The sequence below is a fragment of the Mustela lutreola genome, chromosome 7 (genome assembly GCF_030435805.1).
Source record: "Mustela lutreola isolate mMusLut2 chromosome 7, mMusLut2.pri, whole genome shotgun sequence".
Classification (NCBI taxonomy): Eukaryota; Metazoa; Chordata; class Mammalia; order Carnivora; family Mustelidae; genus Mustela; species Mustela lutreola.
In genome coordinates this window covers 76,072,056-76,144,144 of record NC_081296.1, presented here as the reverse complement: position 1 = coordinate 76,144,144, position 72,089 = coordinate 76,072,056, and the positions used below count along the sequence as shown (strand labels likewise).

Below are 72,089 nucleotides of genomic sequence, written 5' to 3'. Positions count from 1 at the left end.
TTTATTTGTCAGAGAGAGAGAGAGCTCAAGCACAAGCGGAGGAGTGGCAGGCAGAGGGAGAAGCAGACTCCCTGATGAGCAGGGAGCCTGAAGCAAGACTCAATCCCAGGACCCTAGGATCATGACCTGAGCTGAAGGCAGATGTTTAACCAACTGAGCCACCCAGACACCCCCAATGAATAAAATATTTTTTAAAAATAAAATAAGGGACACCTGTGTGGCTAGTGGGTTAAGCGTTTGCCTTCAGCTCAGGTCATGATCTCGGGGTCCTGGGATTGAGAAGCCCTGAGATGACCTCCCTGCTCAGTGGGGAGCCTTCTTCTCCTTCTCCCTTTATTCCTCCCCCCACACTATATGCTCTCTCTCTCAAATAAATATAAATAACATCTTTTTTAAAAATTGAAAGAGACGGGGTGCCTGGGTGGCTCAGTGGGTTAAAGCCTCTGTCTTTGGCTCAGCTCATGATCCCAGAGTCCTGGGATCAAGCCCCACATCGGGCTCTCTACTCAGCGGGGAGCCTGCTTCCCCCTCTCTCTCTGCCTGCCTCTCTGCCTACTTGTGATCTCTGTCAAATAAATAAATAAAATCTTTTTTTAAAAATTGAAAGAGAAAAGAAGAAAAGAAAAAATTTAACCTACTTGCTTAAGACATCTCATTCCTGCTGCATCCTCTGCCTCCTTCTCTTATGGCAGACAAGTTATCTTTTCATCACTATTTGTGTTCTCTGCTATAGCACACTTCTGGAAAACATTTATCAGTTCCCTTGCAACTAGATAGAGCTTCATGATTAATTCTCACCAATGAAAGTTGAACAGAAATGATGTACCTGCTTCCAAGCCTAGCCCATAAAATACCTGTCTTGAGGTTCTCCCTCACTCTTTCAGCCCCTTCATTTGGATGCAGAGGAATCAGTGGAGAATTCCAAGCCCAAGAAGATGCTGGAGCCATAGATGGGAAATCCTTGGAGTTTGAGTCCCTGAATGACAGTATAAGCTTTCACTCACCTGATCCCAAACAATTCATGTTGGACTGTGACATGAATAAGAAACTATTGTGTTTAGCCATTGAAATTGGATTCTTATATTCACTCATCCAAGGGCTGGGATAAGAAGCACTTAGGCAGCTTGGTGCACTTCAGTCCTCACCCCACATCTGTAAGGACCTATACCAGCAGTCCTTTTGTAGTGCCAATCACTGGGCTCCTGTGTTTCCCACCACTTTCTCCTTGACACAGATCTAACCTGGGACCTGGATGGTGCTGCCCAGGAAAGAACTAAGGGGTTGAGCTGCCCTGTTCTGGTAATGGGCACTGCTTCCTGAGCCTGAGTTCCACCACTTTCTGTGATGCTTAGTCCTGCTTTTAGAGTTTGTAGCTTAATATTCCAGGAATAGATGTCGCTTCACTTTTGCTTTGCTTTTGCTGGGTCCTGCGCAAGAGCTGTAAACCCTTCTCCAGAAACCATCCCGTGATTAACCACTGTAAGCAGAATAAGCCAGCTTCCTGCCCATTTGGAATCTTGAGTCTCACACCTACCTTCTCCATACCCTGTTTCCCCAAGTCACAATGGGAAACTGTTCTACCTTGGTGCTCTAGTTGGCAGACCAAGAATTTAGTTCAACTATGTCTATTTTGCCTGCATTTCACTGGGCCCCTTTGCCCTTTTGAGCACTAGGGTCTTTACCTTCAGCTGGACGCACACCTACCTTTTACCAAGTATCTTCCTGACCTTTCTCTCCAGCCTAGATAAATCCATGGGGCCTCACAGAGGAGTTCCAAGATAGCACAGTTTAGAGGTCATCAGGGTATTTTGTTTTTCTTTGGCCATTTAGTATTTTCTTGATGTTTTTTTGTGATAAATGTGTTTTAATCATAGAATATCACAAATACATTAATGGTTAAGGGCCTTATACTTTTATAAGACAGAAATACACTGCATTTTAGTGCATGTTTGCATACACACATTATTTTATTGTTCTAAATAAAGCCTACTAGGACCTCGAGCTAACATCTGATGACTCAATATGCAAGTTTACAAAAGTCCCAGCCAGCCATCCTACTGCACAGACACCACAGACACAAGCTTTTAAAGTGTCCTTTTTCTTTAATCTCACTTTTTTCCTTCCTTCCTTCCATATGCCTTGCTTTCATTAGCTAGCCTGTATCTTTACTCTCCAGCCAAATAGACCTGGTTGTTTCTAAATAATACCTTCTATTACTGAGCTTAAGGAAGTTAAAAAATAAAATCAAACCCTGCTGTCTGTAGGTGCAAATTTTCAATTGCCAATTCTCGGGAAAACAGCTGCTAGAAGGAAGAGTCTGTCCTATACTCTTGGCCACAACAAAGACAATAAAAGCCTCACCCTGCAGAGGTCCTGGAAACACCCAGTTCCATCCTGGAAGGGCAGAGCACTGCACCTGCACTCAGACTTCACTCCCTACACTAAGGATGTTCACAGACTCCAGTAAAGGTAGGGCACACTGAGGGCAAAACATCTGCCAGACACTGCAGAGCCCATTTCATGTCCTCACTACTCACGGCAGCGTTTTCACAAGGCTAGTACTAGTTTTTCACTCACAGATAAGGAAACTGAGGTCAATGTCACAATGTGTCCATTAGGATGAACTTAGCTACAATAAATAAAAATTTGTGACATGTGGCTTATACCAGTGCTTCTTAAATTTTAATGTGCATAAGAATTATTGGGGATCTTGTTTAACAATTCCAGTTCAGTAGTTTGGGGTGGGAGTGGGATTCTTCATTTTTAAGAAGCAACCAAGTGATGCCAGTGCCACCCAGCAGACCATATTCGTGTAGCAAGTGTTTAACCACAAGAACATTTGCTGTTTCCTTAATGAGAGGTTTGGAGGTAGGCGGTTCGAGGACTGATTCAGCAGCTCCTCAACATCCTTCAGCACACAAACTCTTTCCATCTTTCTGATGTGCCATCATAAATAAGGTGAATTTTTTTTTTTTTAATCTGAGGCTATTTCCTCAAGGTCACAGGATGGCCATCACTGCACCAAATGTCACACCTGCATGTGGCTACAGACACAATTCATTCCCTGAACCTGGACATGTTGCCAGCTCGAAAAAAATGTAGCAAGGAAGACATGAGGGTGGGTGTGGGTGGAAGTGGGGAAATTGGAGATGGGTAGGCATTATAAAGGGTCTGCCTTGGCCAGGAAATAGTATAACCAGGATTCAAACCTATCTGTGTCCAAAGCTATACTACCTTCCATCTGCTTAATTAAGGGGAGCGGAGGGGACTTGGCGTCCTCTCAGAAGGCAGGCCTGGAATGTGACTGTTCTAAACATGCTCAGTTCTGATGACTTCTACCATGCCAGCCTGAAGAATGAATGCAAAATTTAAAATTTAAAAAAAAAAAAAGGGAACAGATCTGTTTGGAATCTAGAAGTGAAGAGCCAAATAAGCACTATGTAGTTATAAAGATTTTGCTCAGCAGACAACTGTTCTTCTATGGGTCGGAGATTTTCAGCTGAATTAGACATACATATTAAAATATCCTTTAAAATGATTTATCTTGCCTCCATGCTCGCAAGGAAAATTTCTGATTTATTATTTGATCTGCCAGGTAGTCAGACACCAGGAAGAGGGAGTGGTTCCCTGGTGAGTCTACACAAGTTATTGTTTCTCAAAGAATACATGGCTCTCACTGAAAATAAGCATTTGGACAAAGAGAAGAGCTCAGAGACGTACCCAAGGCCAAACTGAAACTGAAGCAATGAAAGTGGAACCACAAATCACTATACAAGGAACATACTGTTTAGGAAATGTTGGGAAAACTGGCTCCCCATCTGGGAGAAACTTTTTAAACAAAATTTCAAAAAGACAATGAGATATCAGTTTCCGTCAGTTAGACAGGTCTCTCAGGGAACATGGAAGAGGGTGTTCACTGCAATGTTGTTTATGGCGCTGGAGAGTCGGAGGCAACATGAGTTGCCATTACTGAGAAAGAGAACAGATGCAACAGACTATACATAAAACATAACAATAAGAACAGGTCTTTAAAACACAGTAATGATGACAAATAGAATGTACTGTGAACTAAAATTACAAGCACATAAAGTAATACACAATTTGCATAACACATTCAAATAAAAAGTTACACATAAAATATATTAAGGTGCCTATGGGTGTAGAGTATGATGATCAAAAGGAATGGAGGGATGAATGGATGGATGGATATAAATAGGACAGCACAGTCTTGGAGGGACCAATAATGATAACATGCCAATACCTGAAGACTGACATTAACTCAACCTTAAAATCCCAACAAATAAATCAGCACATTCAGGCAAACACATACACAGATATATAGTTATCTATATAGTATCCATATATAGATAGAAATTTTTATCTAAAAATCAATCCATAGAGATTTTGTTTATTCATTAGTTTTCTTGTGACTTCCTATAGATGTCCTGACAAAAGAAGGTCTCAGGGCCTGCAAAGCTGTGTCAGAACCCAGACCAGGCATGAAGACCCAGTCAAGTCCACTTCCCTGAGTAATCCACCTTCCTAGTCTACAACCATTATGTCTCTAACTACAACCATAAATCTGGGAGGTTTTTTGCTTTTAAGATTTTTTTCCTTTTTTTAATTTTAGAGAGTGTGTGAGTGAGCACGAGTGGGAAGGGCAGAGAGGAAGGGAGACAGAATCTTGAGCACACTCCATGTTGAGCATTGAACCCAACAAGGGACTCAATCTCATGACCATGAGATCACAAGCTGAGCTGAAACCAAGAGTCAGGAGCTTAACTGACTGCTCTACTCAGGCACCCCTAGGAGATTTTAATTAGTAAAATAGAATATCATCTTTCTGTCTAGTTAGAATATATCTTTCCTTCCCTCCAGGGGGATATACTATTCATTTTTATTTTTACTCAGTTACCATTTCTTTGTCTAAGTTCTTCAGTTAATGGAAAAGGGCAGACTGTTAATATCTTCTCATTTGCACTAATACATTGTTTTCTTATTGTCACTGCTTCTACTGCTATAGGTAATTTTCCTGGCCTATGTAGATTTTTTTTTGGGGGGGGGGGTATAAGGATAGATATATTTTCATGTTTTAGAAATAACTCCTGGTATTTAAGGGATAACATTTAAGGCAAAGACACTATAAATAGAAAACTAGCTCACTGAATTGTAAACTGGCATTTGGAATGGAAAAAAAAAAAAAATGAGTGTGTCCTCAAGTGGACGAGAACGTTTGCACAGGAGGCCAACTGTTGTTTTAAATTAACCTTGATGCTAGGATTTAACCCTTTCTTCCAGAAGAAATTAAATAGGTTAATTTCCAACCAATTGGAACCCAAAGGGTTACAGGAGCAAAATTACAAAAATACCTCGGTTGTGCCTGAATTTGGATATTCTGTAATGTAAGGTGCTAAGCCAAATGTCATGACAAATCCTTTTTGGCCCAGCTTTTTACAAAAGTAAGTTGTAAGATGTATACCAATATATTTAAGAGAAACTGTTGCACAAGCAAAGAGAACTGTTAAAATATCTCCTTAATACAAAAATCCAAATGGATGTACATATACTTTCAAAACAACCAACAGAGAACTTAGAATAGCTAAAAATATAAGTGCTTGCATGGTTTGCTTCTTATAGCTCCAGTCCCTCTCTAAAATAACATCTTGACTTTGTGGCTTTATGCTTTCTTCTTCTTAAAATGCCATTTATATGCGTGCAGGCGTAGCTCCCTGCTACTAACTGGTGTTCCAGTGTGCCTTTAGGCTAGTCTAGCTGGGAATGAGCTTTACAGAAGCCAGATACTCCAGGCTCTTATCTCAGATAAGATATAGAGCCCAAAGGCAAGATCATAACATTCTCATTGCATGCCCTTTGGACAAAAATCTGTGACCAACGTCACTGTAGTTCTAGAAATAAAAAATGGAATCAATCTGATCAAAATGCCAGTATGAGGAAATAATACAATAAAGGGTTAGAGGAAGTATGTTTTCCTAGTCAAACATAAAGGGAAATATTTGAAACCAGGACTATTAAAGGAGTAGCCTGGGAAAGAGGCACATCTTTAAGATTTTATTCAAAGACCAAAATTGATTATGTTAACCAACTGCTGAGAAAAAGAATATGCCAGGCACCATCATTTGTCCTTAGTGCTTTCTAAGTTGAGAATGAAATTTGAAAAGGAGGGGAAAGGCATAGAAATTATTAGGGGAAGCTAACTCTAGGAAGTAAGTTTGAAAAGATTATGCCTTATACCTACTCTCCAGACTTTAGGCAAAGAAAGGGCTATTAACAAGGTGACCATTTAACTTACCATCCAGATATTTTGAGAGTGAAAGGGAAGGCAGTAAATATGCAATTTTTATACCTAATATTTATTAGGTATAAATCAAGACTGTCCCAGCCAAACTGTATATAGGTGTACTCTGACTATAAACATGGTGTTACCTCAGAGGCACTAGAAAGATACTTAGCCAGTACCTGAATTTCTACAATTAGATCTCTATTCCTTTGACTTATACCAATAAGGGGATTGTCTCAATTTCCATAAAATTACTCCTGGGAAAAGTAATCACTAAGTCATTTATATTTTAATAATTAATATAAAATATAAATATATTTATAATATAACTATAAATATAAAACATTAATATTAATGGAAAATATATAAAACATGTTTATTTATATAAGTATATGATATAGGGGTGCCTGAGTGGCTCAGTTGGTTAAGTGACTGCCTTCAGCTCAGGTCATGATCTTGGGGGTTCTGGGATCAAGTCCCACATTCCTGCTCAGCTGGGAGCCCGCATCTACCTCTTCCACTCTCCCTGCTTGTGTGCTCTCTCTCTCTCTGTCAAATAAATAAATGAAATCTTTTTTAAAAATAAATATATAGGGATGCCTGGGTGGCTCAGTAGGTTAAGCCACTGCCTTTGGCTCAGGTCATGATCACAGGGTCCTGAGATTGAGTCCCACATCAGGCTCCTTGTTCACTGGGGAGCCTGCTTTTCTCTCTGCCTCTGCCTGCCGCTCTGCCTGCTTGTGTCCTCCCTCTCTGACAAATAAATAAATAAAATCTTTTTAAAAATAAAATAATAAAATAATAAAAAATATAATATATTAATCATTAATAAATAAACTCTTCAGATTCTTCCCAAAGGGCAAGTATGGAGGGAGGGGAAAGCCAGTGTATAGAACTCTGCACTTTTTGTTCAATTGAGGGAAGAGGAAAAAGAATACTGCCTGTGAGGATAGCCCTGGCCATAAGACCCAGCCTTGACCCTGAGAAATACACAAGGAACCACAGGGGCCAGTAGAGCCTCCTCAGTCCAAGGATCTACGCTTATCCAAGCCAAGGGGACCCATGTTCCCCTAAAGATCCCATCTCCCACAGGAGATAAAGAATGCTCACAAATCATTCTGCTCCAAGTAACCCAGCTTGGAAGCTCCCAGTATAACTGCCATCTTTATGACGTTCAGAGAGATTGCTTTCCCTCTACCACACAGAACCAGCTAGAGAAATGTCGCTGGTCAGATCAAGTTGTGAGGGTGCCACACTACATACAGAGTGGGAGTACTGGGGAAGCGGGGAAACGTGGGGTGAAGAACCCTGAGTTAACTCTACCAGTCATCCTTTCTCACAGAAAAGAGTAAGGGATTGTTTTTGCATTTCTTGACTCTGATCAGTTTATGTCTCAGATTTAATCACTATTGAATGTGAATCCGTAGTACTGAAACCAACCACAAAATAAATAAATAAATAAAGTCTCTAGGCTGTAATTTGAGCCATTTTTGACCAGTAATTTGCATCAACCCCATCCTTGCTTTTCACAACAACAGGTTGTACAAGCAAGGTAATAGCCAGTGACCACTCACTTTTTATGAATATATAAATGAACTGAAGGATGTCTCTGGAGAAGATTACAGGTTTTATGTAAAGCTACTTTCTGAAATAAGGTCCTGAAATAGAAACTTACAATCTGAGCAGAAATCAAATGGCTCCAGAATGCCTGTACTAAGGTGTTCTTGCCAAAAGGGCTGCTAGGGTAATCGTACCATCCCCCAGCAAGATTTGCTACTTAAAGCAGCACTGTCCAATAGAAACTTCTACAATGATGGGAATATTCTATCTGTGCTGCCCAACATGGTAGCTATTAGCCTTACATGGGTATTGAACAATTGAAATGTAACGATTACAACTGAAGAAATGAATTTTTTTCAAAGATTTTGTGTATTTATTTGAGAAAGAGAGAGAGCACATGAGTTGGGGGAGAGGGGCTGAGGGAAAGGGAGAAGCAGGCTCCCCACTGAGGTGGGAGCCCGACATGGGGCTCGATCCCAGAACCCCAGAATCATGACCTGAGTTGAAGGCAGATGCTTAACAGACTGAGTCACCCAGGTGCCCCCAAAACTGAATTTTTAATTTTATTTTAATACTTTAATTTTATTTAAATTTAAATTTTATTTAAATTTAATTAGTTTTTTAAATTTTATTTGAGTGTAGACACACACCATTACATTAATTTCAAGTGTACAACACAGTGATTTGATAATTTTACCCATTATGCTATGCTTATCACAAGGATAGATACTATGTGTCACCATATAACACTACTACAATAATTTTTACTATATTCCTTATGCTATGCCTTTTATTCCCATGTCTTATTCATTCCACAATTGGAAACTTGTATTTCCCACCCACCTTCATCCATTTTGCCCATCCCACCATGACCCTCCTCTCCAGCAACCATCAGTTTTGTTCTCTTATTTACAGTTCTTTTTTTTTTTTTTTAAGATTTTATTTATTTATTTGACAGACAGAGATCACAAGTAGGCAAAGAGGCAGGCAGAGAAAGAGAGGGAGGGAAGCAGCCTCCCTGCTGGCAGAGAGCCCGATGCAGGGCTTGAGCCCAGGACCCTGAGATCATGACCTGATCCGAAGGCAGAGGCTTAACCCACTGAGCCATCCAGGTGCCCCTCAGTTTACAGTTCTGATTCTGCTTTTTGTTTATTCATTTGGATTTTTAAAAATTCCACATATAAGTAAAATCATATGGTATTTGTCTTTCTCAGTCTGACTTATTTCACTTAACATAGCATCCTCTGGGTCCAACCATTTTGTCACAAATGGCACAGTCTCATCCTTTTCGTAGCTGTGTAATATTCTATCATACATATACCACATCTTCTTATTGATGGACTCTTAGGTTGCTTCCATACCTTGGCTATTATAAATAATGTTTCTGTAATAATAAGGGTGCATATATCTTTTTTATTTAGTGTTTTTATTTTCTTTGGGTAAATACCCTGTAGTAGAATTTTTGGATCATAGGCTATTTCTATATATAATTTTTTGAGGAATCTCCATTCTGTTTTCCACAGTGGCTGCACCAATTTACATTCCCACTGACAATATGCAAGGATTCCTTTCTGTCCACATCCTCACCAACACTTGTTATTTCTTATGGTTTCAATTTTAGCCATTCTGACAAGTGTAAGGTAAGATCTCATTGTGGTTTCAATTTTCATTTCACTGATGTGAAATTTCATTGATTTAAATTCAAATAGTTAACTGTGGCTAGTGCAACCAACTCAAGTCTAGAAGTTAAACCAGGGTAAAGTAAGCAATTAGGACATTACCTTTAAATTCAGCAAGAAGGGGCAGTTGGGTGGCTCAGTTGGTTAAGAGCCTGACTCTTGATTTTGGCTCAGGTCATGACCTCAGGGTTGTGAGATAGAATCCATGCCCAGCACGGAGCCTGCTTGGGATTCTGTCTCTCTCCATTTGTTCCTCTCTGACATCCCCTCCTGCAACATGCATACACACATGCACTCATACTCCCTCTCTCTAAATAATAATAATAATAATAGTAATAATAATAATTCATCAAGGGATCTGGCAAGTTACTATTTGATACCTTTACATTTTAACTCTGTAAAAATTGCAATTGCCCTTATTAAGTTCTCTCGGTTCTTCACAGTGGCTTTTTAGGCCTTTCATCATCTGGTCTTCCACTCTTCCCCACCTTCACCCATTACCACCAAGATCTCTGCTCCTACTACTCTTTCCCTTCCTCGCTTACAACATTCCTGACTCAGGGCCTTTGTGCTTACTCTTCTCTGCATAGGCCATTCTTCTCTTAGCTATCTCCATGGGTTATTCCCTCCTCTCTTTAAAATTAATGCTCAAAAATATTATGTCCTCAGTGAGACCTTTCCTGACCACTTTATAAAGAACTGCAATGCTCACCACACCCCCAACACACGCTCCTTCTCTTTCTGACATACTTCTAACATAATTCACTTACTTCTCTTGTCTATCTTCTCACTTAGAATGTGAGCTCCATGAAGGCAAGGATTTTCATTTGTTTGGTTCACTTCTGTAGACGGTGATGTGCTCAAAATTTCTAACAACCAGCTCTTTGGGGGATGAGGAATGCCTTGATTTGTAGCATTTGCCAATTTTTGTGGTATAAATTTTCCTACTATAACAAACTTCAAGCTACAAGCAAGAAGTTATCAAACATGGAGCTGGGAAGATCGGTACAATCAGCCGCAATTCAGTACAGCTCCAGCACACCATCAGCTGTAGCTCACGCTCCTAAAACACTTCAAATTTCCCAGTAGCCTTCCCACACTTTGCTCTTGATAACATTCACCTGGGGCTCATAAAATTTAGCCAGGCTAAAACCTAGAAAATCCTCTCTGCTGGGCATTCTGACTAAGAGGATCTGGGATGGCAACAGATTACTTTTAAACTAATATACTAAGTGCTTCTTACATCAACTCAGTCCAGTTCATATCCATATTTCAACTCAGGTTAGTCCATCCAAACCTGAAGAGCAGACTTGGGTAAAAGGAGATGGAGAAACCAGCCTATTATCCAAACAAAGGTAGATAGACTCAGGTGGGGGAACCCCTGAGGTCCGTTAGCACAACTGATTTTTCCTCTCCTCCCAGAGGACTTGGAGATGGGGGACACACTGCAGACATGTTTTGAACCTGGCCTCACAATGGTCCCACTTCTCTAATCCAACAAATATAAAATCTCACCGAAACAGCAAGATACTATGTTTCAAGAATCATGTTGAAAAAGAAACATTTTCCGGGGTGCCTGGGTGGCTCAGTCAGCTAAGCGTCTGCCTTCGGCTCAGGTCATGATCCCTGTGTCCCGGGACTGAGACCCCGCTGGGCTCTCTGTTCAGCAGGGAGTCTGCTTCTCCCTCTCCCCACTGCTCATGATCTCTCTCTCTCTAAAAAAATGAGTAAAATATTTTAAAAGATAAATGTTTACATTCAATTTCTGTATTTATTAAAATTGAGGAGAAATTGTATAAAGACCGTATCGTGTCCTGTATCTGTAAAAGTTCACCAGGTCTTAAAATGATGCATGTCTATCATGGATTAATTAATTATTGATTTGTAAATAAATAAATATATATATTCAAACCTCTGTTCACACTGGGGATTGTATACACAGTAAGACACATCCTCTGCCCACAGTTTCCTGGGGACACATGCAAGTAAATGGTCAATGCAGAAAAATAACCTATACTAGCGGTTTAGGGGAAGGGAGTTGCTTTCTGGAAGAAGTGGCATCCGAACTGAGGCCCAAAGGAGGAGTGGGTATTTTCCAGGTTAAGGCATAGGTGGTGGCAAATACAGATATTCCAGAATGTGCAAAGGCCAGGACTGACTGGAACTTTCAGTGAGATTAGGGAAACGACAAGACCTGAAATTGGAGGAACAAGTTCAGATCAAGTTTTTCATTATTTAAAACTCGGGCTTTTCCTTTTTGAATTAATGAAAAGTAGAGGATTACCCAAATGCTCATAAACAGAAAATGGATAATAAGTTGTAGTGTATTCATTAAATGGAATACAGCAATTGAATCAAGTGATCCGCAACCATATGTAACAAGATGGATGAATTTCACAAACGTAATGTTGAGAGAAAAGCAAGACACAAAAGAACACAAGTTATATGATTACAAATTATGTGAAGTTGAAGAAGAGACAAAATATGTGGTGATAGAGGTCAGAAAGCCATTCCAACAGACACATAAAAAGGTGTTCAACATCACTAATTATCAAGGAAATGCAAATCAAAACCACAATAAAATACCACCTAACTCCTGCTAGAATGGCTACTATCAAAAAGACAAAAGGAACAGCAGACGCCTTCAGCTCAGGTCATGATCCCAGAGTCCTAGGACGGAGTCCTGCATCAGGCTCCTTGCTGGGTGGTGCACCTGCTTCTCCCTCCGCCTGCTGTTCTCCTGCTTGTGCTCTCTCACTCTCTCACTCTTTCTGTCTCTCTGTCAAATAAATAAATAAATCTTTAAAAAAAAAAAAAAACCCTAAAGACAAATGTTGGCAAGGATGTGGAGAAAAGGGAACCTTTGTGTACTCTTGGTGGGAATATAAATTGGTGCAGCCACTGTAGAAAACAACAATCCCACTTCCGGGCATATAACTGAGGGAAGTGAATCACTAACTTCAAGAGCTATCAGCACGCCATGTCCAGTGCAGCACTGTTCACAAGAGCCAAGACATGAAGACAACCTAAGCACCTGTCAATAAATGAATGGATAAAGAAAATGTATGTGTGTATATACACCTATACACACGAAATATTTTTCAACCATAAAAAAGGAGGAGATCTTAGCATGGAGAACATGGATGAAACTTGAGGACATTGTGCTAAGTGAATATAAGTCCAAGAAAGACAAATACTATATAAATTCATTTATATACAGAATCTAAAAAAGCTGAACTCACAGAAACTGTAGATGGTTGTTGCCAGGGAGATGGAGGAAATGGGGAGATGTGAGTCAAAGGCACAAACTTCCATTTATAAAATGTCTAAGTTCTCGGGATCAAATAAATGTACAGTATGGTGACCATAGTTAACAACACTGTTCTTTATACATGAAAGCTGCTCAGAGAGTCAAGTAGTAGTTCTCACCACACACACACATAAAAGGTAACTATATGAGGTATTGTATGTGTTAACTTACCTTATTGTGGCAATCATCTCACAATATATATGTATATTGAATCATCATTTTGTAGGCCTTAAATTTACACAACGTTATATGTCAGTTACATCTTAATAATGCTGGAGGGAAACAGAAGTCAGTATATAGTTACTCTTGGGAGCAAATAGTAGCTAGAAGGAAATACAATAGGGACTTTGGAGGAGTTTCTGATCACGTTCTGTGTACACAGACATGTGGAGTTTGTGAGAGCTCATCACAGTGAACGTTTACAATATATGCCCTTTCCTGTGAGTATAGTATAATTCCAGAAAAAGCTAAGTTAAAGAACATACAGTGCTCTTTTATCTTTGTAAATTGTAAAATACCTTTCTCACTCTTCTCTATTTCCTATGCTCTTCTCTTTCATTATTGAATTTTTAACCCATGACCTTTAAATCTCTATCTCGTGACATTGGGTCACCAGCCTCATTTAAATTGGTGTTCCCATGTCAGCTGATCTGAGTGGCTGGAAATGACCAGCTGTAGTTACTGACTGGGTCGCACACTAATGCCTAGACTGGGCTGGTGATGTCACGTGGCCCTATCACCGGGATCTCCAGCATGTACACCTGAAACAGAATGATAGGTGTAGGTTAATGAAAAACATGGAAAAGAAGGCGAAAGCTTAATACTGTCAAGGCTTTGTTAATGAGGAGACATAATTATATGCTTTATATTTTCGGCAAAGAATTCTTGGGGATCAGCCTACACATCGTTGTGAATGTAACATTCCTGCCAAACCAGACAGCTCATTAAATGTTGACTAAAGATATTAATTTATTTTTAAAAATTTTTTTAAAAGATTTTATTTATTTATTTGACAGACAGGGATCACAGGTAGGCAGAGAGGCAGGCAGAGAGAGAGGAAGGGAAACAGGCTCCCTGCTGAGCAGAGAGCCCAACGCGGGCCTCAGTCCCAGGACCCTGGAATCATGACCTGAGTGGAAGGCAGAGGCTTTAACCCAATGAGCCACCCAGGCGCCCCAAGATATTAATTTATTTTTATTAATTGTTGTCAGCATTGAACTGGGGAAAGTAGAGCATTGGTTAACAAATGTAAATTCTCCTTATTCACCTGGCACATAATAGGAGATCAATATAATTTCCTGAATTATACTGTTAGTCGAAAGTCCTGAGTCTGTCCCCCCAAGTAGCTAATAGTTCATAGATTCATAGCAAAATAGAGCCAGAAAGGTCCTGTGGAAACTATTCTGTTGTATAATGAATGGCACCTTAGAAGCTTGCAAATATCCTTGTGTGGCAAGATCTGACTGCATTTACTTGCTGTAGGTGACAGTTTATTAATCTGGAAGCTCCTGTAATAAAGTGACTTGGTTTTAAAAGCCTAGAGCAGTCTCAACATGCCAAGAGATAATACTGTAGTGCCCAAGCTAGAAAACCACGTCAATTAATTCATCTAAAGCCAGAAAGGGATTTTAGTAACATGTGATTTCAATCTGCTCTGCCTGGGAAGCCTGGAAATGGTCTACGCTTTGCCATTCCCAGCAACATCTAAAAATCAACCACTGCTTCAAAGTCACACTGATTTATATAGACAATAGCACCTCTTGTTATGCTCCAACACCAGGAACAATATAACTCTAGCTTACAATACATTTGCTTTCAGAAATTTTTTTGTAAAACAATTTATTCATTCAAAGAATTCGTAAGTATTCTACCTATACTGTTATCATACATACACATCAAATTATCTTTATTCATTTTTAGTGTAAAATATAACCTAGAAGGAATAAATCTGCTATTATCAGGCACTAGCTTGGTAAATTCAAGCTGTTCAAAAAGTTAACATTACTTTAAAATACATGTATTTCTGGGTTTAATAATCTTATGGCCCAAAAGAATCATTTTAATATTGACTCTGTTACTTAAATTTCTCCCTCCTTATTCCCAATAAGAAGACTTTCCGATTTTTCTAAGCAAATCAAAATAAAAGAATTAGGGGCATCTGGGTGGCTCACTCAGTTGAGCATTCTTGGTTTTGGCTCAGGTTCATGACCTTGGTGTCAAACACCATGTCAGGCTCCAAGCTTAGCAGGGAGTTTGCTTGAGATTCTCTCTCTCCCTCTCCCTCTGCTCCCACCTCTCTCTCTTTTTCTCCTCTCTCTTTCAAATAAATAAATAAATAAATATTTAAAAATTTTTTAAAAATAAAATAACTGACTTTTAAAAAAATTAGTTCCAGTGGTTCCTCAAAATCTAGTTCTATTTAAGCTTCAGAAGACACTTCAGAAGTAATTTAGTTGAACCTAAAAATATTCAAAACAGCAACACAGGCTTCTTAATTATTGGCAAAAGTTCTTAATTAAGCAAACATTTATTGAGCACCTATAGTGATAGAAAGGGGAATCTAATTTACAGATTCTGGATGCTCCCTACAGCTCTGTCTTTCCAGAATCCTATCTCATTGGGCTTAAATTCCTGCTCCATATCTTGTGGAAGATTTCTTTTTTTTTTTTTTTAAGATTTTATTTATTTATTTGACAGATCACAAGTAGGCAGAGAGGCAGGCAAAGAGAGAGGGGTAAGCAGGCTCCCCGCTGAGCAGAGAGCCCAATGCAGGGCTTGATCCCAGGATCTGGGATCATGACCTGAACTGAAAGCAGAGGCTTTAACCCACTGAGCCACCCAGATGTCCCTGTGGAAGATTTCATATGAGAGTTTGACCTCTATACTTCCTCATCTGCAAAATGAAAGTAATAAGTTATCTCATAAAATTGCTTTAAATGAATTAGATAATGTATGCAAAAAACACAGGTATAAATGTGAGCTTTAAAATAATAATAATAATAGCTTATAAGACATTATTATTAAATTTTGCATGATGTTGTATTCAAGAAGTTCCTTGTTGGGGAGCCCAAGTGGTACAGTCAGTTAAGCATCCGATTCTTGGTTTCAGCTCAGGTCGTGATCTCAGGGCCCTGATCTCAGGATCGTGAAATGGAGCCCCATGGCTCCCTTGGGCTCCCTGCTCAGTGCAGGGTCTGCTTCTGACTCTCTCTCCCTCTACCCCTCTCTGCTGTGGGTGTGCTCTCCCTCTTTCAAATAAATAAATCTTTTTAAAAAGAACAAGAAGAAGAAGGAAGAGGAGGAGGAAGAGGAAGAGGAGTTTCCATTGTTTCCAGTTTACAAGATTTCCTAAGAGAAGTGACCAGAGTTTGAATTTTGGTCTATCACCTTGGATCACATGCTGCTCCCCAACTATGAGCTTTAGGAAATTTTTTCTCTCAATACTTTCAACTACTGAATATTCTTCTGCACTCCCGAAGATTCAAGTTAAATTTCAAGTCGCCTCTTATGTAGGAAATGGCAACTATATTTGACTAATTGACATAACTCCAATGGGAAGGGATTCTGTCAATAACAGAAATAAAAAATGTGAACAGGTGAAGAGAAGATCTAGTGATGAAACCATAGCTGTTGGTTTGCCTCTCTGGTCCTAGTCACCTCTTGTGAACCAGGAACCATTTAAGTCACATGTTCTCTCAAGGAGAAATGCCTCATAAACAGGTTATTAGAGGAGGAAAACACTTAACCAAAGCCAGGTAGTCTTTACAGAAAAGCAATACCAGGAAACTCTAAGCAGCTTTTTAATCTATGGACAAGATAATTCCTGAGACTGAGGTGATAATCATTATTCCCATTAAAAGAGTGATAAGCACAAAAATCAACTCAAAATGCTCTAAAGACTTAAAACATAGACCACAAACTATAAAACACTTAGAAGAGGGGCGCCTGGGTGGCTCAATGGGTTAAAGCCTCTGCCTTCGGCTCAGGTCATGATCCCAGGATCCTGGGATCAAGCCCCACATCCAGCCCCGCATCCAACCTCGCATCCAGCCTCGCATTGGGCAGGGAGCCCTATGCAGGGCTTGATCCCAGGACCCTGGGATCATGACCTGAGCTAAAGGCAGATAGTTAACGACTGAGCCACCCAGGCACCCCTGTAATTGGATTTTTATACATAGTTTATTTGTGGAAGAAAAATATTGGCTAAAACTTGTGCTGGTATTCTTTATCATACCTAGTACTTGCAGGGAAATTCATGTGTTACAGTGGTGTCCTCCAAATAACTGTTAATAGCCCTTCCAGTAGTCGAATCATTACACAAGAATCTTTTAATCTTCCATTAACTCTCCCAGTTTCCTTCACCTCATCCTGAATAGGGACTTTGACCAAAGAGATACCATCTGTCAGGGGAATTATGACAAACAATGCTGATACTTCAGATGATAGCAATAACACAGCCTTCTATCAGTCTTTTCTTTCTCCTTCACTCCTTCTCCTCCTGCTGCTTAAAAAAAAATTATTTTTCAGAGTAATTTTACCCACATTACAAATCAGATAATTTTTGCCAAAATCATGCAAGGCAGGCAGTACAGGTATTACTGCCCATATCTTTCAGCTGAGAAAAATAAAGCGGGCAAAGAGAGATTGTACAAGGAACCAGCCTATAATAGTTTCTTTGGCTGCAAGCAAAAAAATTTCTCCAATTGAGAAGGAAAAGTGGGCATAAATGTAGACAGGAAAACCAGAGATCTTCAGACAGCCTCAGGAGCCACGCTGGAGATTCACTAGGCAAAGTGCCACTATGGGCAAGAGGCAATATTTAGAGATGAAGTCATCTAGTCCAACATAGCTATTTTACTGAAGAGGAAACTTGCTTGCCCTCAGCAGCCAGAAAGTGTGAAAAAGAGTCTATGATCTACAGGCAGGAGACCTATTTTCTGGCCTGATTGTGCCACAAACCTTAGGACCAACCTACCTAGCTATCAACCTGCAGACATTTGACTTGGATGTCCTACAAGAATTTCAAAAAAACATGTCCAAAATATTTCCCTCTGCATGCCTACAAGAATTTCAAAACATGTCCAAAATATTTCCCTCTGCATGCCTGCCCACCCAACCCCACCTCCTGTGGTGATCATCTCAATAAACGGCCCAGGACAGGATCCTAGCAATCATCCCTCTCCTTCTCTCCTTCATCTCCCTTGTCCTCTCAGTGACCAAATTCTACTACAAATCTTTCAAGTCCATCTCCTTCTCCCCATTTCTCCCATCACTGTCTCAGTTCAGGCCCTCACTATCCCTGGCCCAGGTTAGGTTACCACAGCTGTCCAACAGGTTTGCTGGCTCCCACTCTTGCCCTGTTTCAAACCAGATGCCATCCCGCCTGCCACCAAGAGAGCTTTCTAAACCAGAAATTGTCACTGCTCTAATTATTAATCGGTTTTCCACCAACAATTGGATGAAGCCTAAAGTTCTAAGCAGGACCTCCTAATCTGTTTGTGATTTGGCCTCTGCCCTCTTCTCTCACTTCATCTTTCACCACTCATAACTTCAGCCAAGCCCAAGTTTTGCAGTTCCTCCAATGTCACCTTTGGCTTTGACACTAATGGTTCACTCTTCCTGGAAGTCTCCCCCCTTCCCCTGCCCACTGACTGGCTAAAATTAACTCACCCTTCTAGACTCAGCTTAGGTTGGAATTTTTTTTGGCACCCCTTTTATATGTTCCTTTGATACTCCCAGGCATCTTGTGCAAAGGAAGGAGTCGCCATTCATCCTGAACTATGTTTGTTCACACATCTGTGTCCCTTGCTAAACTCAGCTGTGGGATGGCAGGTATATATCCTATTCAGTGTTTAGAATTAAATATCAATCCAACAAACATTTGAGGACCTAATTTACGCCAGGTATTGTAGATATGAGAGATATGGCAGTGAACAAAGCAAAGACACTCCTTGCTATTAAGTGGGAGGAGACATCACAGATAAATGAACACATAAATAAGCAAGAGAACAGTAGAGTGAAAAGTGCTTTACAGAGTAAATAAGCCACGTGGTAAAGAAAGTGACTGGATGGCTCCTTGAGATGGGTTTGTCTGGAAGTTCCCTCTGGGGGAGTGACATTTAAGCTGATGAGGGAATGCCAAAGAACCGGTATTAAGAAAGAAAACCAGTACAAAAGAACCAAAAGGTGGCCCCGTGGGGGGTTACAAAAGAGTGGGAAATAGTGAAGACAGGGTCAGAGAAGAAGACTGGGACCCTATGTATACACTTCGCAGCCAGAGTAGAGTTTTGATTTTGTGCTACGTGTGATGGGGAGTGACATGATTTGATTTATATCCAGAACTGGTATGTGGATAATGGGCCGCCCGGAGTCTTAAACACATTAGTCTGGAGGAGAGAAACGTCCGGATTCAGAGGTGGCAGCAGTTTGGGACCCAATGGACGTATCTGGGATATCCGTGTGAGTGACCGGGACCTGCCGGCGGGCAGATGAATTAAGGCTCAGTGCCCGCAGATTTTCCGCCCGCACGCCCGGGCCGGTACTGCAGTACAGAGCAGGCGCTCGGGGACTCCTAGGAGGAAGAGGGTATTGAAAGAGTTGCTCTGGGCGGGGCGCCCCCACCGTCCGGACTCTAGGGAGAGTTCGGGTCAGGCAGCTGGAAAGAGCAAGGCACACCCAGACCCACAGCCTGCCGCCTGCCAGCGCCGGGACCGCACAGCACCGAGCACCCGCCCGACAGGCGACGCGCGCCGACCTGGCCTCCACGTGCCCCGCGCGGGGGTTTCCGCGTCCTCTGGGCGGAGCCGGAAGAGGAAGTCGGCGCTACAGCGGCGGCCCCAACAGCAGCGGCGGCCCGCGCCTCCCCGCGCCGTCCGCGCCCGTCCGACCCGCCACGGAGGCAGTGCCGCGGCGGGACCTGGAACCTGTGCCCGCCGGGAAGCGCCGCGCCGCTGAGCGCCCAGCAGTCCGATGGGGCCGCAGCGGCCGCTGCCCACGTCCGCGACCGCCCTGCTCTGGGGCTTCCTGCTCCCGCTGGTAAGGGGGACGGCCGGGCGCTCGGGCCTCCCCGGGGCGGGGCCGGGGCTCCCTGCCCCTTCTCCTCCCCACCCCCGGGCTCCCGCCCGGCGACTCCTTTTCCAGCCCACTACCGGCCTGCCCCCTTCCCGTTTCTCCATTTCCTTCCAGCCGCCCTTTCTTCGCCCTCTTCCTTCCAGTCTTCCACCCCACCCCCATTCCCGGCCTTTGAAGTCCTCGAAGTACCCACCCCCGAGCAAGCTGTCTACCGAGCCCCTCTTGCTGCATTGACCTTGAGCATTCACCATAGTTTTTCATGGTTCCGGCGTTCTAAATTGACCTAAGTTCTACCGTCAACCCTTTCTTAAAACATCTTGATCTCTTTCACCGTCCGGAAGAAGAAAAAAATTATACGCGCCCCCCGGGTGTTTAGCGGTTCAAAGACTGCGCTTTAGTTTAATTGCTCGAATACGGGTGTTGTGTGTGTGTGTGTGTGTGTGTGTGTGTATGTGTGTGTGTGTGGTTGGTTTGCTTCTTCTAATGTAGTTCCTGCTTCCCCCTAGGGCTCATTCGATTTCATTGTGTGTGTGTGGGCGGCGGGGGGTTGATAATAGTAATAACTTAAAATAATTTTTTTTAAGATTTTATTTATTTATTTGACAGAGAGAGATCACAAGTAGACAGAGAGGCAGGCAGCGGGGGGAGGGAGCAGGCTTCCCGCTGAGCAGAGAGCCCGATGCGGGACTCGATCCCAGGACCCTGAGATCATGACCTGAGCAGCGGCTTAACCCACTGAGCCACCTAGGCGCCCCTAAAATAATTTTTTAAAAGGCATCACACTGTATACTCTGGTTTTCAGTTCTCCACCTAGTTTAATGAGGAGGGGAGTCGGTTAAGTAACAGTTGCAAATAATGTGTTCACAAGTGTGTTCGTAATTAGGAAAAGCAGTAATGTTTTAAAATTCAGCATCAACAGGGCACCTGGGTGGCTAAGTCGGTTAAGCGCCTGCCTTCAGGTCTTGATCCCAACGTTCTGGGATGGGCTCCCTGTTCAGCGGGACCCCTGTTACTCCCTCCATCCCCCAGTTCGTGCGCTCTCTTTCTCTCCCTCGCGCTCTCTCTCAAGTAAATAAAATCTTTTTAAAAAGTTAAACATTAAGGAACCGGAGCTTCAGCGAATAGCCAGGACACTAATGATCTGTTTCAGTTTTTATTTCTTGGAAATTTCATTAGGGAGTTTGAGGTCAGAAACTTGTGAGCTCTATCTACACGGAAGTGAGCTCTATCTACACGGAATTGATACGGTGTGTTCCTGTCTAGTTCTTTCCATTAGAATTTATAAATTCTCTGAAAAAGTATATTTTGCATTCTCTGCTATTTAAAGGTTTAGTGTTAGTGAGTATATTTAATATAAAAGTGTCTGACATTTATTAAGAAGCCAAAATCAAAATCTAAAATGGTTAAATGCCTTTGGTGTACTCCTAACTTTCCTAGGCAACAATAGGAACATGAATGAGATAATGTGTCTAAAAATTGCTTTTGTGGGATGAAGGGGAAGTACAATATAAAGAGAACAACAAAGTCACAGTGTTAGTCTAATCTTTAAAGTGTAGTTTACCATGTACCATATGTCTAAAGGATAACAATTCAGGTGGTATGTAAATACACATGAAACTGTAACCTAGATAATATATATAGATACATCTCTCTATATATCCTATTCATCATATTCCCAATAATCTTTTGCCAGTACAGTAATTGATTTAATAATATATCAATTGCTGATAACTCACAATGAAATTATAATCAAAAGCACTGAACCCTGTTGCTAAAAAATGTGATTAGAGTGTAATTTCAAGGGCTTCACAAATCTAAAGGTCACCCCTGTTCTAAATCATAGCTAGCCTATATCTTCCACAGTGTAGATTTTATTCTTTTTATATCGCACATTTATATTTTGTTGTATCTCACTGTGCTAATTCTTGGGAAGATCTTCTCAGGGCTGTTGTGGGACTCAGTAAGGTGTTTTTTCCTCTGCAAATATGTAGTGTGCATCTATTATATGCCAGGCACTGTTTTAGTGAGCATGAGTAAAATGCCAAGATCTTTTTGAGTTGTAGAGATCTTTTTCAGGGCCAACCACTGTTATAGATTTTTCTGTTGTTGGTTTCTCAGTGGGTCTCTTTTCTTCTTGACCCTTCCTGAAATGATCTCTTTCCTTTTCTGAGGAACTCAAATCTGGTGTACCTTTCCTCAGCAGGCGCATTATTTCTCCTTTCAGCCTACTTACTGGATACCTACTTCCTTTGTCTGGAGTCTTTTGGACTTTTTTTTTTCTTTTCTTCTTACCATTTTGTCCCTGAAGCCCTTGCTTGTTCCTCTTCCTTAATCTTATAGCTCTAGGTGGCCTCTCTGTGTTCATCTGAATGAATGATGGCAGTTTAATCATTTCATTTCTCCTTTCTGGGCTCTTGAAGCTGGCACTGATACCAGCTTTCTTTCCCTTTAGTTATGTAAGAACAAGGCTACTGTCTTCATGTAGAAGCAGCACACTCCAGAAACCACTGCCTCATCTTTTAGAAAAGGAAGAGGATTAAGTATTGGAAAGGCCCTTCAGCATCATTTAGTGTACCCTCGTCATCTTGTCCTCCTCACACCAGTTGACCTCCTGTTAAACTCAAGCTGTAGCACATCTGGCTGTTTTGATGATTTCTAAACCCATTAAACATATAAGTCTAGAAATAAAAAAGAGCGCGTGGCACATAGTTGCCATGATTCCATTTCAGTCTTCCTTCCCCAGTCCAATCCCCATCCCTAGCTGTGACTGTTAGGGCTTTATTTCATGGTGGTATTTGGACCCAATCACAGAGTTCTGTTTCAAAAACAATGAGTAAAGTTTAGCTGGGGTCTGTTTTCTAAAATTGCTTCAAAGTTCTCTGAAGAATCCTGAATCTTTCCCATAATGTTTTTACAAAAGTTCTGTTCATTTTTTTTTTCATTACTTCAAAGAATTTGATGTGTTACATAGTTACATCTTGAACTTATTACAGTGAAGTGATAATCAGGATCCCCAGCAGAGAAATATCTTGCTGAAATCTGCATTCCTTTGGTATAATACACCAACTCAGAGAATCTTCTCTAATTCCCTCTCTTCTGTGCTCCTCTCTCATCCTCTTGGGGAAAGAATGTATGTTCTGCTACCAGAGCTGTCAGGGACATGCTGAGTTGCTGTGTTGTAGATTGAGTTGTGTCTCCCCAAAATTCATATGTTGAAACCCTGGCCCCCAGTGTGATTGTATTTTGAAAGGGTTCCTCTACGAGGTAGGTAGGTTTAGAGAGGTCAGAGGATAGATCCCTTGTGATGGATTGATGCCTTGTAAGAAAAGACACAAAAGAGCTTGTTCTCTCTTCCCTAATACCCATCCCTCCCACACATACCATGTGATGACCCAGTGAGAAAGTGTCCATCCACAAGCCAAAAAGAAAAAACCCTTACCAGAAACCAACCATGCTGGCACCTTTATCTTAGACTTCTAGTTTCAAGAACTGTGAGAAAATAAATTTCTGTTTAAGCTACCCACCATTTGGTATTCTGTTGTGGCAGAACTGACTAAGGCAGATTTGGGCAGGAGTGCAGTGCTGCAACAGCGAATACCTAAGCATGTGGTAGCGGCTTTGTAACTGGGTAGAGGCCAGAAGAGGTTTGAGGTGCATGCCAGAAATATGGACATTAAGGACAGTTCTGGTGAAGTCCCAGAAATGCAGAACATGTCATTAGAAAGTGAAGGAAGCGCAGTCCTTATTCTAAAATGGCAAAGAACTTGGCTGGACTGTGATGTAGTGTAGTATTGTGTAGAAGGAAGAATTGTGAGCAGTGCAATTAGATACTTAGCTGAGGTGATTTCTAAGCAGAATGTTGATGGAGCAGTGTGATTCCTCCTGACTGCATATATAGTAAAGTGTAAATGAAGAAAGGCTGTTGGACTTCTTGGATTTGACAGGTGGGATGGTGCAGCTCTGTGGCTCTGGACGCGTGGATTATTCTTCAGGACAGAGGAGAAATGAACCCAAAGGCAAAAATCAGAGATCAGGCCACTGCCTCAGTTTCAGCAGGTCATATGGCCTCTGCTTGGAGCCTTGGGGGACTCAGTGGGTTTGACTACCAGTATGCCTGGAAGGGGGGACGTTGAACCAAAAAGGATTATTCTTTTTTTTTTTTTTTTTAAGATTTTATTTATTTATTTGACAGAGAGAGATCACAAGTAGGCAGAGAGGCAGGCAGAGAGAGAGAGGAGGAAGCAGGCTCCCCGCTGAGCAGAGAGCCCGATGCGGGACTCGATCCCAGGACTCTGAGATCATGACCTGAGCCGAAGGCAGCGGCTTAACCCACTGAGCCACCCAGGCACCCCCAAAAAGGATTATTCTTGATCCTTAAGATCTAATGGAATTTATTTTGCTAGGTTTTACACTTGCTTGGGTCCTGTCACCACATTCTTCCTTCTGATTTCCCACACATACACACGCTTTTTTTTTTTTTTTTTCCCCAAGAGAGAGGAACTGTGGGGGACAGGGGACAGAAGACAGGGGCAGAGAGAGAGAGAGAATCTTAAGCAGGTTCCATGCCCAGCACAGAGCCCAACTCAGCTTAGTCTTCAGTCTCAGGAGCCTGAAATCATGACCAGAGTAGATATCAAGAGTCTGATGATTGAGTCACCCTGGCGCCCCTCCCTTTTGGAATGCAAATGTCTACCCTGTGTCTGTCCTACCGTTATATTTTGGAAGCGTATAACTTATCTGGTTCTGCAGATTCATAGCTGGAGAGGAATTTTGCCTCAGAATGAACTGTATCTTGAGTTTTACCCATATTTGACTTAGATGATATTAGATGAAACTTTGGACTTTAGACCTAATCCTGGAATGAGTTAATAAGCCTTTGGGCACTGTTGGGATGAAATGAGTGTATTTTATGTATGAGAAGAAAATGAATTTGGGGGCCCAAGGGCAAAATGCTATGGACTGAATTGCTCTCAAACTCAGGTTGAAGCCCTAACCTGCAGTGTGACGGTATTTGGAGACTGGCCTTTGGGAGATAATTAGGTTTAGATGAGGTCGTCAGCGCAGGACCCTTATGATGGGATTGTTGCCTTGTTCTCTTTCCCAACCATGTGAAGAAAGCAGCCATCTACAAGCTAAGAAAAGATCCCTTATCAGAAATCAATTAAGGACAAGTATGTTTGCACCTTGATCTTGAACTTCTAGGTTCCAGACTATGAGAAAATAAATTTCTTTTGTTTAAGCCACCCAGTCTGTGGTATTTTGTTACAACATCACGGCATTAAACATACTGGTTCTGTTACATTCCTTCCTTAACTCTTAGATTCTTCACAAAAATTTTTTTAACCTTCTCTCCTCTAGCTTGCCTCTGAGGATTCTGCATCCCATTGTCTGCTTTATCAGTCACTGATGGCTGTGCTATCTCTTTACCAAAATGTAACCTACATCTCCTCTCAAAATCATCTTGAAAAGGTTCAGGAAGATTTATGACTTGCCTTAGATCATACGGAAAGGCATGAAAAAGAGGACTAGAACCCAGGGTTTCTAAACCTTCCTTGATATTTTTCCACTAAGTTGTGCAATAATGTTTTCTTGTGCATCAAGAATACGTCAGAAGACTAATTGGAGGGGCGCCTAGGTGGCTCAGTGTGTTAATCCTCTGCCCTCAGCTCAGGTCATGATCTCAGGGTACTAGGATCGAGCTCAGGATCCTAGCTTGATAGAGCCCGTATCAGGCTGTCTGCTTAGCAGGGAGCCTGCTCCCCCCCCACCCCCCCGCCTGCTGCTCTGCCAACTTGTGATCTTTCTCTCTCTCTCTCAAAAAAATAAATAAAATCTTAGAAAAAAAAAAAAAAAGGAAGACTAACTGGGTAAACTTGTGAATTTATTTGTACGAAAGGGTTTAAAGATAGAAGTTATGTATATTATATATTTGATAACTTTGGCTAAAAATCACCTGAAATTGGGTCTGTTTACAAAACTCAAGACCATAAAGTCTCCAGATACAGATCCTTACTCCAAAACACTAAGATTCTGTTAAAAATTTTATTGTTTTTAGGTCAGAATTTGCAAAACATCACTATGCACTATAATCTTAAATCAACTTTTTATGCATTTATGTTGCCTGGCCTTGTAGTCATTTGAATTTGTGAATTCTGGTATAAATCACAAATTCTGTAACAGTTGAGATGTATCATAAAGTAGTAAGATTACTTAGAGAAAACCAAGAAGAAGGATAGATCTAAGTAACTAGTAAAATAGGAGCCCCTTGAAGAGGAAACTTTACCAGACTCATTCTCTGCTGTCTCCCCTAGCATCTCATAGACTGCAGAATACTGAATAAATGACTGTCTTCTCCCCACACCGTAACACCTCTTTGCCTGTATGTTACAATCCCCAGATTTTCTGAGTGCAAGGATGATGCTGGCTCGGCTTTTCCCATGGCCTACAGACTCCTGATTCCCTGTAAATAGCTGTTCAATGCCTTAGCACCCGCTGAGCCACTAATAAGTGGTTAAGATTACACTTAATCTTAATGGGTCTGGGTCTAGTCACTTTGAGTGCATCATTTTCATCAACCTTGAATCCTGGAGGTAGGAGTAGAAATAATGCAGGTTGTTGATTATATAATGTATTAGGAAATAGATATAGAAAATACATAATAATGAATGATCAGAAAGTTACTTAGGGGGCACCTGGGTGGCTCAGTCATTAAGCGTCTGCCTGCAGCTCAGGTCATGATCCCAGGGTCCTGGCCTGGGATCGAGTCCCACATTGGACTCCCTGCTCAGTGGGGAGCCTGCTTCTCCCTTTCCCTCTCTCCCTGCTTGTGTTCCTCTCTCACGTTCTGTCAAATAAATAAATAAAATCTTTAAAAAAAAAAAAAAGAAAGAAAGAAAGTTACTTAAGCCTAACTTTGGAGTGTGTCCTTCAGGATACACAACCTCAGCTCTTGTCTTTCCTATAGAGGCCCTCTCCTGCTCTTACTATATTGCTATTAACTCTAGCTGTGTAAAGGGAAAGACGTCTATAAAGAAAGGGATGCCTCCTACATTGCTAGGTTATAAGGGTGATGGGATAGGTGACTATTGCTCCTGTTGCATTTAGCATTCATGATTACATTGCAACTTTTTTAATCTTCTGGTTTAGGAATATAGCGCCTTTATTTATTTATTTATTTTGAATGTAGCATCTTTTTAAAAATTTTTTAAAAATTTTTATTTATTTGACAGAAATCACAAGTAGGCAGGGAGGCAGGCAAAGCAGGGGGGAGGCAAGCTCCCTGCCAAGTAGAGAGCCTGATGTGGGGCTCAATCCCAGGAGCCTGGGATCATGACCTGAGCCGAAGGCAGAAGCTTTAACCCACTGAGCCACCCAGGCACCCCTGGAATATAGCATCTTTTTAATTGCTGGTTTTCATTATAGATAAATTCTGTTTATTAACAAAATTTATCCCTAAGCTCCAGTTCTTGTATTTGGTGTCTAAACATGAAGAAATAATTTAATCTGTAGTTTTCATGAGGAAAGATTGCTGGGGGGTTAATTGGAGAGAGAATTATAGACACATTTGTACATTGCCCCTTGAAACTAAAGGGTGATGTATGTCTAATGGATAGCAATACAAATAACTTGAATCTGGTTTGATTGATAGACTGTGAAGGGGTTGGGGGAAGCTGGGACCCAGGGATGCATATACTGAAGAGCTTTGAAGGAACTCATGTGGGTGAGTAGAACTCCTGGCCAAAAATATGACTATTGGTTATACCAGCAGAAGACTGCAGATACAGTATGACTCACCTCTTGAGAAAATTCCCGGGAGGACCCCAATAATATCTAGAAGACTTGTTAGTTTCACCACTATTCATGATGCAGTGCATAACCATGTACTCCGTATAAGCAGAGCCTCACCTGGAGGCTTTTTCAAAATGCATGATCATAAGCTCCACCCAAGAGCTGCTGGATCAGAATCTGCATTTAACAAAAACATTAATGTTCAAGAGGCACTGATCTATAATAACAGCTAAGAAATTTCTGTACAGAGCATTGAGCATAATCTCTAGGAAGAAGGAAGAACCATGCTTAACAAATCTGTTGAGGCTTTTAAAGGGAATTAAATGTGCACATGGGAAGAGGTTAACATTGTGTTACTCACTGTTTCACTTCATCAGGTGAAAATGGGCCACGATACAGAGTTCTGGCAGACCCAGAGGGTCACATGTATACAGGATAGGAGGGAGCACAGTAGATACATTTTTAGTAGAGATTTGTTCTTTTTGAAAGAAATATGTGAAGACTTCAATCTGGGAAAGAGATCTGCTAGAAGATACTGTTTGAAGAAGAAAGAAGGGTAGAAGGCAAAATAAACCTGTGAACGAAGGATTCAAAGAAGAATCCTTGAACTGTGCTATTAGCTTGGGCAGGAGTAGAGCAGGCCTGTTCTCACTTGGTTAACATTGGGCTGGTAAGTCAGCATCAGGAGGCTGCTGGAACAGAGGCCCGTAATTCACATGCCCAGGAAGACGAGCAGGACATGAAGGTCAGTGCAAGGCTTACTCCCCATAAGTATATGGGCATGGTCAAGCTCCTTTTGTACATGTCCCTTTAGTTTACGGTCCGACTGGTCTGAGAAGATGGGGAGCTAGTACGTGTGCAGGCAAGGGAGTGTAGTAGACGTCATTGCAGGTGTTCCTTTTTAGGCTTTTGGTAATCATTTGACACCTGTCATACCGAAAGCTGTTGAGAAAAATAAGCAAAGGCATAGGTCACTGTAACATTAAGATAGATTTAGACACCAATATTTTTGGTTTGAAAAGAAGATGATAGGGAATATGACTGAAGTCAAGTGATCTAGATAAAGTAAATTCGGAACTGTTTGTGAGCAACAGACATCCCATGAAGTTTTAAGGAGGTAAGTTTGGGGCAGAAAAGGAAGTACTACTTTACTACCATGGGCTAGTCAAGTTATCTTGTCTATGAGGATCAAGTAAGTTGTGAATATGAAGGCACCACTATAAAACCGATGATTTGATGATCCTGGAGAAAACCTGATACCACAGTCCGTATTTGTAGGACCTGGTATGCAGAGGGAAGTTGTGGGGGAGCAGTAAGGCATTGTCCTAGGAAAAGAAATGGTGTGAAGCTCTAGAGACCTAGAGTTGGGAGTATTTAGAAGAGTATAAGGAAAAGATGTGGGAGGAACTAATCGGATATTAGAGGAATTTGGGGTAGGAGATCTACACCAGTATCACAGATGAGGGAGTGAACAACCAATGTAGAGATCCATGTGACCAGTATAATATAAAACAGGAGGGTGCTGGTTGGGCACTAGGACTTGCTTGGGGATGAAACTGCAGGAAGGAACTTGAAATGGTAGCAGAGTTGAAAGACTACTGGTCTAGGTTTTGGAGAGCTCAGTTCTAATCTTGGCCCCTGAGACCACTTCATTTTGGTCGTTTGGGACCTGTTAGAGCTATGAAATAAAGGGCCTAGAGTATTATCTGTAAATCTGTTTAAGCCCTTGATACTAAGCTTTTTACTTTGAGCATATTTCCATTACTGACTGAAAATGCAAACATAATTTTTAAAGGTTACATAAAGTCATGGAAGACCAGACCACAGTTGATTACAAAGGAAAATCCAGTTGTTGTGCAGCACGTCTCTAACTTGGAAGATGTGAAGGAAGATATCCTGCGCTTCCATCATAGGATCTTTGTCAAATGATCTAATGCTGGCATGTGGGTGGACCACAAGCCTCACCGAATTTGGTGTTTGTAATGCTTGAAGGGTCGCTGAGTTTCAAGCCTTTTTCTTTATGCTTCCCTACTAATTGACCCACAGTAATGTGCTTTCCACTACTCTGTTCTCTTAAGGCCTTGCTACTCAAAGTGTGGACCTTAGACCAGCAGCATCAACATCACCTAGGATCTAGTTAAAAATGCAGAATCTCATACTCCACCCAGACCTACTGAGTCAAAATCTGCATTTTAATATGATTGCTAAATTATTTGTATGCACAATAAATCTTGAGATGCTCTGCTTCTGTCGCTGTGCTTCTGAAACACACGTAGCAGAATCTCCAGAAGGGCTTGTAAAAATAAACTGCCTGGCAATTTCTGATTCAGTAGATCTGGAATAGGGTCCAAGAATTTGCATTTCTAACACCATAAGAATTATCACAGTTTTTATTAGAGACTCTGACTTTAATCACATTCTGTTTCTGATTATTTCATATTGGTTTTTAATCTTCATAGTAAAACTGTAATTTCTAATGTAGTGTTTCTCTGGAGGAAGTCGGGTTTATTGAGATGTAATTCACATAGTATGTAGTTTACCTATTTGAAATGTGCAATGCAGTGGCTTTTAGTATATTCACAGATCTGTGCAACTGTTAACACAGTCCATTTTTAAACATTTACATCACCCCAAAAAGAAGCAAATAGGTGGAACACAGAGGTTGTTTACAGCAGTGAAACTATTCCTTACTCTGCAGGTTACTGTGATGGTGGGTACATGTCAAAATGTATGGAATGTACAACACCCAAGAGTGAATCCTAAATGTCAACTATGGGTTGTGGGTGGTAATGACCAATGTAAGTTTGCTGCTTGTAACAGATATACCCCTCTGGTGCAGATGTTGATAATGGGGGAGGCTATGCATGTGTGTATCAGGGGGTACATGGGTAAAGAAATCCACATTCTTTAGCTATCACCTCGTATTCACATATCCCACCAAGCCCTAAACAACCATTAATCATCTCATATTTTTGTGCATAATACAAGAGCTTGGCAGGTTGCTAGATGTCTTATTTATAATTAATAATAATAGTTACTATTTACTAAGAGCTTAATATGTGCAAATATTTGTGTTACCTCAGTCTTCATGACAACTGTGTCCAAGCTGAGGATGTTGAAGCTTAGAACAGGTCAAGTAACTTGGAACACGGGCGTAAATGGTGAAACCATTCTGTCCCAGGGCTCTTAATTCGAAAGCTCATTATATCTATTGTTAATAAACTAAATTTTTTTTTTAATTTTTTTTTAATTTATTTGTCAGAGAGAGAGTGAGTGAGAGCGAGCACAGGCAGACAGAGTGGAAGGAAGAGTCAGAGGGAGAAGCAGGCTCCCTGCGGAGCAAGGAGCCCGATGTGGGACTCGATCCCAGGACGCTGGGATCATGACCTGAGCCGAAGGCAGCTGCTTAACCAACTGAGCCACCCAGGCGTCCCAATAAACTAAATTTTTAAGCTATACAATCTCTGTAAGAAATTTACTAAGATATTTTTAAAAATATAGTGGAGGTTTGCCTGGCTGGCTCAGTCAGATGAGTGTCTGCCTTCTGCTCCAGTCATGATCCCAGGGTGCTGGGATCAAGCCCCGCATGGGGCTCCCTGTTCAGCAGGGAGCCTGCTTCTCTCTCTCCCTCTGTCTCCAGCTCTCCCGGCTTGTGCTTGCTCTCTCTCTCTGTCAACTAAACAAATAAAATTTTCAAAATGTTTCAAAAAATGTAGCGGAAATGCTGAAGTTGTTTAAGCATGGTAGTTTGCTAATGAAATTTGCGGGTTGTTTCACATCGAATACTAATTATTCTACAGTTGTGTTTGGTTCTACTTTTGTAATACTAATCTTCCACTGAAATTTTTGTTTTGCCTTCGTAATTCCAATATCAGTGAGTTTTGCTTTTATCAGTGTTGAATTTTCTTCAATTGTAGGGATGATTATATTCCCTTTTTAGCAATAAATGTTTCCTTTTTGAGTATCTTTGTACTTCCTTGAACATTTAAGCTTTTTAAAAATCTCTTAGTTTTAGTAATTATAAAAGTAACGCTGAATGTTATATATTGTATAGAAGAAGGTAGTGTGTATGTGTCAATATGGAATCTACTTCATAAATTTAGGAATATATAGAAAAGCCAAAGAGGTGTATAGTTTGACCTCATGTATAAAACTATACATATTTGAGATATGTATCCATGTATTCATATATATATTCATTTATATTAAATGTATATGGATAGTGTCTGGAAACATGAAAGAAATTCCTGTGTAAATATGTGACTGAGAGCCAGGATAAGAGGAGAGGGGCTTTATACTTTTCTGTTTTTGAATGTTTTTCCTTTTTAGTTTCTCCAGTCTTTTCACACTGTTTCCCTTGCCTTTTTCTCTCTCTCTCTTTTTTTTTTTTTTTTAAGATTTTATTTATTTATTTGACAGAGAGAGATTACAAGTAGGCAGAGAGGCAGGCAGAGAGAGAGAGAGGAGGAAGCAGGCTCCCCGCTGAGCAGAGAGCCCGATGCGGGACTCGATCCCAGGAACCTGAGATCATGACATGAGCCGAAGGCAGCAGCTTAACCCACTGAGCCACCCAGGCGCCCTCTCTCTCTTTTTTTAAATAGCCTGATGTGTGTCTCGCTCCACATCTTCAAGCTCACATAAATGTACAGATACATATAGGGAACTTGGGGTGGGAGGTCACTTTTCTTTTCTTTCTTTCTTTTTTTTAATAAAAATTGGTTACATTGGGGTGCCGACTGAGTCAATGGAGCGTGTGACTCTTGATCTCTGGCTGGTGAGTTCAGGCCCCACATTGGGCATAGAGCTTACTTAAAAAATAGGATCATGCTGTAAGTATCTATCTGGAACATGCTTTTCTCACTGTGTACACCTCTTCCGGGATCTTGTTCTTTCCTTTTTTTTTTTTTTAAAGATTTTATTTATTTATTTGACAGCCAGAGACACAGAGAGGGAACACAAGCAGGGTGGGTGGGAGAGGAGGAAGCGGGCTTCCTGCCGAGCAGGGAGCCTGATGCAGGACTCGATCCCAAGACCCTGGGATCATGACCTGAGCTGAAGGCAGACGCTTAACAACTGAGCCACCCAGGCACCCCTAGTTCTTTCTTTTTAATGGCTTTGTACTGTGCATATCATAATGGAATGGGCTCCTTATTAGTGAAAGTTGTTGACTTTTTTTTTCCTGTAACATGATATTGTGAATATCCTTACACAGTTTTCTTTGTGCATTTCTTTTTTTATATATATTTTTATTTATTTATTTGACAGAGGGAGATCACAAGTAGGCAGAGAGGCAGGCAGGGGGAGGAAAATCTACTTCATAAAGTAGATTCATAAAGCTGAGCAGAGAGCCCGATGGGGGGTTTAATCCCGGGACCCTGAGATCATGACCTGAGCTGAAGGCAGAGATTTAACCTGCTGAGCCACCCAGGCGCCCCATTTATTTTTTTAATTGAAGTGTCATTAACATACAATGTTGTATTAGTTTCAGATATATAATATAATTATTCAGCATTTCTGTACATTGCTCAGTGCTCAGCAAGATAATTGTACTCTTACTCGTACCCTTTATTTAACCCATCCTCCTACCCCTGGCAATCGCCAGTTTGTTCTCTGTATTTAAGAGTTTTTTTTTTTTTTTTTTTTACATATGAGTGAAATTATTTAGTATTTGTCTTTTTCTGATTGACTTATTTTGCTTTGCATACTACAGTCTAGCTCCATCTACATCAGTGAAATGGCAAGATTTCATCCTTTCTGATGGCTGAGTAATATTCCATTGTATATGTGCCACATCTTCTTTATCCATTCATCAGTTGATGGACATTAGGGCTCTTTGTATAATTTCGCTGTTGTTGATAATGCTGCTGTAGACATTGGGGTGCCTGTGCCCTTTTGAATCAGTATTCTCTTGTCCTTTGGGTAAATACCTAGTAGTGCAGTTGTTGGGTTGTAGGGTAGCTCTATTTTTAACTTTTTGAGGAATCCCCATACTGTTTTCCAGAGTGGCTACACTAGTGTGCATTCCCACCAACAGTGTAAGAGGGTTCCCATTTTTCCACATGCACGTCAACATCTTTTATTTCCTGTGTTTTTTATTTTAGCCATTCCTACTGGCATGAGATGATACCTCATTGTAGTTTTGATTTTTATTTCCCTGATGGTGAGAGATGATGAGCATCTTTGCATGTGTCTGTTAGCCACCTGGATGTCTTTTTTGGAAAAATGTCTATTCGTGTCTTCTGCTCATTTCCTAATTGGATTATTTGTTTTTGGGGGGTGTTGAGTTTGATAAGTTCTAATAGGTTTTAAGTACCCTTTATCAGATATGTTATTTGCAAATACCTTCTCCCATTCAGTAGGGTGCCTTTTTGTTTTGTTTTTCCTTTAATGTGCTAAAACTTTTTATCTTGATGAAGTCCTTTTTTTTAAGATTTTATTTTTAACTAATCTCTACATCCACAGTGGGGCTCAAACTCACAATCGTGAGATCAAAAGTTGTATTCTCTACTGACTGACCATCTAGGCACCTATTGATGAAGTCATAGTTCATTTTTGGTTCTGTTTCCCTTGCCTCTGGAGCTACATCTAGTAAGAAGTTGCTATAGCCAGTGTCAAAGAAGTTGCTGCTTGTGTTCTCCTCAAGGATTTTGATGGGTTTCTTGTGTCACATTTAGGTCTTTCATCAATTTTTAATTTATTTTTGTGTATGGTTTAAGAAAGTAGTCCAGTTTGATTCTTTTGCATGTTGCTGTCCAGTTTTCCAAATATCATATGTTGAAGAGACTTTTTTCCATTGGATATTCTTTCCTGTTTTTGTTTTTTGAAGATTTTATTTATATTTTTGAGAGACAGCACAAGTAGGAGGAGAGGCAGAGAAAGAGGAAGAAGCAGACTCCCTGCTGAGCAGAGAGCTCTATGCAACATGGGGCTCATTCTAAGACCCTGAGGTCATGACCTGAGCCAAAGGCAGATGGTTAACCCACTGAGCTACCTAGGTGCCCGTCTTCCATGCTTTGTTGAAGATTAGTTGAACATATAGCTGGGGGCCCATTTCTGGGTTTTCTGTTTTGTTCCATGATCTGTGTGTGTATTTTGGAGCCAGTACCATACTGTATTGATGACTGTAGATTTGTAATAGAGCTTAAAATCCAGAATTGTAATGCATTCAGCTTTGCTTTTCTTTTTCAAGATTGCTTTGGCTATTCAGGATCTTTTGTGGTTCCATACAAATTTTAGGATTGTTTGTTCTAGCTCTGTGAAAAATGGTGTATTTTGATGGGGATTACTGCTGATTCTGTAGATTGCTTTGGATGCTGTGGACATTGTAATAATATTTGTTCTTCCAACCCATGAGCATGGAATGTTTTTCCATATCCTTGTGTCCTCTTCAGTTTTTTTCATTCGTGTTTTATAGTTTGCAGAATGTAGTTTTTTCACTTCTTTGGTTAGGTTTATTCCTAGGTACCTTATGAATTTTGGTGCAGTTTTAAGTTGGATCAATTCCTTGATTTCTCTTTCTGCTCCTTTATGACTGGTATATAGAAAGACAACAGATGGGGCACCTGGGTGGCTCAGTTGGTTAGGCATCTGCCTTTGGCTTAGGTCATGATCCCAGTGTCCTTGAATGGAGTCCTGCATCCGACTCCTTGCTCACCAGAGAGCCTGCTTCTCTCTCTCCATCTCCATCTGCCTGCTGCTCCCCCTGCTTGTGCTCTGTCTCTAAATAAAATCTTAAAAAAAAAAAAAAAAAAGACAACAGATTTCTGCACATTAATTTTGTATCCTGTGACTTTATTGTTCTGGCAACTTTTTGGTGGAGTCTTTTGGGTTTTCTACATAGAGTATCATGTTGTCTGGGAATAGTGGAGATTTGACTTCTCTGCTGATTTGGATACCTTTTATTTCTTTTTTGTTGTCTGATTACTGAGGCTAGGACTTCCAGTGCTATTTTAAGTAACAATGGTGAGAGTGGACATGCAAGGCAAATTGAGGGATTTCAAGTGCATTTTCTTTTATGCTATGTAAACAATGAAGTAATAACTCATAAGAGATTGGAAGGAAAGTTTCAGGGTGTGAAGAGAATATTGAAGTTATTGCATAGCAGCAATCCTTGTGGGATTTGGCCCTTTTAACAAGGACCATAATTGTGTCCCCATAAGAAAGTGACTTAAGGGGCGCCTGGGTGGCTCAGTGGGTTAAGCCGCTGCCTTCGGCTCAGGTCATGATCTCAGGGTCCTGGGATCGAGTCCCGCATCGGGCCCTCTGCTCAGCAGGGAGCCTGTTTCCTCCTCTCTCTCTCTCTCTCTGCCTGCCTCTCTACCTACTTGTGATCTCTCTCTATCAAATAAATAAATAAAATCTTTTAAAAAAAAAGAAAAGAAAGTGACTTAATACATAAGTCACTTAACAACACATAAAATAATACTTAACACATGTGTTACTTAACACATGTGTTGATAATACTTAACACATAAAAGAATGTGTTCTGGGTGAAAGTATATGATTTCAGTATTTCCTCAAACAAGAAGAAATAAATTCATTGGAAGACCTTCCCTCTTAAGGAAGTGTGGTCAAACCTATATATAAATAGCATTATTAAAATCCTTAGTTATTGACAAAGCGAATTATTACCAGTGTGAAAATTATTGTTTGTGTCCTAGATAGCTGCTCAGGAAGCAATCCTGCATGCGTCTGGAAATGGCAGACCTTTACCATCTAAGGACTACTGCATGCTATATAACCCTCATTGGACGGCTCTTCCAAATACCCTAGAAAATGCAGTAAGTAAATCACAGTTATTATTTATTTGTAAACATAAAATTATTGAAAGGTGAGAATGAGTGATTATGTTTTAGTGTGTGAACTAGTTGTAATATAAAATGATCAATAAACAGTAACTTTTATTGTTTTGGCTTAAGTATTTTTCTTTCTGTGGGAAAAACAAATTAGGGAATTTTAAAATACCTCAAAGCCTGGTTGTCATAAAGTACTTATAATTTAAAAGAACCTAGTATTAAACCAATATTGATACTTTGTCACTGAATGCATTTTTGTGAAATATGTTTTTTATGTTAAAGACATTTCTTCTTCCCAGACTTCCATCAGTTTGATGAATTTGACTACCACACCACTATGCAACCTTTCTGATATTCCACCTGATGGAATAAAGAGCAAAGCAGTTGTAGTACAGTGGGGAACCTGCCATATTCTTGAAAAAGCCAGAATTGCACAAACAGGAGGTGCTGAAGCATTGTTGGTTGCCAATAACAGTGTCCTAGTAAGTTTTAAAACTTTACTAACTTTTGAGCTCATGAAAAGTATCAAATTTCATAAATATTGTACTGCCTTTTTGGTGTGTAGTTTAGGGGCTGAGTTTTGAATAATCTGATGGTAGGATTCTTTTAAAATAAACAGTCTGGGGTGGCTCAGTCAGTTAAGCATCTGACTCTAGATCTCAGCTCAGGTGTTGATCTCAGGGTTGTGAGTTCAAGCTGCGTGTTGGCTCCGTGCTGGGTGTGGAGACCACTTAAAAAGGATTGGGAGGGAGACAAACCATAAGTGACTTTTAATCTCACAAAACAAACTGAGGGTTGCTGGGGGGAGGGGGTTTGGGAGAAGGGGGTGGGATTATGGACATTGGGGAGGGTATGTGCTTTGGTGAGTGCTGTGAAGTATGTAAACCTGGTGATTCACAGACCTGTACCCCTAGGGATAAAAATATATGTTCATAAAAAATAAAAAATTAAAAAAAAATAATTGTGATAGAAATTTAAAAATAAATAAAATAAACATTCTGGCTTTGATAGGCATTTAGTTGGAAAACTTTGTAATGTCTTTTCTGTTCCTAAAATGGACAAGACTTTCTTAGGAATAAGTGTGTGCAAGTTTAATTAAACCTCAGTGTAATCACGCACAAACACGTTTGATATACCAGTATATAAATCAGTTTAAGTTTATGCTAAAAGGATTCCCATTTGAGAACTCTTACTATATAATATCAAGGCAGAAGATAGGAAACTTTGTTTTGGAATTTTAAAAAAGATACAATACTTATATTTATTTATTTATTTAAGATTTCATTTATTTATTTGACAGGCAGAGAGGCCAGCAGAGAGAGAGAGGGAAGCAGGCTCCCCACTGAGCAGAGAGCCTGATGTGGGACTCGATCCCAGGACCCTGGGATCATGACCTGAGCTGAAGGCAGAGGCTTTAACCCACTGAGCCACCCAGGCGTCCCAAGATACAATACTTATATTTAAAGGAATAATTTGTATTTTATTATAAATATATTGTAAATATATTAGTAGCTCATAAGTTTTCATAATTTTTTTTTTCTTTTAGTTTCCTCCCTCAGGGAACAAATCTGAATTTCATGATGTGAAAATACTGATTGCATTTATAAGCCGCAAAGACTTTATAGATATGAAGCAGGTAAATTAGTAATTACATACTAGACAAAGTTTATTCATAGTACAATTCTTTACTTTTAACCACTGGTATTTAATTTAAATTATATATGCTCCATTTGCTAACAAGAAGCTATAAAGGCCTATCAAGTCTTTGTTTGAGAAGCGTTCACCTCTCAGCACAGGGTGTTTCTGAGCCCTGACTTTAGAAAGGATATTTATTTGTTTTGACTTCTTTATCTTCATTTATCTTATCCTTAAATCTCTGTACAGGATATGACTAGGTGAAACACCAAACTTAGAGGATTTAATAAACGAAAGCATAGTCTCGTAATTCTGACAAGAGAATATATCATGTAGTCAAAAAGGATTCTAGTGTTCTTGATTCTGTCTTATCCCTTTCAGAGTGAAATTGTAATATTGCTGCCATACACTGGAAGAGAAAGAAAACTAATTCTGGTTTTATTTTTATTTTGTCTTTCAGACTCTTGGAGATAACATTACTGTAAAAATGTATTCTCCATCATGGCCTAACTTTGACTATACTATGGTGGTTATTTTTGTAATTGCTGTGTTCACTGTGGCATTGGGAGGATACTGGAGCGGACTAATTGAATTGTAAGTTTAATTAAACTTCAGTGTTTCTGTGATAAGTGGCTAAAAAATTATTGTCTGGTACTCAGTTTAATCATGTAACAATAATTAAAATATACCTGACCTCAGAATATAGTGCTGTTATGATCAGATTGCAGGTTTGTCCTCCTGTAGGTCATTTAACTTCTCGCTGAGACGAGTTAGCTTCTGCTAGCTCTCCTGCTGGGGGCTAAGATTCCATATTTTAAATAAGCTCCCAGGTGTTTTTGCTGGCCCACAGACCACACTTTGAGTTAGCCAGGGAAGCTTCGTATACATGTCAGGGCAAGCTCCTCCTTTAGAAAACTGGAGATGGGAGAGGAGTACATACAAGCTTTTTTACTTATAAAACATGATGATGGACAAAAACAGAGAATTTGTTACCTTCATAGCCAAGTTGGAAGAGAAGGAGTTCTTTACCTACAGGAATACGGAATTTAAAATTTTTTACTTTAATTCCAGCATAGTTAACATATTGTGTCATATGTGTGTGTGTGTGTGTGTGTGTGTGTATTACTTAGTGCTCATCAAGATGAATGTACTCTTGGGGTGCCTGGGTGGCTCAGTGGGTTAAAGCCTCTGTCTTCGGCTCAGGTCATGATCTCAGGGTCCTGGGATCGAGCCCCCCGCATCGGGCTCTCCACTGAGCAGGGAGCCTGTTTCCTCCTCTTTCTCTGCCTGCCTCTCTGCATACTTGTGATCTCTGTCTGTCAAATAAATAAATAAAATATTAAAAAAAAAAGATAAATATACTCTTAATCCCCATTATCTGTTTTGCCCATCCCTATGCCTTCCTCCCCTCTGGCAACCACCAGTTTGCCACAGTATTTACAAGCCTGTTTTTTTTTTTTTTTTTTACTTTGTTCATTTGTTTCTTAAAATTTTATGTATGATTGTAATTATATGGTATCTGTCTTTTTCTGACTTATTTCATTAAACATTATACTCTCTAGGATCCATCCATATTGTTACAGATGGCAATATCATTCGTTTTTAGGGCTAAGTAATATCCTATCCTAGTGTGTGTGTGTGTATATGTAATATCATATCCCATTTTGTGTGTGTGTGTGTGTGTATATATATATATATACACACACACACACCACATTTTCTTTATCCATTCATCTGTGGATGGAAACTGAGGTTGATTACATCCATGTCTTGGCTAGTGTGAATAATGCTATAATAGACACTTTTAAAATAAATGTTTTAATTTTCTTTGGATAATTTCTGGATCAGGGGCGCCTGGGTGGCTCAGTGGGTTAAAGCCTCCGCCTTCGGCTTGGGTCATGATCCCAGGGTCCTGGGATCTAGCCCCACATCGAGCTCTCTGCTCTGCGGGGATCCTGTTTCCTCCTCTCTCTCTGCCTCTCTGCCTACTTATGATCTCTGTCAAATAAATAAATAAAACATTTTTTAAAAAAGGATAATTTCTGGATCATATGGTAATTCTGTTTTTAATTTTATTTATTTATTTATTTATTTTATTTATTTATTTGAGAGCAGAGGCAAGAGACGGAGCGAGCATGAGTGGGGGTGGGGTGCGGGGTAAGGTCCTGTGTCCATCTAGGACCCTGAGATTATGACTTGAGCCAAAGGCAGATGCTTAACCGACCGAGTCACCCAAGCACCCTTCTATTTTGTAATTTTTTAAGGAAACTTCATGTTATTTTCCACAGTGGTTGCAACAATTTGCATTTCCACTGACACTGCACAAGCGTTCATTTTTCTCCACATCCTCACCAAACGATATTTCTTGTCCTTTGATCTCACCCTTCTGACAGATGTAAGGTTAACATTTTGAGTTTATTTTTGTGTAGGGTGTGAGAAAATGGCCCTGTTTCATTCTTTTCCAGGTTTTCAGGCACCATTTGTTGAGGAGACTTTTTCTCTTGCATATTCTTGCCTCCTTTGTCAAAGGTTAATTGACCATGTAATTGTGGATTTATTTCTAGGCTCTCTCTTCTATTGATCTATGTGTCCTCTTTTGTGCCAGCACCATACTGTTTTGATTACTATAGTTTTATAGTATATCTTCAAATCTAAGATTATGATATCTTCTATTTTGTTCTTTTTCAAGATTGCTTTGCCTATTCAGGGTCTTGGGTGATTCCATACAAATTTTAGGATTGTTTTTTTTCTAGTTCTGTAAAGAATGTTGGTGATATTTTGATAGGAATTACACAAAATCTGTACTTTGCTTTGGGTGGTATGAACATTTTAGCAATATTTTTTCTTCTAATCCATGAGCATGGAATATCTTCCCATTTGTTTGTGTTGTCCTCAGTTTTGTTTATCACTGTTTTATAGTTTTCAAAGTATAGGTTTTTGACCTTTTGGTTAAGTGTATTGCCAGGTATTTTATTATTTTTGGTATAATGTAAATGGAACTGTTTTCTTAATTTCTCTTTCTACTACACGTTTTTTTTTTTAAGAGATTTTATTTATTTGAGAGATAGAGTGCATAGGGAGAAGCAGAGCGCGAGAGAGAGGGACAAGCAGACTCCATGCTGAGTATAGAGCTTGATGAGAGGCCCAGTCTCAGGACCCTGAGATCATGACCTGAGCCAAAACCAAGTGTTGGATGCTTAACCAACTGAACCATGCAGGCACCCCCTCTGCTACTTCATTATTAGTATATAGAAATGCAGTGGATTTCTGTAAATTGGTTTTGTATACTGTGACCTTAACTGAATTCATTTATCAGTACTAATAGTTTTTCAGTGGAGTCTTAAGGATTTTTTATATATAGTATCATGTCATCTGCAAATAGTGAAAGTTTTACTTCCTCTTTACCAATTTGGATACATTTTACTACTTTTTCTTGCTTGACTGCTGTGGCTAGGACTTCCAGTACTATGTTGAATAAAAATAGTGAAAGTGGACATCTTTGTCTTGTTCCTGACCTTAGGGGAAAGGCTTTCAGTTTTTCACCATCAAGTATGATTATGGCCTTGATTATGTTGAGGTATATTCCCTCTAAACCTACCTTGCTGAGAGTTTCTATCACAAATGGATGTTGTACTTTGTCAAATGCTTTTTCTGTGTCTATTGATCATATAGTTCTTATCCTTTCTCTTACTGATCTGATGTGTCATGTTGATTGATTTGCAAATATTAAACTGCCCTTGCATCCTGGAGATAAATCCCACTTGATCACATGGTGAATGACTTTTTAAAATTTATTGTTGGATTTGGTTTCCTAATTTTTCATTAAGGATTTTTGCATTTATGTTCATCAAAGATACTGGCCTGTAGTTCTTTTTTTTTTTTTTAAGATTTTATTTATTTGACAGACAGAGATCACAAGTAGGCAGAGAGGCAGGCAGAGAGGAGGAAGCAGGCTCCCCACAGAGCAGAGAGCCCGACGTGGGGCTCGATCCCAGGACCCTGAGACCACGACCCGAGCCGAAGGCAGCAGCCTAACCCACTGAGCCACCCAGGCGCCCCTAGTTCTTTTTTTTAATAGAGTCTTTACCTGATTTTGGAATCATAGGCTGAATTTGGAAACTTCCCTTCCTCTTCTGTTTTTTGAAATAGTTTGAGAAGAATGGATATTTACTCCTCTTTAAATATTTGGTAGAGTTCACCTGTGAAGCCTTCTGTTCTGGACATTTGTTTGTTGGGAATTTTTTGATCACTGATTCAGTTTCATTGCTGGTCATCAGTCTGTTCAGATTTTCTCTTCCTGATTCAGTTATGGGAGGTTATGTTTCTAGGAATTTACCCATTTCTTCTCAGTTTTCCAGTTTGTTGCCATGTAATTTTTTATGGTATTCTCTTACAATCCTTTGTATTTCTGTGGTGTTGGTTGTTACTTTTACTCTTTCATTTGTGATTTTGTTTGAGTTCTTGCTCTCTTTTTTATGAGTCTGACTAAAGATTTACCAATTTTGTTGGTCTTTCCAAAGAACCAGCCCCTGATTTCTTTAGTCTGTTCTATTGGGGGATTTTTAGTTTCTGTTTCCTTTATTTCTGTTTTGATCTTTATTATTTCCTTCCTTCTGCTGGTTTTTGGTTTGTGTCTTCTTTTCCTAACTTCGTTAGGTTTAAGGTTGTTTGAGATCTCTCCTTCTTGAAGCAGCTTGTATTGCTATAAACTGCCCTCATAGAACAACTTTTGATGCATCCCAATGATTTCGGACCATTCTGTTTTCATTTTCATTTGTTTCCATGTAATTTTTTATTTTTTCTTTGATCTCTTAGATCATTTGTTGTTTAGTGCGTGTTCTTTAACCTCCATGTTATTTGTGGTCTTTCCAGATTTTTTTTTGTGGTTGGTTTACGGTTTCATAGCTTTGTGGTCAGAAAAGATGTGTGTGATATGACTACGATTTTTTTAATTTATTGAGACTCGTGGCATAATATGTGATCTCTTCTGGAGAATGTTCCATGTGCACCTGAAAAGAATGTGTATTCTGCTCTTTTAGGATGGAATGTTCTGAATGTATTTGTTAAATCCATCTGATTCAGTGCATCATTCAAAGCCACTGTTTCCTTGTTGATTTCGTGTTTGGATGCTCTGTCCTATGAGTAATTGGGATGTTAAAGTCCCCTGCTATTACCATATTACTATCACTTATTTATATTTGTTTTTAACTATTTTATGTATTTGGTGCTTCCATATTGGCCTCATAAATATGTACAATTGTTACAGCTTATTACTGAATCCCCTTTATTACTATAGAATGTCCTTCTTTGTCTCTTGTTACAGTTGTTATTTTAAAGTCCATTTTTATTGCTCCCCTGGCTCTCTTTTCATACCGTTTGCATGATAAATGGTTTTTCTTCCCTTTGCTTTCAATCTGTGTGTATCTTTAGGTCTGAAATGAGTCTCTTGTTAGGCAGCATATAGATGGATCTTGTTTTTTTTAACCCTTTCTCTCACCCTGTGTCTTTTGATTGGAGCATTTCATCCATTTACATACAAAGTAATTATCGATAGACATGTACTTAATGTCATCTTGTTACTTGTTTTATTTTTGTTGTTGTTCTTTTTGTAGTTCTCTGTTTCTCCTCTTGCTCTCTACTCTCACAATTAGTTGGCTTTCTTTAGAGATACACTTGGATTCCTTTCTCTTTATATTTTGCATATATTTCACTGGTTTTTGATTTATGGTTACCATTAGGTTTGTATATAACATCTGCATATAGCAGTCTATATTGAGTTGATGGTTGCTTAAGTTTGAACTCATTCTTTACTCCTCTCTCTGTTTCCCCTGTTTTAGGTATGTGATATCATACTTTACATCTTTTTATTTTGTGTCTTGACAGGTAATTTTTTTTTAAGATTTTATTTATTTATTTGACAGAGATCAGAAGTAGGCAGAGAAGCAGGCAGAAAGAGAGGAGGAAGCAGGCTCCCTGCCGAGCAGAGAGCCCGATGTGGGGCTCCATCCCAGGACCCTGAGATCATGACCTGAGCTGAAGGCAGAGGCTTTAACCTACTGAGCCACCCAGGCGCCCCTTGACAGATATTTTTATATATACTTATTTTTATTGCTCTTGTGCTTCCTACTTTTCTTCTACTTATGGTCTTTCCTTTCCACTCAAAGAGTCCCCTTTAACATTTCTTGTAGAGCAGGTTTAGTGTGATGAATTCCTTTAGCTTTTGTTTGGGAACTTCTTTCTCTTTCCTCCTATCCTGAATGGTGGCCTTGCTGGACAGAGTATTCTTGGCTGCACAGTTTTTCCTTTCAGTACTCTGAATATATCATGTCACCCATTTCTGGCCTGCAGAGTTTCTGTTGAAAAATCAGCTGATAGGGGTGCCTGGGTGGCTCAGTTGTTAAGCATCTGCCTTTAGCTCAGGTCATGATTCCAGAGTCCTGGAATCGAGGCCCGAGTCAGGCTCCCTGCTCAGCAGGAAGCCTGCTTCTCCCTCTCCCACTCCCCCTGCTTGTGTTCCCTCTTTCACTGTGTCTCTCTCTCTCTCTCTGTCAAATAAATAAACAAAATCTTAAAAAAAAAAAAATCAGCTGATAATCTTACAGAGTTTCCCTTATATGTAATTTTTCTCTTGCTGCTTTTATTTATTTATTTTTAAAGATTTTATTTATTTATTTGACAGACAGAGATCACAAGTAGGCAGAGAGGCAGGCAGGTGAGGGGGGTGCAGGCTTCCCGCTAAGCAAAGAGCCTGATGTGGGTCTCGATCCCAGGACTCTGGGATAATGACCGGAGCCGAAAGCAGAGGCTATAATCCACTGAGCCACTCAGGAGCTCCTCTTGCTGCTTTTAAAATTCTCTCTTTCAGGATTTTGGATTTTGAAATTGAGGTGATTGATTCTAAAAATAGGATAAAGATAGAACTAAGTGTATGTGTGGAGATGGTTGGGGCGGGATGTACATATAATATAAGAAAGAGTGGTGCTGCGGTGGCTGAGAGAGAGCATGCATGTGGAGGGATGGGGGAACAGGAAGAGGGAGAAGCAAACTGCTTGCTAAATCTGGACTTGGGGCTCTATCCCAGGACTCTGGGATCACAACTTGAGCCAAAGGCAGCTGCTTATTAACAACTGAGCCACCCGAGTGTCCCAGTAAATAAGAGGGACACCTGAGTGTCTCAGTTGGTTAAGCGTCTCCCTTTGGCTCAGGTCATGATCCCAGGGTTTTGGGATCAAGTCCTGCATTGGGCTCCTTGCTCAGCTGGGAGTCTGCTTCTCCCTCTGCCTACTGCTCTCCCTGCTTGTGCTCTCTCTCTTTCTCTGTCAAATAAATAAAAATCTTTAAAAAAAGAAAAGAAAAAGAAAGAAAGAAAGAAAAAGAGAAGGGGAAAGAGAATAAGGCTTAGGAAAGGGAAAATTTGCCAGAACCAGAACTCATATAACTCAGAATTACCCTGCCAAATGAAAAATGTACCTTACGCAAAAGGGAAAGATGTCTTAGTTGCATAGAAAACTTCTTAGTAGAAAGTTAAAGTCTTACTATAATGAAATCATTGGTCCTCAAGCTTCATAAACTCAAGATAGCATGAAAGAAAGCTTAGCTTTCCAGAGCTACCCTATGGCCCAGCAATCGCACTACTGGGTATTTACCCTAAAGATACAAATGTAGTGATCCAAAGGGGCTCGTGCACCTGAATGTTTATAGCAGCAATGTCCAAAATAGCCAAAATAGGGAAGAACCTAGATGTCCATCAACAGATGAATGAATAAAGAAGATGTGGGATATATATACAACAGAATACTATGTAGCCATCAAAAGAAATGAAATCTTGCCATTTGCAACTATGTGGATGGAACTAGAGGGTATATGCTGAGCAAAATAAGTCAATCAGAGAAAGAATTATATGATCTCCCTGATATATGAGGAATTTGAAAGGCAAAGTGGGGGGTTTGGGAGGTAGGGAAGGAAAAAATGAAAGAAGATGGGATCGGGAGATAAACCATAAGAGACTCCTAATCTCACAAAACAAACTGAGGGTTGCCCAGGGGAGGGGGATAGGGAGAGGGTGGGAGGGTTATGGACACTGGGGAAGGTATGTGCTATGGTGAGTGCTGTGAAGTGTGTAAGACTGATGATTCACAGACCTGTACCCCTGGGGCAAATAATACATTATATGTTAATAAAAAATGAAAAAAGAAAACTTAACTTTCCATTATATGTGGCTCTTGAGCTGATTAGAGATACAGTGTTTTTAAAAGATGATTATAGTATTTTTATGTGATATAAATCTAGTACATTTCCTTTCCAAAAATTGCCTTTGTCTTCCTTTGCCAGATTTATCTTTTCCTTTATTTATTTTTTAGAAGTTTATATTTATTTACATGAGAGAGTATAAGCAGGGGGAGCAGCAGCAGAGGCAGAGGGAGAAGAAGGCTCCCCACTGAGCAGGGATCATGACCTGAGCGAAGGCAGATGCATAACCAGCTGAGCCACCCAGGTGCCCTTATCTTTTCCTTTAGAGGAATCTACCTGGAGAACTGGTGTACTAAATAAGAATATATAAATCATTTTGACCTATTTGAATTTATAAATTTTTCACTATAATAAAAAGTTTTATTGTTTTTCTTTTTTAAAATTTTTATTTATTTATTTGAGAGTGAGAATGAGAGAGAGCATGAGAGGGGAGACATCAGAGGGAGAAGCAGACTGCCTGCCGAGCAGGGAGCCCAATGTGGGACTCGATTCTGGGACTCCAGGATCCTGACCTGAGCCGAAGGCAGTTGCTTAACCAACTGAGCCACCCTGGCACCCCATAATAAAAACAATTTTAAATGTATCTGTTTGCAATGACAGATACCAAAAATTGGCACCTTTTTCCACTCAGATACTACTTTCATTGACAATTCTGTTTAATATTCTATCATCCAGCTCTGCAGTTGCTGGAATGTGCTAGTGTGACTGTCCCCAAACCCTCTCCATGCTCTTTGCCCAGGCAGCCTCCCTACAGTCAGAGATGCTTAATATAGTGACCACCCCATTTAACAATTTTCTAGTAAGAAAGTGGTATGTTGGTAAATAAGCAGTCTGGCAAATGTACAGTTTGATAGAAATAAACTTTTTTTAACCTAAAGTTTATATTAAGTCCAGACCTGATGAGAAAGTCAAGGTGTATGCCATGGGAAGGAGAATTTAGTTGGTCAGAGTTGAAGGGGCTGGAGGTGGAAGAGTATGTAGTAGGCCCCATGTAGCTGGGAGGAGACAGTAAGATGACAGAACACAGACTGCTCAACAAAGAACACTACTGACTCTTTCCTCTTCAACTTTTGTCTCGGCCTTTTATTATCTGTGTGACTTAAGAAGGGTTGTTGAGAGAATTAAAAACAGTATTTTGCTATCTTAACTCAAGGTAGATAAAACTATGTCTTGAACTTCTTTTGAATTCTTCATAATACACTGATAAGCACAGAACAGGCATCCAGTTAGTGCTGAGTTGATTGAAAGAATTTTGTGTTTACATGTAAGAAAAGCTAATTTTAGGAGTACTTTGCTCTCTGTAAGTTGGTATTAAGTGTGTAAAAAGAAACTGGTTATAATCTGAAATTCATTACATCAATATGTTTTCAAATTAGATCATATAAACATCTGCAGACATTATTTATATGATAAACATTCTCTATTTCAACAATTTCACTTCCAGAAAAAAGTGCTTTTCCAAAAGTTAGTGGTTAATAACAGATCATCTCTGGAGGGTAAAATTATAGGGACCTTTTACTTCATAGATTAAGTTATTTTCTGTTATGTATGCTGTTTTCTTAAGGTTTATTACTTTGTAGTCAGAAACAAATTTAAGTTGGTATTGGAGATAGATTTTAAAAATAACCGTTCTTGGCAGAGATTTGCTGAAGTTCCTGTATGTGTTTATACAGGGAGAGCATGAAGGCAGTGACAAACACTGAAGACAGAGAAATGAGGAGAAAGAAGGAAGAATATTTAACTTTTAGTCCTCTAACAGTTGTAATATTTGTGGTCGTGTGCTGTGTTATGATGGTCTTACTTTATTTCTTCTACAAATGGCTGGGTAAGAAGTCATACTTTGTATTTGCTACTTTCAGCCTACAAGCTTTTAATTTATTTTATTAGATTGAAGGTATTATACCCAGAAAGCTTAAACAAATGATTGAAAATTAATGTTAACTCTCTAAACTGTCAGAAGTGCTAGATCCCCCTCACTCTAGGATAAAAATTATAAAAATATTTAGATTAAAAATATCCTGTGTCTTTGAGATAAAAACACTTCTTCATGGATGACTTGAAAGAACTGCTGTGGCCCCTAAATTTCCATCTCTGCAGATAAAGCTGGAGAGCCCAGTATCTAAGCAGCAGACTAAGGACTTCTTGGTGACTGTATTTAGTTACACGAAATAGATTATTCAAATTACTAATTTATTGCCTCTGCTTATCCCTAAAGTGTGCTTTGTTCTTTTGTCAGGGTCCAAATCAAGATGTATTGCTCAAATTTTGTTTTACTTGTGTTAACAGTCAAGATCATACTACATCTAAAGACACACAAGTACTTGCCTGTGCTCTAAATAATAACAGGTACTTTTCCTTTAAGAAGGTAGGGGTAGGAATTGTAAGGGCTTGCCCATCCCCTGAGCATTCGTGTTGGTGGTCTGAAAGAATGGAAATTTGCCATCTCTGGGCAATGCACAGCACAAAGAGGAGGAGACTAGGGAAAAAGGAAGTGGCCTGGTAAGAACTAGCAAAAATGCTTTGTGAAAACCACGACAGGCTCCAGCGCTTATTTGGAGAACATTAGCACAATTTTCTGGACTAGAAAACTGAGGTACTCAGGTTGGTTTCAGCTTATTGTCCAATATTTCCTGTCCTGTAGCAGCATTAAAAACTAGACCTCTGACCTATATTTCCAACTAGAAAAAGAATAATTTGAATGTCACTCATATTTCAATGTCATGCTGGGGGAGTAGATGTTAGGATAGTTATTTGTATTTACATTGTCATTGTGTAGCTGATTTTTCTAATTTAATACTTAGCCTTCACTCGTTTGTGTCTGACCCTCAATTAATTAGTGGTCTTTGATAGAAAAAAGAGATTCCTCTACCCTACCCTAAAGCATGCTTTCATTTGTGGTGAGAAATTTCCTTAAACTTTCAGGTATTTAAAAAGTTGACCTTGCTTATCAATGTAATTTTTTATGTAGGAGGCAGATCATTAAACCTCCTGGTTATCTTAGGACATGGGAGTTAATTATAACTCTTACAAAATCGATGTGGTATTGCAAAACATAATGTACCTCCAAATGGTTCCTTAATGGCTAAAGTTGCTGCCATTTTTAATTTAGGAAATATATCAAATTGGTAAGGTTTCCTTTACCATTTTATGTTAAGTCATGCTCAAGAAAGTAAAGACGGTTATATTAACCAGATGCTTTCTCATACCTAATCATTTTCCTAGTATACTATGACATTGAATGAAATAAAACTCTGTTAAGGTCTCAAGAACATGCTTTCTACCTAAGTTTTAAAACTTGGGTTGGCAGCCTTTGGTGGATGACTCACCGAACATAACTTGGCAGTCTTTGATTGTCTTTGTTTTACTGCTTATATTACCATATGTAACTAGTAATAACAAATAACAAATAATGACAACAGACTAAAAAAGTAAATTCTAGAGAGGGTATGTGCTATGGTGAGCACTGTGAATTGTGTAATACTGATAAATCACAGACCTGTACTCCTGAAACAAATAATATATATTAATTTTAAAAAAGTAATTTGTTCAAGTTCACCAATTACAAAGTGGCCAACAGTTAAAAATGAGGATATCAGAAAATTTTTGAATGGTATCCGTGTTTCTGAAAAAGGAAGATTTCTGGAGACTCATGAATAAGATCTAAGATGTCCACCTACATAAAGAGCAAGATGCTGGATGATTTTTCAGACTTTTCTGTGACATTTTAAAGATACAATAAAAGGTGTATAGATTTTAAAAAGAAGAAGAAAGAAAGTGGCTATCCCTGATTTACTATCTCTAGATTACTCTTCCTTTCTCATCTACAGGACAGTTATAATTTTCTGAAATTTAGTGGAATTTGAAAAATTCAGGTAAAATTCATATTGCCATTGTGAAATAGTTTGTTTTATAGTATAATAATTTCTCTCCCTTCTTAAGAATAAGATTAGATGTAATTTTAAATAATTTTCAAAAAAATATAGCTAATATAGAAAAATATTTGTGAACATTAACTACCTTAGTTTCATATCATAACAGAGTGGTTTGTTTAAGTGGATTTGGTTTTACCACAGGTCAAATAATTGGAGATAAATTCCACCTTACGAAATATAGATAACTTGTTTAAGGTAGATGTCAGTTCTCATCCCTAAAGTGCATTTTTTTAAAGATTTTATTTATTTATTTGTTTGACAGACAGAGAACACAAGTAGGCACAGAGGCAGGCAGAGAAAGAGAGGAAGGGGAGCAGGCTCCCTGATGAGCAGGGAGCCCGATGCGGGGCTCGATCCCAGGACCCTGGGATCATGACCTGTGCCAAAGGCAGAGGCTTTAACCCACTGAGCCACCCAGGCATCCCCCTAAGGTGCATTTTTTAAAACATTTCTACTGTTTACTTAATTCGTCCATTCCTTACATTTAAGTTCTTACAAGTGTCTATATCTCACTTCATAGACATCTTCAGTAGACATGTTAGTTTGAATCATTGAATGACAGAAAATGCAGAGCCAGCTTTAGCCCTTAAGCAGTCCTACCAGGTGTAATGGAACCGAAACAACACATTAAACACTCGCATTTCAATAAAACTCAAGATCTAAATATTTTCAGCTTAATAACCAATTCAGATAATAATATGGTCACTGCATTGAAAGTATCATGATGCAGTAAGAAAGCTAGATTACTATTGCGTGTATAAATATTTTCTAATCACATTTCCTTCTGTTCTCATATAATTCAGTGTCGTCTTTTTTTCTAGTGTATGTTATGATAGCAATCTTCTGCATAGCATCAGCAATGAGTCTGTACAACTGTCTAGCTGCACTCATTTGTAAGATACCATGTGGACGATGCACGTATGTATCTCTTACAAGGAATCCTATAATGTTGGTGTTTGTAATTTAAAACAATACAGGGAAAAGTAGGAGTGGTATTTTAACTCTATGTAAGCCAACATGCATGTAGCTATTAAAATTTAAATTAATTAAAATTAAATAAATCTTAAAATTCAGTTCCTCACTCTCATTAGCTACATTTCAAATGCTAACTAACCACGTGTAGCTACTACTGGCTACTGTACTGGGCAGCACAGATATCAGACATTTTCATCATGGACAGTTCTGTTGAATTAATATTTTTGATGTATTATTTGTTGTACTTAAATTTAGGGCTTTTAAATCGATATTTTAGTAGCTTTCTTGTGACTGTGGTTAATATTTGTCATTTCTCATGTTTAAGTGAACATTTTATTTCATCTGCAGAGTAGACTAACCTATTTCTGTCTATTTTTTTAGGATTATATTTCGCGGCAAGAGCATTGAAGTGCGACTTATTTTTCTCTCTGGACTGTGCATTGCAGTAGCTGTTGTTTGGGCTGTATTTAGAAATGAAGATAGGTATGAGTACTCAGTGTATTTGGATGCATGATTTTGTATCTTGCTTGGTAGTTATGCATATTATGATAATTATGGATTTTTTTTTTTTTTTGCTTTTATCCCAGAACACCATAGTCTTGAAATAAGCTAAATAAGACTCATAAGCAGATCTTGTGCTAATGGGTTCAAGGTCATATAGATAAGAAAATACGTACTATGGTTTAAATATCTAAGCCTATTTTGAAATAGGCTTCAAAATATACTTACGATTATATATCCACACAATGAAGTACAATGCGGCTATAAAGGATAAAGAAGATCTCTTTAAACTGATATGCAGTGATTTCCAGGATGTATTTTTAAGTGAAAAAAGAATATATAGAGTATGCTACCTTTTCTGTAAGAGAGGAAAAATAATATACAAATATCTGTCCATTTGTAGGAAGGATGACCAGAAAAAGATCTTAACTTTTTAATGGTTTATTAATAAAATTACTAAAGCCTAAATTACTTGTAGCCTAAAATTTGGAAGCAAGGATTTACAATTTAAGGTGGCTTCAGCTGATAATAATATGTATCAGTTCCTAGTAGTTACATAGTTCTCATTTCCTTTAGATTCCAGCTATCTGGACATAAGTGAACACCAATATCTTTTGTTATGAGCCGCCTTTCTAAAGGAAACATACATGTATATGTTCAAAGATTAAAGATAAATGTTCTGAGGTAGCCTTTCACTTTTTCCTTAGTTATAGTAGTAGTCATTATTCTACTAGTACAGCAAATTAATATGGAATATATGAGAGGTTTTTTGTCATTATAATTGCTGCTTAATCAAATAGTCAAATCATAACAACTGAATAATACTTTAATGATCTATTTCTTTTGAAAGGTCCCATCTAAGCATAACTACATAAACAAGTAGAGTATTCTTTTGATTTTAGGTGGGCTTGGATTTTACAAGATATCTTGGGGATCGCTTTCTGTCTGAATTTAATTAAAACACTGAAGTTACCCAACTTCAAGGTAAAGTGTACTGCTTTGCAAGCTAAAATAATTTTTTCTTTTTCTTTTTCCTTTTTTTTTTTTTTTAAAGATTTTTATTTACTTATTTGACAGAGAGAGACACAGCAAGAGAGGGAACACAAGCAGGGGGAGTGGGAGAGGGAGAAGCAGGTGTCCTGCTGAGCAGGGACCCTGATGTGGGGCTCTATCCCAGGACCTAGAAACCATGACCTGAGCCAAAGGCAGACACTTAACCCCTGAGCCGTCCAGGCGCCCCAATAATTCTTTCTTTTTAAAACAACTTTATTCAAGTATAATTTACATGTGGCAAAATGCTCCCATCTTAAGTGTACAGTTTATTGAAGCTGTACAAATGAATAACAGTAGCCACCATCCCAATCAATTATAGAAGATTTCTCCTCTCTTTGAAAGCTCTGTCCTGTCCTTTTGCAGTCAATACAAATCACCAGCCGTAGCTAACTATTGGTTTGCTAGCTAAAATATTTTTAATTATTTCTATAATATGCCAAATTCATAAAATCCTTTAAAAATATCATCAAAGAACATTTCTTTAATTTAGTGATTCTTTTTTTTTTTAAAGAATGGGTTAAAGAAGATAAAATTTTTAATGTGATTTGTAGAATAAAACTACAAATAGTAATAATTGTTAAATGCCTTAGAAAAAGTGTTAAAATGAAATTTCATTATGTTTATTTGTATTTGCAAAACCATATAATTTCTTCATTTACAGGGAAGTTTGACCTTTAAATTTTTTCTTTTTTTTCAACAGTCATGTGTGATACTTCTAGGTCTTCTCCTCCTCTATGATGTGTTTTTTGTTTTCATAACACCCTTCATCACAAAGGTATGATATTTTTGAAATCCATGAGAAACACGTTATAAGAAGAGAATCTTAAACCTGTTCTTCGATAACTGATTTTGCAGATGTTTACCATTGAGTATGTGCTAATTCTCTTTTGAAAATTGTCATTGGAGTTGGCCTTTTTTTTTTTTTTTTCCTAATTATTTTTAGTACCATATAATGTATTATTTGCCCCGGGGGTATAGGTCTGTGATTCATCAGGCTTACACATTTCACAGCACTCCCCATAGCCCATTCCCTCCCCAGTGCCCATAACCCAACCACCCTATCCCTACCTCCTCACCCCCCATGAAGTTGGCCTTCTAATAGATGATTTTAAGCTTTTAATTCATTCTGCTAAATGAAAAATGTCTCCTGGCTGATCATGAGACTATAAATTTTCTTCCTATCCATTTAAAAATAACTTTTCTTGTTATAAAACAATCACTGCTTACTGTAGACAATATGAACGACAAAAAGAAGGAAAGTGTATCATTGCTGCTTTCATTTCTGTACCCCTAGTTTGAGACTAAGAAAGAACTCCACACTGGAAGTCTGATGGCATGAAGTGTAGCTCTGTAACTGCTACCCTGGCAAGTCACTCACACTTTGTGCTTCCGGTTCCTAATCCATTGTGTGAGGGAGTATTGCTAGCATTCCAGCCTCCCTCTGCCATCAGTAGAATTCTTCCAGTCGGAACTGACAGAACCCGATCTAACCTTTCTAGACCACAAAGGCTCTTCTATCCAACCTGTGTATAGAAGCCAAGGTGGAGCTGGCCTCAGAAGAAACTAGACCCAGGGGCACATACTCTCCCTTTCCACTTCTGTCCATTTTGTTCTTTGTCCCAGACTGGCTTTTTCAATGAAGTTCGAGTAATAGCAGCTGACAGCTCCTTGTTCACCTGTCCCCCACCCCTGCCATTAGCTCTTCCATAAAATAGTGATGCTGTTCCCAGAGTAAGGGAGAGGTGTTGGGTGAGTGTGGTTGTCCTTCATTATTTGCCCAGCTTTTCTACTTGTCCCTATTTCTATGTCCTGAGTATTTTATTGCTCAGTTCTCCTGCTTTCCCCATTTTATGTTGAGTCTTATTTTAACTCAGTATTTGCTGTTATAATCACTGCATTTTTTCCCCATTAGTTCTTTATCTCTTCTTTAGCCCCTACCATGCGTGAAAGAAATCACTGTAAAACTGCACTTCTAATATTTACTATAAGGGCATAAACATGTGGCACTAAGATGTGCCCCACTGGGGAGCTAAAATGCAAGTAGGAGTTAATGTAGTTAACTGTCCCATATTGCAGCTAACCAGACCATTTTACTAGCATCTTTCTGTGTCTTAATGATGAGCTATTTGAGTCACTGACTTTGTTCAGCAAAAGTAACCTTTTTAAAGCATAGAATTAATATTATAGATTATAACAAAAAATGTCAGTTAATGAAAGCTTTCTATCTAAAGCCATCCCAGTTTGTATCCGTTTATTTAGTTCAAAAGAAAAGTTTCTGTAAGACACTCCAGAGGGGTCCCATAATGAAAGTGAAACATTCTGTGTACAAAACCATTCTCTAAGTCAGCAGATAGTCATAGCATATGGCCCATATAGTACACGGGGGCTAAGGTATGAACTCTATCTAAACCCTTTAAAAAAATTTTTCCATTCAGTGTTTTTTTATTTGTTGTTTGTTTTTTAGTGGGAGAGAGGTCAGGAAAAGGACAAAGGGAGAGGGAGAGCAAGAATCTTAAGCAGGCTCCATGCCCAGCGCAGTATAGAGATCATGACCTGAGCCAAAATCAAGTCAAATGGTTAACTGACTAAGCTACCCATGCACCCCTCCATTCAGTTTTGACCTAGTGTCACTTTGTAAATGTTAACTGTCTGCTAAAAAATATTTACAATCCCTCAACATAAAATGTTGCAGAATTTTAAAGATACAGGATAATAGTGAAGATGTCTTTGAGGCTCTTTGTTCTCTGCCTAGAGAATTTTTCATCTTTTTTTCCTATTTGTTCCCAGTGACTGATCTGGTAGAAAAGATTAGAAGGGCTCTTTAGAGTTCACAAGTATAGATTTTCTTGAACACCTTCTTCTCAGTCTGGTTTGGGTTTTTTGTTTTGTTTGTTTGTTTGTTTTTTATTAAGGCTATAGACTTTACTTAGTAAGTAACTCAATATGTAATACCTGATTGGGTTTTTGTTTTTAACTGAAAATTTTAAGGATTAAACATTGGACATTTTAAACGTGTCTTTCAACAGGTGTTAGCAGAGTTTTAATGAATAAGCAGAGGAGGTAGCCACAGGAGTACAGGTCGTAAGGGGCACCTGGGTGGTTCCATCAATTAAGCTTCCAGTCCTTGATTTCTGGCTTGGGTCATAATCTCAGGGTCATGAGATTGAGCCCTATGTCGAGCTCCGCACTGGACATGGAGCCTGCTTGGGAGTCTCTTTCCCTTTCTCTCTGCTCCCTGACCCATCTCCTGCTCTTTGTCTCTCTCTCTTTCTCTCTCTCTGTCTCTGTAAAAAAACAGAAACAAAAAAAACTGTCATTTATTTTCCATCCACCCCTGTAAATTGGTATAGTAATTGCAAATAGTAGTTACTCACATGTAGGAGAGGATGTCAGTGATGGCCTTCAGTTAAATGTTTGAAATAACAATTAGAAAATGAACCACAATGAACTCTGTCTGGAAATTAAATCATATTATGGGAGTTTGCTGTAAGGAATTATATTTAATATTAGTCTATTTTCCAAACTGCTATGACTTTACCCTTCTGTAACCCAAAGCGCAACATGAGGGAAAGATTTCTGTAACTGGAGATTATCTCCTCCTTTCTACTCAGCTCAGATCATCAGTGAAGTCCTCTTAAAAACACCAAAGTGATTTTTACTATGCTTCCCACCCACATGGGAAATACTATAGTTACTTGATCAAATTCTCCTTAAATTCAGCATTTATTTATCTTCCCACTACCTGTTTGATGATATGTTCATCCTAATATAAAGCATAGATGGCATTCATAGTCTTCATTTGCTACCTCCAAATGTTTCCCCTCCACAACAGACTTGGCTATCAGGAAAGAACTATATTAAGGGGCTCCTCAGCCCACATAAAAAGACCTTAGTCAGACACAATGGATGAAATTCAGCTGAAATTAATGTTTCGATTGGGACATAAAAAGCTGGCAGGGTGGGCGCCTGGGTGGCTCAGTGGGTTAGGCCGCTGCCTTCGGCTCAGGTCATGATCTCAGGGTCCTGGGATCGAGTCCCGCATCGGGCTCTCTGCTCAGCGGGGAGCCTGCTTCCTCCTCTCTCTCTCTGCCTGCCTCTCTGCCCACTTGTAATCTCTCTCTGTCAAATAAATAAATAAATCTTTAAAAAAAAAAAAAAAAGCTGGCAGGGCTAAAACCGGATAGGAGGGTAAAGAAGTTTCTCAGGTGCTTTAGAGCTAGGTCTTTTCAAGTTTGGCTTCATTCTTATGATGGTGAGTAGCTAGATCAAAGGTATCTTTATTTAAATAAAGTTACCAATATTTATTACAAATCTAAATACAAAAGATTTTAGTATTGTGTCTCTATTCATTGTTATTGCTAAAAATGACACATAGTACATGGCATAATGTAACTACAAGCACTTAAAATTTATAGTCTATTAAAAATGCTAGCTGTTAGTTCTCAGTATAGATCAGTCCCCAAAGCTTCAGTTGAATAATCTGCATTTGGTTTATCTGCTAGATGGTGATCATTGTTGACCTGTAATAGAATGGACCAAAGTGCTTGGTGAAATTTGTTTTAGATGGCTCCAATTTTCATTAGACTTTTTAAGGAACACTGTCTATAGCCCATTTTTCACCAGTTTTCTGTAGGCCGTTAGCCAGGGGATCAAATCATTCTTAAATACTGATAGATTGTTCTCTTTAAATGATTGGGCAATTTCTTTCATCTTCCTCCTGAATTTTAGAATGGCGAGAGTATCATGGTTGAACTTGCAGCTGGACCTTTTGGAAACAATGAGAAGGTAGGGATGGCAATTATATAGAAATGGCTGTCAGTGTATATATGTGTGTCCAGTTAATAATTTTGCCTTCCTGTGTAATCCATTGGTCATGTAGTGCATGTTAAGGTATTGTAAAACTTTATTTCTCACAAAATATAGCCCTTTTCTTAGTTATTCTAAATTATTAAACACCTATTGACTTGGGTTTCATCCTAGAATGATGGAAACTTGGTGGAAGCCACTGCTCAACCCTCAGCTCCCCATGAGAAAGTAAGGATTGTATTTCAGATATGTTCATTGGACTTTATTTTTTTTTTTTTTTTTTTTTTTTTTTTTTTTAAATTTTTTTTTTTTAAGATTTTATTTATTTATTTGACAGAGAGAAATCACATGTAGATGGAGAGGCAGGCAGAGAGAGAGAGAGGGAAGCAGGCTCTCCGCTGAGCAGAGAGCCCGATGCGGGACTCGATCCCAGGACCCTGAGATCATGACCTGAGCCGAAGGCAGCAGCTTAACCCACTGAGCCACCCAGGCGCCCCTGTTCATTGGACTTTAAATCATACCCTCTGAGACAAGACTCTTCTTTGGGGGAAAAAATCCAGATTAAAAAAAAAAAAAAATCTGTTTCAAGGCCAGAGTCCTATTTTTGGTAAAAAAGAAAAAAAAAAAGGTTAGATGTGGGGATACTGGACTAATACTGTTAACCCTCAGGTGTTTTGGGTTTCATTTTTCCAAAACTGTATCTATTTCTTTCAAGCTTTCTGTGCATTCAGAGTATATATGTGTGTAGCTTAGGTTCTCTGATTTTAAGTTCTTCTAAAATGTCTATTTTAAAATGTTAGAACAATTACTCTCGTATCAATCCTTCCCTTTCTAAGAGATATGGGTAAAGATTCGTAAGAGGTTAATTAGTGCCTTTTTTTTTCCCCCCCATAATTACAGTTACCCGTAGTCATCAGGGTACCAAAGCTGGCCTATTTCTCAGTAATGAGTGTGTGCCTCATGCCAGTTTCAATACTGGGTTTTGGAGACATTATTGTACCAGGTAAGCAGTTGTTTGTAACAATTCGGTAAGAATATACTGATGGTTTAAAATTGCCAAATGTGGGGTGCCTGGGTGGCTCAGTGGGTTAAGGCCTCTGCCTTCGGCTCAGGTCATGCACTATCCCAGGGTCCTGGGATGGAGGCCCTCATCTGGCTCTCTGCTCAGCAGGAAGCCTGCTTCCCTTCCTCTCTCTGCCTGCCTCTCTGCCTACTTGTGATCTCTGTCAAATAAATAATAAAATCTTAAAAAAAAAAAGTTGAATTTAATAATACCAAATGTATTGCACTTTCTATGACTTCTATTTTAAAATAATAGTTACGTGTTAGGAAAAGTGGTTTATGATTACCAGGCAAGGTCATGATCAACAGAAGAAACATAATAGAATGCCAGATTGTAGGAAATTATGATACAAAAAATACAGCATATAGCATATCTTCTCTGACAGTTGGATTATTCTCATTGGGCTACCTATAGGATAAACTTAATCCCAGCCCAGGAATAATATAGCCTAGAAGTATTTACTAGTCTTTCTTAATCAGCCGAGAGTTTGTCCTTCTTTACTTTTCTTACAGTCTCTCTGTACTAACTGCCTGTGAAGGAGTAAAAAGCATGGGCTCATCTGCAAAAGCCCTTTCATTTACATAGTAAAGCCAGGCAGAGAGAGAAAAGCCAACAGCTTTGCCTTGTGAGTTGGCATGGCAAAGTCCAGTGTAGCAACTCTCTTAGTTCATTTTCTAGGATAGATCACGGGTTAGGCCACAGAGCAAATCTTAGCAAATTTAAGAAGATCGAAATTACATACCAAGTATATTTTCTGACCACAACGGTATGAAACTAGAAATCAATAACAGGAAGAAAACTGGAAAATTCACAAATACATAGAAATTAAATAAAATAGTCTTGAACAACCAGTGCATCAAAGAAAAAATTAAAATAGAAATTTAAAAATATTTTGACAAAAATGAAAAGAAACAATATCCAAACACTTACAGGATGCAATAAAAGGAGTTCCAAGAGGGACGTTTATAGTGATTAGCACATACATCAAGAAAATAGAAAAGCAGAGAAGCACCCTAACTTTATATGTAAGGAACTGAAAAAGGAAGAACAAACTAAGCCCAAAGTTAGCAGAAAGAGGAAAATAGGATTCCGCAGAAATAGAGAACAAGAAAATAGTAGAAAAGATGAATAAAACCAAGTAGAAAAGATGAATAAAACCAAGAGTTGGTTATTTTATTTTATATATAGATTTTTAAAAATTTATTTGAGAGAGTAAGCGAGAGAACACAGGAGGAGAGGGGGGAAAGAGCAGAGAGAGGGAGAAGCTGACGCCCTGCTGAGCAGGGAGCTAACTTGGGGCTTGATCCCAGGACTCTGGGATCAGGACCTGAGTTGAAGGGAGATGCTTAACTGACTGAGCCATCCAGGTGCCCCAGAGTTGTTTTTTAAAAAGATGAACAAGGGGCACCTGGTTGGCTCAGTCATCAGGTGTCTTGCCTTTGGCTCAGGTCAGATCTCGGGGTCCTGGGATCTAGCCCCGCATTGGGCTCCCTGCTTAGCAGGAGGCCTGCTTCTCCCTCTCCTACTTTCCCTGCCTGTGTTCTCTCTCTCGCTGTGTCTCTCTCTGTCAAATAAATAAAATCTTTTAAAAATAATAATAAATAGGGACACCTAGGTGGCTCAATTGGTTAAGTGTCTGCTTTTGGCTCAGGTCATGATCCCAGAGTCCTGGGATCGAGTCCCGAATGGGGCTCCTTGCTCAGCTAGAGCCTGCCTCTCCTTCTGCCCCTCCCCTTGCTCATGCTCATGGGTGCTTTTGCGTCCTCTCTCTCTTTCTCAAGTAAATTAATAAATAAAATCTCTAATAAATAAATAAAGACATAAGCAAAAATGACAGGCCTTCAACTAGACTAACCAAGAAAAAAAAGAGAGAGAGCCCAAATTGATCAAATCATAAATGAAAGAGGAGATATAACCACAGAAATATAAAAAATTTTCTCCATGTCACGGAATATTAAGCAGCTAAAAAAAATCATGCCTCTAAACACTGTTTAATGGTTTGGGAAAATGTTTAGCAATGGCATTAAGTTAAAAAAATTATATAAAATTTTGTCCAGAATTTGAGGTACCTTATGTTCTCACGGTATGAAAATGAGTGGTAAATACAAGGCAGCATGTATTGTTGCCATAGTTAATAGTTGAATTTGCATTGCTGTTACTATCTTAAGAGAATAATGTGTTTGATGGGTGTTTTTTGTTTTTGTTTTTTTTAGGCCTGTTGGTTGCATATTGTAGAAGATTTGATGTTCAGACTGGTTCTTCCTCTGTATACTATGTTTCCTCCACAATCGGTAAATTTTTATTTTGTCTTCCCATTATGTTGTACTGTCTGTAGGAAAAGGTTGAGGTCTAAAAGTATGGAGTCCTGGACTCTGATTCTTCAGCGTTAATTAATAAGTTTTCCCATCAAAAAGAAATAATACTTTACTACCTATATCATAAGGTTTTGAGGTTTAAAAAATTATATGTGAAAGAAAATGATTAGATTTTCTATCTTAAATGCTTATTAGAGCATCTGGCACATGACTAGTCAGTAAATTATATAATATTAGATTTTCTCAAAATACTATATGATTGACAATGTATTTATATAAATGAATATATGACACAATAACTTCTCACCTGGGACAGCAGAAATAATTGTCATTTATCTCTCTATTTCTCTTACTGAGAATAGGAAGCAAGCCAAAAAATACTTCTAAACATATCAAACAGATATCTCAAAGTCCATACCAGAGTTCTTTACTCTTAGATAAGTGGCCTGCTTCAGAGCCATTTAGATACTGTTCTGGCAAAGTTTTCAATTCCACAGTGGAGTAAAATGCAGTAAATTAAAAGTGTATGCTAGTAGGAGAGAAGGTTATTACTAGAAATAGGAACCTGACAGCAAGGAAGAACAGCTAAGTGAATGAAAAGCTGATAAAAAGAAAAAAAAATACTATAAGGAAGTAAGAAAAGCAGTTCAAGGCTACTGAGAATGGTATTATCAGAGGGCATGGATGTATTAAAGTCCAGTACCAGTCAGTGTGATAGAATACAAGAACACTCAATGCAAAGGCAGGTAAGAGGGCTCTGTCCATTGCGCTGTATAACTTCGGCAGTTCACTTAACTTCCCTGGTCCTCCATTGCCTTGCCCGTCCTTAAAATCAGGAGATAAACTGAGCTGTTTATAAAGGCTCTGTTAGCTCCAGTATTCTGAGATCCTGTGTTCATAGTGAGACGCTGAGTCATTAAGGAGAGATCAGATGATGTTTTGTGTGCCCTTGTTGAAGAAGTCCAGGAAGTATATAATCAGAATGAAGATTTTCCAAAGCAAATTTTAGTACCTACAGGTACAAATTTTAGTTATCTAAAATGTGCAACAAACAACTCAGCATCCTTAATGGTGACCGTTAATGGAGATTTCTTAAATTATTGTCTTTGTCAACGATTAATGATTCGGATAATTATAATCGAAACACTAACCAGTTTCCAAACTTTCAAAAGCAATGAGGTATGTCTCTGCTAATGGCTGTCTAGGAAAATAACAAAATGAGGGGAAAAGTCATAGGGCAAAAATTGTTCTCAGAAATATTTGAAACCACCACTTCAGTGAAGGAGTCAGAATCCACTTTGGTAGCTGTAGGTCTAAAGTCAACTGCCGACCCTCTGCTCCCATTCTCTTGAAGCTGACTTGTTTGTGCCTCATTCTTCCATGTGCCATTGGGAAGTGGCAAGTGGTCGTTGGAAAGCAGCAGGTAACATGTAGAAATGACTGATAATTGATGTTCTTCTTACAGCCTATGCTGTTGGCATGATACTCACATTTGTTGTTCTGGTGCTGATGAAAAAGGGGCAGCCTGCCCTCCTCTATTTAGTTCCTTGCACACTTGTTACTGCCTCAGTTGTTGCCTGGAGACGTAAGGAAATGAAAAAGTTCTGGAAAGGTAGCAGCTATCAGGTATGTGCTTCTATCTCAGTTACCAAGCTATGACATAATTCACTGACTAACTTCATCTGGGACCCACCTATATATATCACAGCTTCTATGTGCCCCAGAGTTTCCTTGGCTCTGTCAGGACGTCCAGGTTTTTTCCACCATTACCACCTCACTGTACACCAGCTGCTCAGCAGTTCTCATCATCCCTACGGTGGTCTGATGCCAAAATCCTGGTGACTCAAACCAAAGCTACCAAGAAGCAGTGGGAGGGCCTCAGGGAAAACCAGAATAGCATTTCAACATGAGTTTTCAAATCCACACACAAATAGATTTCACGACAAATCATACTCTGTCAAGTCTGAGAGACCGACGTTATCTCTTTATAGTAAGAGTCCTGAGGTTTTGCAGATAAAAAGCATGTACTTTTAGGGCGCCTGGGTGGCTCAGTGGGTTGAGGTCTCTGCCTTTGGCTTGGGTCGTGGTCCCGGGATCCTGGGATCAGTCAAGCCCCATGTCAGGCTCTCTGCTCGGCAGGGAGCCTGCTTGCCCTCCCCTGTCTCTCTTCCTACTTCTGATCTCTCTGTCAAGTAAATAAATAAAATCTTTAAAAAAAAAAAAAAACATGCACTCTCTACAGCACCTAAATGGGTCTACCTAAATTAAATAGGGTACCCGTTTCAGATTTAAATGGATCAAGACCAACCTCCCTGGAACAGAAAATCGTGATAGCAGAATCTGTGGTGTTTGAGCTTTTTCTTCATTGAAGTTAAAACCCTTTCTTTTCCTGAATGTTCTTGGTATTCCAGTTAAATTTGTTTCCATTGAAACTAAAGAGCATTGGGAAACTCCAGCCTGTTAAAGGTCAGGGCTGTGGCATCGATCCCTTCATGAGGCAGTTAGCTCTGCTTTGCCCTATTACAACAAACTACCTTCCTCCATCTGCCCTCATACATGCGTGTTAATGGTCACATGAACAAAAACAGAAGTACTTTGGGTGGATGCCTGCAATTCTTTTAGTAGATAAGCAGTTCAAAGTTCACATCCATCTTGTGGTTGGTCTATAGCATCATCTTTATTTAACAAGAGATGATTCACATACAAAGTTAGACTCCTATGTTTGGAAGAAGCACTGTCTAGAATTCTTTTGGGTAAATCTTATCATTCCTTTGAAATTTGGTTAAAATAATAATACCTGCTCTGTCTACCTCACAGTGTCATTGTCTCAACTTATATTTGTGCACAAAGAATTATGGCCACAAGGCTCTTAACTAGAGTAAGATAGCTCATAACTTTTACATGAAAAGGACACCCACGTAGAGTTTTTTATTTATTTTAGATTTTTAAAAATTAAAGTGTGTTCTACAACACACCTTTGAAAGTCACATCCCAAAAAGTACTCTTCACAATCATTTTCTTAAAATAGTGTTATATTTCTTCATTTAGCAAATGTTAGTTAAGCAGTTCTGTGAGCCAGGTGCTATTTTAGGTGCTGTTGATAAAAGATGTTGATAAAAGGCTTACTCTCACGGCCTCTTGAAAGTTAGAGGCGAGTGGAGGATGCAGATAGTCACGGACAAAGTGTGATAAATGTATTTATTAGTTATGGTAGGGTGTCATGAAAGCTAGCATTAGGACACCCAGTGCTTGTCATTTTGTGACAGTCAAAGGTGATTTAGGAAAGACTGCTTTTTTTATTTTTTAAGATTTTTATTTATTTGAGGGGCGCCTGGGTGGCTCAGTGGGTTAAGCCTCTGCCTTCGGCTCAGGTCATGATCTCAGGGTCCTGGCATCAAGCCCCGCATCGGGCTCTCTGCTTTGTGGGGAGCCTGCTTTCCTCTGCCTCTCTGCCTACTTGTGATATCTCTCTCTCTCTCTCTCTGTCAAATAAATAAATAAAATCTTTTAAAAAAAAAAAACTTTAGAAAAAAAATTTGAGAGAGAAATGAATGGGAAGAGGGGGAGGGGCAGAGGTGGAAGCAGAAGGAGATTTCTTACTGACCCAGAATCCTGACCTGACACTTAATAGACACTTAACTAACTGAGCCACCCAGGCACCCCTTAGGCAAGGCTTCGTAAAGAATGTTAAATTTATGTTGAAACTTTAAGACTGAACCATGTGTTCCATATGGAGGGAACCATGTCTTGAAATGTTCAGAGGGAAGAAATCATGGCACATTTAAGAACTAAATGAAGTTTAGGATGACTATAATGTTGAGTAACAGCAGGAAATGAAAACTGGAGAAAGATACTAAATAAAGCAATTGATGGTAAGAAAATTCATTTTAAAATATCTGAAAAGTTAAGACAACTTTAGTTATACACTTCTCACTTTTGTAGTGTGGTCTCATAATTTTATTAGGTAAAGACATTCAAAATAAAAAGTGTGCGGTCTGGTACCAGACTGCCTAAGTTTAAGTCTTGTTTTGTTAATTATTAGCCACATAACCTTAGACAAGTTACTAGCTTCTTGGTGCCTCAGTTTCCTTTAATGTAAAAAGAAATAATCATCATCCTACTTCAGAGGGTTGTTGTAAAATATGCAAATTGCTTAGAATAGTGTGTGGCACATCATAAACACTGTGCATTTGCTATTATTATTTATAGGAATCGAGGTTTTTTGTTTTGGTTTATTTGTAGGCTTGGTTGTTATTTTTCAGTTCATTAACTAGGTTTCCATTTTCCCAGTTTGAATATTAAAACTTCAGGTCTTTGTTAAATCTGATTCTTTTAACTTATTTGCAGAAAGATTTGATAGCCATCACAAGCCTCAGGGGGGGAAAATCTGTTAAATGCAGCCATTTTCCCACTGTACACTAGATTTTTTTAAAACATAAAGAACAGACACATGCTGAAATTTAAGGCAAGTTAGTTGCAGAATATTATAAACTACTGCCAGAAGAGAATTTTTTAAAGAAAATTAGCATTTTCAGAAGTCATAGAATGTAATGTCTTCACAAAATTATTCCCGTGTTACTGCGAAAAAGAAAATCTCATTGCTTCTGTCCAATCTTTAAAGTCAAAAAATCAATTTAGCTTTAATGTTGTCATTTGTGGGAGATAGTATCTTTTAGGCTTTGGAATCCATTCTGGCAAGTCACTTGGTCTGTTAAGACTCTGTCTCCTTGGGCGCTTGGGTGGCTCAGTGGTGTAAGCTTCTGCCTTCGGATCAGGTCATGATCCCAGAGTCCTGGGATCGAGTCCCACATCAGGTTCTCTGCTTGGCGGGGAGCCTGCTTCCTCCTCTCTCTCTCTCTCTCTCCCTACTTGCGATCTCTTTCTGTCAAATAAGAAAAATCTTTAAAAAAAAAAAAAAAGACTGTCCCCTCATCCATAAAATGAGGTTGGATCTATAGGCTGTTAGGAGAATCTGTAATTCATAGTGGTGGGTTACCACAGGGCTTGGTAGGGCAGGGGGATGAGATCAGGTAAGTCAGTCTAGGCTGAGGCTTTGAAAGTATAACTTAGAACCTCAACAAGCGTGGTAAATAAAGGAGAGGGAGACTAGGTATCAACCCAGTGTAAGGACAGCCTGAAGATCAGCCCTGGAGTCTGGCCTCAGGCCGTTGTTCATCTCATCTCTCAGGGTAACGTGTCATAACCTTTTCCCTCCTCTCCCCTGCCTCCATTATGTTCATAGTATTGCCAGACTGTTCCAAAATATGCCTTATATTCCCAACTCAGAATCTTCCTTCTCAAAGCAGATAGCCAAGAGTTCTTCAGTTGAAATTAGGTTCACCTTTCCCCATATTTTTTATGGACTTTGTACTTTTAATACTTACTAACATCTGCCTTGTAGTGTAGACATTTATGTGTGCCTCCCTCAGTTAAGTTATTATCTTCTAGGTATCAGGAACCTACAGTGCTGATAACAGTGTTTTATGTACTATAAATTCTCAGTTAATGTTATGGAAATTTTTCATGCAAAGCAGCTTTAATGTTTAGTCCTTAATCCACTGACCTTTAGTCACTTTTGTGTGTATAAGCTTGTGTTTTAGCAGTCCTCATAGAATTACCAAAATTATTATAAAGTTTGTAAAATTGAGGTCCTTTTAAAGCATTAAACCAGACTTGTGTCTTTACAGTCTTTATATATAATCATTTTTTTTTGCAAGTGCCAAAAGTTTTTGCTACTATTTGATAAATTAAATATAAAACAGATAATACAAAATAAAACCAGAATCTAAGGTGATGGATGGCACACTTGTTTATGCTGCTAATCATTTGGTTCATTCCAATGCCTGGTATTGGAGTGAATGCAAGAATAGTGGTAGTAAAAAGCAGGCCTTTGCACTACACACTTTTTAAATGTCATGGTTTAGCCCTGATAACCTTTTTATGCTTTTTTCAAAGGGGAAATTATACCCCATTTGTTGCTAAAACATAGAGACTTTGTGAAAGAACTTTAGTATTTTTTTAGTTTTTTGGCCCTCTCCATGAATTTTTCTGATCAAAAGAAGTAATATTTCTATAGGATTTCAGTGAAGTAGTACTGATTTGGAAATCCTAGTTGTATATTCTATAACTTAAAACTACTAACACTATTACTTGCTACGAACTTTTTTCCTTGACTGCTTCAAGAACTATGATACTCAGTTCCATATGATTCTACCCAAAGTCTTAAGTTCTGATTACCGTAGAATAAATAAAGATATTTCTTCTCTAGAGAGAAAAGTCAAGCAGTAGCCTAATTACTTTGGCATAAAGAACAGCTAGGAGACATCATCATTTTAGGGGATTTTTTTGTTTGTTTCTAATACTAAATCAGAGGAGTTAGATTTATGTAACAACCACCAGTGGGTTACATTTCCTACCCAGAGTAGGAAATAAGTGTTCAGTTTGTTGATATCCAGTAAACAGTGGGTTTGTCTCTGTTAAATGTCACTAGTGCTTCTAATTATTTTTAGAAGTCACAAGCTGTAACTGACAAGTCAGAATACAGAGATACTTAGAACAACGCTGCTTTAATATCAACAACTCTTCAGTTACTCCCCTTTAATGAGAGTTTTAATAGAGTGTTTCTGGAGATTGGTCCAATTATAAATAAGCAGAACTATCAGAAAATGCCAGGCAAGCCAACCTGGTATCAGAGGACATCTTTCCAAACTGAGCTTGCTTATTTACAAATGTTACAAAAAACTATACCAATTTTGCCAGTCAATTTTATTATCTGTATTAATTTTGTTACATTTTTAAAAACCTAGTCCAAGGTTGCACTTCATGTTTCTATATTGCTTTTATTGAAAAGTCAGTAAAGAAAATACAGAGTATAGATCTTTTTAATAAGTTGATTTTGAAAGTTTTTTTTAACAACTACATTTACATACATGGTTAAGGATTAGATTATAGTGCCTGAGGTCCCTGAGGATTAGGAAAGAAAAGTCCCTGAGGATTAGGAAAGAAAAGGCATGTGATAATTTAGGGGGTGGAAGCTGTGAATTCAGTAGGGTACAGGTGCCAGGGCAAGAGGCTTTCCCCACCATCCATTCTGCTGAGGCTGCCTCCGTTCTCTTTCCCCACAGCTCCAACCTCTCACACCCAGAATTTCTAAACCGCTAGAAGAAAAGGGACCTAAATATATCTTCCATGCTTCTCCTTGCTCTCCCTCATTTAAATGGTGACTATAATCAACTCTTCAACAGCATTCATGTGTTTTACGTGGGAAAGTGTTTGATAAATGTGTTGCCTGTCTCAACTGGGCTTTTGTCTCCCCCCCGCAAAGTGGTACAAACATGTAACTATCTTAATCTCGGGGATATGTTTGGCAAATACAGGACCTCAGAATTGATTTTTTGGGGACTTGAGATGACTCATAGAGTCCTGGCAGGATTGGGCTTTATAAGCTGTCTCCGTTTCTTAAGACAGTTGTCAGCTGAAAGCCTCAGCTCTTGTGGTATTCTTGTCTGGCGAGGTCAGAGACCCCATTTGGGTATGATCCTGCTGTCTGCTTCCTTTTCCAAAAAACACTAAAGCTTTTAGAATCACTTTACAAAAATAGGAACATTTATCTTGCTGGTCTTTCTTCTAATTCTTGATAAAGAAGGGAAAATGTGCATCACAGTACTGAAAATCACTCATCTAAAAAAAATCTTTGACAATCTTCACAAAGACATTAGGTAGGTACTTTTTTCTAAGTAATTTTATGTGAAAAACACAATGAAAACATGTAAGCAGTTTCTTCTTCCTTCTGCCTTCATCCCAAATGTAAAAAAAAATTTATATAGGTGTATGGATGAGCAGAGCTGAAGTGACTGAAAAAAGTTTAACTGGTAATTCCTCTAGAGTAGTCTATAGCAAATGTATTCTTGATTTTATTTTCAGAGAATCATTTGACCTTAAGTTCCTTCCATTTATTTGGTTTTGGTAGAAATATTTGTTACACAGTATTTCCAAAATTTCATGTGTCATTCTGAAATTATTTTACAGTCAGTTCAAGGTGTCAGCCAGGTTACACTGTCCTCAAACTAGCAGGTATTCTCACAATGACTTGTGGGGTCACTTTTAATTTTTTCACTTTTAACAGTGAACAGTGAACACGGCCTGGAATCACATCCTAGAATGAGCATCGGGAATATCTTCCTTTGGTGATAGAGTTTCCACTGCCATGAAGGGCAGTTCATATTGGGAAATAGAAATAGTGGAAGATTCAGAGAAAGCATTTATCAGATTGACGCTGAGTCAAATGATTAGGCTTTTCTTGTCACCCTGACCATATCCTTAGGAACATGGATATTAAACCAGTGCATTGCTCTAAAAGGAATGCCCAGTTCCATGGAGTGCTCCCTTGTCTCTCTAAGATATATTTACTTATTGGGGCGCCTGGGTGGCTCAGTGGGTTAAAGCCTCTGCCTTTGGCTCAGGTCATGATCTCAGGGTCCTCAGATGGAGCCCCGCATCAGACTCTCTGCTCCACAGGGAGCCTGCTTCCTCCTCTCTCTCTGCCTGTCTCTGCCTACTTGTGATCTCTGTCAAATAAATAAATAAAATCTTTAAAAATATATATTATTTAAGGGCGCCTGGGTGGCTCAGTGGGTTAAGCCGCTGCCTTCGGCTCAGGTCATGATCCCAGGGTCCTGGGATCGAGCCCCACATCGGGCTGTCTGCTCTGCAGGGAGCCTGCTTCCTCTTCTCTCTCTCTCTGCCTGCCTCTCTGCCTATTTGTGATCTCGATCTGTCAAATAAATAAAATCTTTAAAAAAAAAAAAAAAAAAATATATATATATATATATATATTATTTATTTGAGAGAGAGCCAGCATGAATGGGAGGAACTGGAGAGGGAGAAGCAGACTCCCAACAGAGCTCAGAGTCAGACGTGGGGCTCCATCCCAGGAGCCCAGGATCATGACCTGAGCCACAGGCAGACACCTAACCCACTTGACCACCCAGGCGTCCCCTCCCTGTTTTTTCTAAAAAGTGGGAATCCTTTGGCCAAATTAGTAAATATTGAGGGCAAGTTGGAATTTTGCATTTCCTGACATTTTTTATTTATGCCTAGGTGATGGACCATCTGGACTATGCAACAAATGAAGAAAACCCTGTGACTGCTGGGGAACAGATTGTTCAACAATAATATTATGTAGAGCTGCAATAATGTGTCAGTTGATTTTCTACGAATAGAGTTTGACTTTTTAAATTGACTTTTGAATTGACAATCTTAATGAATCTTCAGTGATATGCTTGCAAATATATATTTTTAAAAGCTGGTACTGACAATTACATCAAATAATTGAAACACATTTGCTTTTAACTATGTTAAAGTTGTGCCTTCACATTAAATAAAAGCATATGGTCTGTGTAATTTTGAAGATCTGTTATATACAGTATATTTTTCTAAAGAACTGTCTTGACCCACCCTATCCTTTCTTACTAAAATGTTTCTTTCAACTCCTAGTAATAGATAAAAGTACTTCTGTCAGAGAGAGTTTCTGAACAGATTTTACTGTCAAGAATTATGCAAATTTTATTCTCTGTAGAAATAACTGCCTAAGACCATGTTAGAAAGCAGTTCAGTGATGAAATTTTGGACCTTTTCACTGCAGAGGTTAGAAAAATATAATTGGGGAATATATATAAATGGGTATTTTTGTAACATAAGTTTTTTTTAAGTCCCAGTCTTTTTTAAACTTGAAAATCTAAATTACTTTAGTCTGCCTATGTATTATATTAAAATATTTTTCAGATATAAAGAAACATAATATATAGAACTAGTCATTAAAAGGACACAGAAACTGAAATCTGCAGTTTTCAGTGGTCTGTTTTTCTTGAAGAGGTAGCTTAAATTTCTTCACTAACATTCAGTTTTGTCATGGTATTCCTTATCTCTGAAATTTTGTTCTATTGATGTTCAGGCTTGAAATTTGTAAAAAGTATTTATCAACTTCTGTGTTAACACGGGTGGCTCATTGTGTGAGTACAGCAGCCCTAACAGTCTCTCCTCACCCCCTCAACCACCACCTTTTTTTTTCCTAATTCCCACTTCCTTCCCCTATAAGAAACCAATGTTAATCTTTTAATATTTTGATGAAGGGTGGTTTAATATGCAAAGTGTGCTTCAGAGGAAAGAAATGGAGACAAATAGGAGACTGGATTAGTCCCAATTTACTGACAATACAAGAATCTGAGTAAATTATTTTAGCTCAAAACCCTTGTATCTCAACTTTCATATCTGCAAAATGAGTAAGTTAGACCAACTAATCACTCTGGTAACTTCCAACTTGAAAAATATCTTTCTCATTCTTTGCTGAATCTCAGTGTGACCTTGAATATTATCCTGGAAGTCGAGGTTGAAGTATCTTTCCACTGTCTTTTGTTTTAAGAAATTCCCAAATGATGAGTGATTTCAACAGCAGCAGGATTTTGCATTTCTCTGTAAGTAATGTACAAGATTGTGAATAAGTCTGTGATCTTTCATTCTAAGGCAATTTCAGCTGATTAAAAGATAAAGCTAATGCCTTTAAAAAATGGATTTAATTTTTGATGTTTGTAGTAAACTTAATATTTGAGGGAGTTAGATGTTTAATTTTGTTTCATTAACTTTTGCTAAATAAACTATAGATAGAGAAGCTCCCTGAGAGTCTGCCCCTCTTTCCTCTTAGTGTACTTATGGGTCCTTTGGTTTATGGCAAAATGACGGTAAGTATCTGTCAAGTAAGAGTTAATTTTGCCTCCATAATACCAAGTTTGGATTTTTTCCAAAGAATCTAATTTATTTGGCAAACTCTGATAGAACAGATTAAGTGCCATTTTAAAGCTCCAACTATATTTTCATTTATAATATCAATAAAATGTTTGCCAAAATACAGTTTTTTTAGTAAAATTATCTGTACTCATCCCAACTTTATGATATTTAAAAGCCTCAACCACATTTTATGTAGAATATTAAAGAAAATCTTACATCTAGAAATGTGAAATCTTAGTTCTTTGATAGAGTCTACTTTATCCAACCATAAGTTAT

General features: G+C 38.9%; 1 protein-coding gene across 2 annotated transcripts; it reads left to right on the top strand.

Moving 5' to 3' along the window:
* Positions 1–19,637: 19,637 nt before the first annotated feature.
* On the top strand, positions 19,638–71,701 carry SPPL2A (signal peptide peptidase like 2A). 2 transcript variants are annotated; one of them, XM_059181535.1, is made up of 16 exons: positions 19,638–19,882; positions 36,367–36,486; positions 36,801–36,983; positions 38,048–38,137; positions 38,597–38,730; positions 48,060–48,211; positions 51,140–51,236; positions 51,675–51,776; positions 52,697–52,778; positions 53,548–53,622; positions 57,576–57,632; positions 57,828–57,881; positions 58,554–58,656; positions 60,930–61,007; positions 62,497–62,657; positions 70,131–71,701. In XM_059181535.1, the coding sequence occupies exons 1-16, from the start codon at positions 19,817–19,819 to the stop codon at positions 70,203–70,205; spliced, it is 1,629 nt and encodes a 542-aa protein (XP_059037518.1). In that variant the 5' UTR covers positions 19,638–19,816; the 3' UTR covers positions 70,206–71,701. The 2 variants fall into 2 exon arrangements, with proteins under 2 accessions (XP_059037518.1, XP_059037519.1); XM_059181536.1 differs by lacking the exon at positions 57,828–57,881.
* The last annotated feature ends 388 nt before the right edge of the window (positions 71,702–72,089 follow it).

What these genes read in the sequence shown, in the direction of transcription:
- SPPL2A (XM_059181535.1), top strand. Translation starts at nt 19,817, where the DNA reads ATGGGGCCGCAGCGGCCGCTGCCCACGTCCGCGACCGCCCTGCTCTGG. An exon ending in ACTTTATAGATATGAAGCAG is followed by an intron (nt 38,138 to 38,596) that starts GTAAATTAGTAA and finishes TTTGTCTTTCAG; the next exon opens with ACTCTTGGAGATAACATTAC. An exon ending in CTATGTTTCCTCCACAATCG is followed by an intron (nt 61,008 to 62,496) that starts GTAAATTTTTAT and finishes TTCTTCTTACAG; the next exon opens with CCTATGCTGTTGGCATGATA.